The 56127-nt window shown below is 49.8% G+C and overlaps 4 protein-coding genes across 6 annotated transcripts; 2 read left to right on the forward strand and 2 right to left on the reverse strand.

The window, feature by feature from the left end:
* Positions 1-4864: 4864 nt before the first annotated feature.
* mlycd (malonyl-CoA decarboxylase) lies at positions 4865-12881 on the reverse strand. Its single transcript, XM_079743357.1, has 5 exons — positions 12319-12881; positions 11274-11386; positions 9949-10105; positions 8926-9078; positions 4865-5818 (listed from the first exon to the last, which is right to left on the reverse strand). Exons 1-5 carry the CDS (start codon positions 12835-12837, stop codon positions 5264-5266), a joined length of 1497 nt encoding a protein of 498 aa, XP_079599483.1. The 5' UTR covers positions 12838-12881; the 3' UTR covers positions 4865-5263.
* Positions 12882-13556: 675 nt separating this feature from the next.
* Positions 13557-34907, forward strand: LOC307080877 (DNA topoisomerase I, mitochondrial; the record flags this gene model as incomplete). The annotated part of the gene is made up of 20 exons (XM_079743834.1): positions 13557-13635; positions 13903-13998; positions 15214-15277; positions 16202-16239; positions 17139-17250; positions 17615-17710; positions 18979-19115; positions 19680-19795; positions 22646-22767; positions 23884-24006; positions 24483-24670; positions 24958-25102; positions 28976-29119; positions 29395-29580; positions 29955-30023; positions 32987-33101; positions 33547-33674; positions 34063-34157; positions 34499-34648; positions 34805-34907. Exons 2-20 carry the CDS (start codon positions 13910-13912, stop codon positions 34905-34907), a joined length of 2220 nt encoding a protein of 739 aa, XP_079599960.1. The 5' UTR covers positions 13557-13635; positions 13903-13909.
* A 565-nt stretch (positions 34908-35472) lies between these two features.
* Positions 35473-38242, reverse strand: hsbp1b (heat shock factor binding protein 1b). Its single transcript, XM_079743148.1, has 4 exons — positions 37867-38242; positions 37173-37239; positions 36172-36298; positions 35473-35657 (listed from the first exon to the last, which is right to left on the reverse strand). The coding sequence occupies exons 1-3, from the start codon at positions 37909-37911 to the stop codon at positions 36177-36179; spliced, it is 234 nt and encodes a 77-aa protein (XP_079599274.1). The 5' UTR covers positions 37912-38242; the 3' UTR covers positions 35473-35657; positions 36172-36176.
* A 228-nt stretch (positions 38243-38470) lies between these two features.
* LOC307081015 (solute carrier family 66 member 2) lies at positions 38471-49635 on the forward strand. 3 transcript variants are annotated; one of them, XM_079744024.1, is made up of 6 exons: positions 38473-38550; positions 38802-38871; positions 40300-40542; positions 41284-41417; positions 46668-46884; positions 48431-49635. In XM_079744024.1, the coding sequence occupies exons 3-6, from the start codon at positions 40331-40333 to the stop codon at positions 48603-48605; spliced, it is 738 nt and encodes a 245-aa protein (XP_079600150.1). In that variant the 5' UTR covers positions 38473-38550; positions 38802-38871; positions 40300-40330; the 3' UTR covers positions 48606-49635. The 3 variants fall into 3 exon arrangements, with proteins under 3 accessions (XP_079600151.1, XP_079600150.1, XP_079600152.1); XM_079744026.1 differs by lacking the exon at positions 48431-49635 and adding an exon at positions 47963-48063; XM_079744025.1 differs by lacking the exon at positions 38802-38871 and having other exon boundaries at positions 38471-38550.
* The last annotated feature ends 6492 nt before the right edge of the window (positions 49636-56127 follow it).

Consider the following 56127-nt stretch of genomic DNA (forward strand, 5'->3'; position numbering starts at 1 on the left):
AAATAGCAGCAGTGATTTCCACCCTGAAAAAGCCTGGTCTGGACCCTGACGACCCAAACAAATATCGTCCGATCTCCAACCTTCCTTTCCTAAGTAAAATCCTGGAAAGAGCAGTGGCTTCCCAGCTCCAACATCACATGTCCCCCCATGAGCTCTTTGATCCCCTCCAATCAGGCTTCAGAATTCGACACAGTACTGAGACCGCCTTCACTAAAATCACCAACGACCTTCTCACTGCCGCCGACAATGGCCTCATCTCCATTCTCATCCTCCTCGATCTCTCTGCAGCCTTTGATACAGTGTCCCATTCCATCCTCCTTACCCGTCTCTCTGAGCTCATCGGCCTCAGGGGTTCAGCTCTCTCCTGGTTTCAGTCCTACCTTTCCAACCGCAAACCATATATCACCCTGAAAGATGCCAACTCCACCCTGGCTCCAGTCAATGATGGCGTACCGCAGGGATCTGTGCTCGGACCTCTCCTCTTCATCATATACATGCTCCCCCTTGGCCAAATTATTCGTCACCAAGGTCTCAGTTTCCACTGTTATGCTGATGACACTCAACTATACATCAGCACCAAATCCTTCACTCAGCTCCAGCCTGGTCCACTCATCAACTGTCTGCAAGAACTAAAAACCTGGATGACCTCCAACCTCTTCAAACTGAACAGCAATAAAACTGAACTCATGGTGGTGGCCCCCAAGTCACTGCTCAGGAAGGTTGGTGATCTACTCATGGAAGTGGATGGCTGCTCCATCACCCCATCACCCGTAGTCCGCAACCTGGGTGTCATCCTGGACCCCACCCTATCATTCTAGTCCCACATTAAGAACGTCACAAGATCTGCATTCTACCACCTGAAGAACATCGCACGACTCCGACCCTCACTCTCAGACTCAGTTACCGAAACCCTGATCCACTGCTTCATTTCTACCCGCCTGGACTACTGCAACGCCATACCCACCGGTCTCCCCTCTAAAACCCTGGACAGACTGCAGTATGTGCAGAACTCAGCTGCCAGGGTCTTAACTGGCATTAAGCCCTGGCAGCACATCACCCCCACCCTGATGCAGCCTTTTGCATGTCCGCCCCCACTCTGTGGAATCAGCTCTCCCCCCACATCCGCTGTGCCCCTTCCGTAGAGACTTTCAAAAAGTACACGAATGCACACCTTTTCTCTGAAGTCTATGGCCTCTAACTCAACGCCTTGTGCATTTTGCACTCTCACTCACTTGCCTACACACACACCCTCACCTCCCACTCTTGTGAAGCGACCTTGAGTATCCTGAAAGGCGCTATATAAAATCAATTTTTATTATTATTATTATTATAAGCGTTTTGAACGAGGCTGGAGTTTGCCTGAGATTTTGCATTTATTGGTCAATATGTCCGATACATGAACTACAAATCCCGAGAGTCTGGGCCTGCATGGACTTCAGTAGTTCTAGATGTAGTTGAATGGTTTCATAAAACTTGAGGGTTCCTAACTCTGTATAAAGAGGCTGTTTAAGTGATGGCAATTCTGCACTTCACTAAAAGATCTTTGCAATATTAATGATGAGTGATCAGACACCACCTGCCTATGGGCCTGTGGATGCATTACAGCTTAGTTTAGTAAAGGTTAGTGTAGTAAAGTTTAGTGTAGTAGAGGCTAGTGTAGTAGAGGTTAGTGTATTATAGGTAAGCGTAGTAGAGGTTAGTGTATTATAGGTTAGTGTAGTAGAGGTTAATGTAGTATAGGTTAGTGTAGTAAAGGTTAGTGTAGTAGAGGCTAGTGTAGTAGAGGTTAGTGTATTATAGGTAAGCGTAGTAGAGGTTAGTGTATTATAGGTTAGTGTAGTAGAGGTTAATGTAGTATAGGTTAGTGTAGTAAAGGTTAGTGTAGTAGAGGCTAGTGTAGTAGAGGTTAGTGTATTATAGGTAAGCGTAGTAGAGGTTAGTGTATTATAGGTTAGTGTAGTAGAGGTTAATGTAGTATAGGTTAGTGTAGTAAAGGTTAGTGTAGTAGAGGTTAGTGTAGTTGAGGTTAGTGTATTATAGGTTAGTGTAGTAAAGGTTAGTATAGTAAAGGTTAGTGTAGTAAAGGCTGAGGCTGCTCTACTGCCAGACGGAGGCTGACTGCTGAGCTGTGTTTGGGCTTGAAGGTGACTTTAGTTATAGAAATGTTTCAACGCTCTCTGGATCAATTGAGTCTGTTAAAGTGCTGTGGGAGCATCCTCCCCAACAGCTTTGTTTGTTCCTGTTTTCAACACCAAATGTGTTCATATTCGTGGTTTAGTGCCCATTAAATGTGTTCGCAAGGGCTGCCACCTTTAACATGCAGAATATATCATTCAAGTGGATTTAAGTGGCTCGCCTGCCTTGCAACAATCAACCCCTCTTCCACAATGCTAATTAAAAACTATCTTTGTGAGGACAAACTCATTTGTTTTGTTGCATTTGATTTGAAAGCCGTCAAGATGTGATGAAATATAATCGCTTTCAGAGTCGGCAGCGACCCCAGTGAATTGGAGACATGTTTTTGAAGCGAGCAGTGTGTTAAATCATGTATTTACTGAGTCAAAGCGCTGGTGGAGGGGGCAGATGAAGCAGTAAATGAGATAAATGTCGTGGATTAGGAAGAATATGAGGCCTAGCCAGCCGCCGCAAATTTAATATTCACACTCGCAATTCCTTTTGCCAATTAAAGAAGAACACAGCGTTTAACACATTTGTTTCTCCTTGGAGAGTTTTCTGAATGTGATTACATCCCAATACATCAAAACACCAAAACGTTACAATCCAGCCTCGTCTGGACACGTCCTGATTGGTGGACAGGACCCTGGTTTGATCATCCTGGTTCGTAGTACTGCTGATGTATGACGTAGGTAAAGGCTGATGATTATGTAGTTAACAGCTGATGATGACGTAGTTAACAGATAATGTATGACGTAGTTAACAGCTGATGTAGGCAGTCCGTCATCAAGCGGTCTCGATGTTGCAGCTCAGGACTGTAGTGTTGGTGCAGCGGTCGGCTGAGGAGACGCAGACGTCCTCAGAGCTGAATCACTGAAGCATTGATTAGCATGTAGGGTGTATCACTTTGCGTTGTACTTTAGCATTGATTAGCATGTAGCATGTCTATCACTTTGAGAAGCACTTTAGCATTGATAAGCATGTCGCATGGGTATCACTTTGAGCTGCACTTAAGCATTGATTAGCATGAAGCGTGTTCGCCTCATTCAGTCCTTATTCTCCTTGAGTCTAGAACAGGGACTAAAAAAGCCCTGCTGAACCTCATGGTGTTCAGGGCTAATATGCGTCAGTCCATAATCAATTAGCTCACAGCTAGCCGCCGCTAGCTGTGAGCCACTGGTGCTAGCCGCTGTTAGCATGTCCCTCTGTCATCCAGAGGCTGTAAGCTCCCAGGGCCGCAGCCCCTAATGGACGCATTGAGCCATGATGCTAATTCTTTGTTCATTAATTCATGTATAATTTTTTCCTGTGCTGTGCTTCCTGCTTCCTGTGTTGCACCCGACTACAGAGGCGTGATGGGGGGGGGGGGGGGGGTCATCATTACAGGGGGCATGTTGCCGTGACCGCAGACGATTTTAGGGTAGAACCCACAAGTCCAATTTAAATGCAGAATTAGAATTACTTCAGATGTGGCACGGCTGTGAACCATAGTGAGACCACACACACACACAGCACTACACGGTTCGAGTGCTAATGTTTGTAAAGACGTGTGTTTGAGTGAATGCCTCCTCTTCGCCTCCATGAAGAGGTGTCCAACTCTTCATCTCCATGAAGAGGTGTCCTCCTCGTCTCCATGAAGAGGTGTCCTCTTTGTCTCCATGAAGAGGGGTCCTCTTTGTCTCCATGAAGTGGGGTCCTCCTCGTCTCCATGAAGAGGGGTCCTCCTCTTTGTCTCCATGAAGAGGGGTCCTCCTCTTTGTCTCCATGAAGAGGTGTCCTCTTTGTCTCCATGAAGAGGTCAACCCTCATACCAGCGTCATACTGCGGGTGGCCGTGGCTATGGACGGATCCTCGCTGGAGGATTCTTCTTCAGCCCTGGCGAATGATTTCTGACTCCTAATAGAAAGCTCTGCCTCTCTTGTTGCCTCTGCTCATTCCATGTGTTGTGGACTTCTGGAAATGGGCCAACGCAGACAGGCTTACAGAAGGGTTGATCTTTATTTAGGTCAGATACTATTAGATTTCACAACACACTTACTAGGCACTGAGATGGCCTTGTATTATATGGTTTAAAATACATTGCTTTAATGCTTTGTGGGCCGTTCTTCATCTCTGTATAATTCAACCGCCTCCGTGGAACGCTGGGGGAGATGACAGGGGGAGGAGGGGGAGAGAGGGGAAGGAGGAGAGAGGAGAAGGGACGAGGGGAAGGAGGAGAGAGGAGAAGGAGAGAGAGGAAAAGGGAGGAGGAGGAGGGGGAAGAGAGGGGGGAGGTGTGAAGGAAAGAAAGAACAGGGAGACAGGAGGAGGGGGAAGAGAGAGACAGAACCGGTGGAGGATGGAGAGAACTTTGCTTCCTCGGGGAGATGATATGTAATTTCACAGTCAGCTTGCTGTGATGTATTATTTCTCCACAATAGGGCGTGTGTGGGGTGGGGGTGTTGGCGCAGCACCTGTACAGTGTAGTTAGAACACAGTGCTGAGAGGGGCTGGCAGCAGCATCAGACAGCAACAAACACAAGCGGACCACTGGAGCAGAATAACAGTCAGCTGTAAAACATTCAGCCTGGAACCAGACACAGACCCAGACACACACACACATACGTTGTCGGTTGATTCTTTTTAAATCATTGGACCACTGAGCCAGAAGAAGGAATCAAAGTCACATTTATTTCAGAATCTTCTCCGGACTCCTCCCTCATTATTTAGTCGTTTTATATCCTTCTATTCACAGCCAACGTCTTGTATGAGCAAACAAGCTCTCTGATTGGCCGAGCAAGCCCTGGCCTGTTGGCTCCCAGGCAGAGCCCAGCCGTAAAACAGATTCATGGCCTCATAAAGTCAGTGTTCACCAGCGGGTCAAACACCGTCCTAATATTTGTCAAGTGTCCGGGGGACGTTTGTCGGTGGATAACGTCCTCAGCGCTGCTCTGAGCGTCTTACAATACAGACCAGTACTGTATATGCATAATATAATAATACATCAATTATAGAATAATTAGACATATTATTATGTAGAGTGTAAAGCATGTCCCAGGCTCTGTGCCTCCCATGCCGTGCAACTCCTCTCTCTGTCTCCTCCTCCTCCTCACAGCTTGCTGTTTTTCTGGAACTGTGCGACCAGCCCCATCACTGTCTCCGAGGCGGCGATGCTGCGGTCCTGCAGGTAGAAAGCGCTGTTCCTCGCCGTCTCCTCCAGGAAGTAGCGGTAGTTGACCATGATGCCGCAGGAGCCGGCCACGCCCCGCGGGCTGGTGTCCGCCCGCCAGTTGAGCCGCCACAGGGTGGCGCCGTTCTGCAGGTGGAAGTTGGCCACAGGGTTGAGGGCGTAGCCCCGCCTCTTCTCGCCGTACAGGTACCAGGCGCACAGACGCATCAGTACGGGCTCCAGCAGGAGGGCCAGGCGCTCCGACCGGAGCCAATCCCCCGCCGCCAGGAGGCGCCGCAGCTCCTCCACCGCCGGGGCCCCCGGGGCCAGGCCCGTGGCCTCCTCCACCTCCCTCCACTCCTGCTCCGACAGGAGGTCCGGCCCGCCGCCCCGCGCCTCCCTGCGGCTCACCCCCAGCAGGAGGCCCTGCAGCCAGGAGGAGAAGCCCGGGATCGGGGACAGGCTGGAGAAGGAGGTGAGGTGAGGGAACTCCCCCTGCAGGAGAGGGAGACAGGAGGGGAGAGAGGAGGAGGTGAGGGAACAGCTCTACACTTCAGTCCAGGAGGCTGTCAACCTGTCAACCAGAAGGTCTACAGTGTTCCTCCGCAACCTGGAGAACACGACCAAATTACGCAATCCTCCTCTGACCAGCAGACCTACTCCCTTCACAGGGTCAGAGAAACATCAGGAGCAGGTGTTGAGCTTGGAGGCCCACAGGTAGACTGACACCAGACCTGGACTCAACATGAAACGTCATCGCTGGATCTTTAACTTCATCGCTGGATCGGGGGGGGGGGGGGGGGGGGGGGGGGGGGGGGGGGGGTGACAGAGGCTCTGGGTCCATCAGAGAAGCTTCACCCCTCCTCAACACAGACAGGGCATGGAGATGGAGGACCACGCCTTCATCTCCTCCCTCTTCTGCCAGGGGATCTCCCTCCCACCTAACCCTACCAAAAACAGTTGGCTGTTAAACCGCCAATAATCTTCCCCTCCTTCCCTCCCTCCCAACATCTCCCCTCTCTTAGAACCAACCTCTGAAACTATACCCTCCCTCCTCCCTTAATTAACAACCCAACAACCTCCCCCCCTCAGAACCTACCTCCCCCCCCTCTCAGAACCAACCCCCCCCCCCCCCCTCTCTCAGAACCAACCTCCCCCCTCTCACCCTCTTCCTGTAGGTTCCAGTTTGGAGGACATGCAGGGATCTAGCGAGAGGAGGAGGGGGAGCAGTAGGCAGATGAAGAGGAAGGGAGGAGGAGCAGTAGACAGATGAAGAGGAAGGGAGGAGGAGGAGCTGCAGATTAAAGTAAGGGTGTCAGACTAGCCTTGGGGATGGAGATGTTGTTTGGCTGAAGTCTCCTCTCGTCTCCCGGTCTCTATTCTTCTTTCTATCATCTGTCTGCTCCTGCTGCTGCTGCTCCCCGCTATGATCCGCTCCTGCTGCTCCCTCGCTCTTCAGAGAGGTGTTGCTGTTATCTCCTCTCTGTTCCTGTTCATCCTCCTCCTCCTCATCCCCCTCCTCCTCCTCCTCCTCATCCCCCTCTCTCCTGCTGACAGCCCTCACCGCAGCGCCTGAACCTGAAGACAGAGCGTTTAGGAGACTCGGCGAGAGCCTTTATCGGTCCTTCTCTCGCGCTGCATGGTCGGTCGAGCCGCCGAATGGAAATAGAATAATTCATGAGGACGGATCAGAGGAGACGTGGCTCACATCAGAGGAGCATCCCTCCTCATCTCCAATCTGTTGCCGGGACACCAAGAGCTCTGGGAAACGGGCGCTTTAATCCTGGGGACAATCACACCAAACACTTCTCCACCCCTGGTGGAGGAGGGGAGGGGCGGAGCTCGCCACTGATCCGTACGCTCCAATCAGCAAAAGAGCAGCCCGACCCTTGGCTCCTGATCTCAGCTCAGATGTCTTCCATCCCTCCTTCCTTATTAAAAGGTTTGACTTGTTCTGGGGGAGCTGGTGCATAGTGAAAAAGAACTTAGCAACAGGATTTTCCTAGAAGTTTTGAGGAATCTCCGCCGACCGGTCTGAGCGTCAGGTTTCAGAGAAGGAACACGGATCTCTGATAGAGTTCCTCTCTCTGGCTGATAGAGCTCCTCTCTCTCTCTGATAGAGCTCCTCTCTCTCTCTCTGATAGAACTCCCCTCTCTCTCTCTGATAGAGCTCCTCTCTCTCTCTGATAGCTCATCTCTCTCTGATAGAGCTCCCCTCTCTCTCTCTCTCTCTGATAGAGCTCCCCTCTCTCTCTCTCTGATAGAGCTCCTCTCTCTCTCTGATAGAGCTCCCCTCTCTCTCTGATAGAGCTCCCCTCTCTCTCTCTCTCTCTCTGATATAGCTCCTCTCTCTCTGATAGAGCTCCCCTCTCTCTCTCTGATAGAGCTCCCCTCTCTCTCTCTCTGATAGCTCATCTCTCTGATAGCTCCTCTTTATCCAATAGAGCTCCTCTATCTCTGATAGAGCTCCTTTCTCTCTCTGACAGAGCTCCTCTCTCTTTGATAAGCAGCCTCTTCTGTCAGCGCTACTGTAGAAGAGAAAAATATATTCGGAGGATCCATTCATCACACCTCTGGCTCAGCCTTTCTGTAACCAGTTTCCCATATGTTGTGCATTATGCAGTATTATAAATCATGAGTGGAACGAGAGGCCGATAAGCAGAACAATAGAGACAAAGCAGATTGCAGCTATCTGGTTCCTCAGAGGAACCTCTGGACGTCTGGAGGGAGGAGGGGGGGGTGTCTGGAGGGAGGAGAGGGGGACGTCTTGGGGGAGGAGATGGGATTCTGCATCTGTCCTTGCAGCACTGAGCTGTTTAAATAAAGGTTATAATCATTCAAACCAGAGCAGTGGGAATTTTCTCTCATCTGTGTTTCTGGTATCATGATCATGTTCTGCTGTGAGGATAACTCATCTGGGTTTATGGTGTCGCGTCCTGATAAACTTTGAAGTTGAATTCGGAGAGAGCTAGACCGATGGCTAACGCTATTGTTCTGTCTGTTCACCAGCTCCTGCGCAGGTAGTAAATCTTTAACCACAGTCTGACAGACTCCCGCTCTGAAGGGTAAAGTCCTTCAGTAGAGACTGTGTCGTGTCGTCGATGGACTCCAGCAGGGAATAAGGGTTCAGAAATGCTAAAATAACAGCATTGACATTCAGGCTGACCTTTAACACTGCCGCTACCGTTTCAGGTTAGCTGTAGGGGTAACCTTGTTGTGGTTGTGTTACTTTGGGGTAACCGTGTTGTGTTTGTGTTACTGTAGGGTAACCATGGTGTGTTTGTATTACTGTAGGGTAACCACGGTGTGTTTGTGTTACTGTAGGGTAACCACGGTGTGTTTGTGTTACTGTAGGGTAACCATGGTGTGTTTGTGTTACTGTAGGGTAACACAACATGGTTAGGGTCGTGTCCCCGTGGGGTTGTGCCCACTAAGGGGTTGTGTCCTCCATGGGTTTGTGTCCCCTATGGCTGCAGGTGGTTCTGTTGTAAAGGTCAGGGGAAACGTCTCTTTCTGTGGATTCTCTTTATTTTCCAGATCTTGCTCTGCTCTCTCTTTCCCTGCAGCACCTTATAGCACACCTCAACCACACCTCCACCTACCTGAAGCTCCCGCACCACCCTCTTGATGAGGTAGTTCCCCAGCTCCACCCCCTGCAGCCCTGCCTGGGTGGAGGAGATGGAGTAGAAGATGGCTGCGTTTATCTGGTTTACGTCCTCCTTGGCGTCCAGATTAGCAAATTCCCGAACGATGCTCTGAAGAGACGAGATCCCACATTAGCACTGAGGAAGCTTAAGGCTACATGTTCCCATGTTAGCACTGAGGAAGATAAAGTCTACATCTTCCCGTGTTCCCACTGGGGAAGCTAAAGGATACAGGTTCCCATGTTAACATTGAGGAAGCTAAAGGCTATGTGTTCCCGTGTTAGCACTGAGGAAGATAAAGTCTACATCTTCCCGTGTTACCACTGAGGAAGCTAAAGGCTACATTTTCCCATGTTAGGACTGAGGAAGCTAAAGGCTACATGTTCCCGTGCTAACTCTTAGTAAGTCAGTTATATAAAGTTATCTCCTCTCCTGTATGTTAGCTATCCTCACCTCTATGTTGTGTTGATATCCTCTCACCTGCATGTTAGCTATCCTTACCTGTATGTTAGCTATCCTTACCTGTATGTTAGCTATCCTCACCTGTATGTTGTTGTGATGCCTCCTCATCTGTATGTTAGCTATCCTCACCTGTATGTTGTTGTGCTGTCTCCTCACCTGTATGTTAGCTATCCCCACCTGTATGTTGTGTTGATATCCTCTCACCTGCATGTTAGCTATCCTTACCTGTATGTTAGCTATCCTCACCTGTATGTTGTTGTGCTGTCTCCTCACCTGTATGTTAGCTATCCTCACCTGTATGTTGTGTTGATGTCTCCTCACCTGTATGTTGTTGTGCTGTCTCCTCACCTGTATGTTAGCTATCCTCACCTGTATGTTGTTGTGCTGTCTCCTCACCTGTATGTTAGCTATCCTCACCTGTATGTTGTGTTGATGTCTCCTCACATGCATGTTGTGGTGCTGTCTCCTCACCTGTATGTTAGCTATCCTCACATGTATGTTGTGTTGATGTCTCCTCACCTGTATGTTGTCGGAGATGTCCTCGGTGAGGGCCACATGCAGCACCACCAGAGGCTCCCCGGGCATGGCTGCATGGGTGAAGGCGTAGCAGCGGCGGTACGGGCCCACCCTGCGCTTCATGTCTGTCCAGTTCCTCACCGGGTGGACTGCCTCGTACCTAGGGACACAGAGGGGTTCACCTGAGAGGGGGTCTACCTGAGAGGGGGTCTACCTGAGAGGGGGTCACCTGAGAGGGGGTCACCTGAGAGGGGGTCACCTGAGAGGGGGTCACCTGAGAGGGGGTCACCTGAGAGGAGTCTACCTGAGAGTGGTCTACCTGAGAGTGGTCTACCTGAGAGTGGTCTACCTAGGGACACAGAGGGGTCAACTGAGAGGGGTCTACCTAGGGACACAGAGGGGTCAACTGAGAGGGGTCTACCTGAGAGGGGTCTACCTGAGAGGGGTCTACCTGAGAGGAGTCTACCTGAGAGGGGTTCACCTGAAAGGGGTCTACCTAGGGACACAGAGGGGTCAACTGACTACGGGCAGGTGATAGAGCGTGGCTCCTAAATACCAACACCTGAACAACGTCACAACGTTTAAGAAGATATGGGAAGCCACCTGAACAACGTCACAACGTTTAAGAAGATATAAGAAGACACAGGAGGAGATGAGTCAATGCTGCTTGTTCTCATCCTCAGTAATGACCAGCTCAATGGAAAAACTAAATGAAATGAGAGTCTGGAGGTGATGAGTCAAACGAGATGTTTATGGGAGTTAGGCGATGATGAACTGAACTAGGAGGTGGTGGGGGTGAATTAGGTGGTGGTGGGGGTGAGTTAGGAGGTGATGGGGGTGAGTTAGGTGGTGGTGGGGCTGAGTTAGGTGGTGGTGGGGGTGAGTTAGGCGATGATGAACTGAACTAGGAGGTGGTGGGGGTGAATTAGGTGGTGGTGGGGGTGAGTTAGGAGGTGATGGGGGTGAGTTAGGTGGTGGTGGGGGTGAGTTAGGTGGTGGTGGGGGTGAGTTAGGAGGTGGTGGGGGTGAGTTAGGTGGTGGTGGGGGTGAGTTAGGAGGTGATGGGGGTGAGTTAGGAGGTGGTGGGGGTGAGTTAGGTGGTGGTGGGGGTGAGTTAGGGGGTGATGGGGTGAGTTAGGAGGTGGTGGGGGTGAGTTAGGAGGTGGTGGGGGTGAGTTAGGTGGTGGTGGGGGTGAGTTAGGGGGTGATGGGGGTGAGTTAGGTGGTGGTGGGGGTGAGTTAGGGGGTGATGGGGGTGAGTTAGGAGGTGGTGGGGGATGAGTTCAGAGGGCATGAAAGGAGGAGATTGATTGGTAGGGGTGAGTTACTGGCTGATCTTCTGAAGGATCTCACAGGGCGACTGCCAGGTGATCCTTTGGAGCTGAAGGAGGCCCACAGAGAACCACTCAGACAGCATGCTCTTCAGAGTCCCATTCAGGTCCTGAGAGAGAGAGAGATATTGTTCAGCAGCTTTCTGCGTCACCTGAATCTGGTCCTAATTCTACCAACTGCAGTTAGACTGGGGGGTTTGACTGGGGGGGGGGGGGGGGATTGGTAGCCACTCCTTTAAATAAATGTTGAGTAGAGTCAAAAAGGCTGACAGAAAGATCTAGATCAACACGCCCTGAAGGATGGATGGACCCACGACCTCACCATTCCAGACAGAGTGAGGCGTCACTCTGTACTGAAGGTTTCTGATCATAGAGTGAGGCATCCCTCTGTAGTGAATGAGATGTCAACACATTGTGTGTGTCAGTCATCACCATCTAGGGATCAGCAAATTAGATCACTTGTAAGTAGTTTTCTCTCATTTGCATCATTCTCTATCTTTCCTGTACTTGCTGCTGTGACCTGCATTTCCTATCGTGGATCTAAGGAGCATCTCCTCCCAATATAAAATGTGAGTAGCTAACCTTAGACAGTTCTGTCAGGAATACTTCTGATAGCAGCTCTTCATTGGCTGTATTAATAATACCTCTGGCCGATGTGTGGGGGCTCTATTTATACCAACAGTGACTCCCCTCAGCAGGGAAAAAAAGTGTGGGAAAGTTCAGAGCAGAGTGGGCTGGGCTCCATCATACCCAGCCCACCCTGTCACTTTTACGCTGCTCTATCACTACCTGTCACTGCTCTAACACTACCTATCATTGCTCTATCACTATCTATCACTTTACCATATCACACTGGTTATATAAGGTGCATAGAGCAAGCAGTAGGCATGTGAATGCGTTATTGGACATGCGTTGGTGTTGTTCTATAATTGGTGTTGTTATGATATAAGACAATACTTGTATCCAAAGACGCTGATAATATATATTATCAGCGGCCCATAGTCTGAACCACAGACCTCCCGTAGTAAAGTCAGTCCGTTACCCTGATGTGGGGCCCTTCGTGGTCCTTGGAGGCCATGAGCTCCAGCAGGTCCGCTCGGAGGTCCACCAGGAACTTGACCCCGCCGTCGGCTCTGCTGACGCCGTTCAGCAGCTGTCGGTAACGGGGCGTCAGGGCGTACCGGAGCCGATCCTCCGCCTGCAGCACCGTAGCCGGGTCGCGGCTCTGCGTGTCCGCCAGCCTTCCGCAGAGCTCTGTCACCCGACGGTGGTCTACCCCGAAGCCCCCCGACAGTCGCTCCAGGAGCCGGCCCCGATGCTCCCGCTCCAGGCGGCGGTAGAACATCATGAAGTCCCCGCTGTCCGCCTCCGGAGGCGGGGGGGCCTTGTCCCGGGTCTCGTAGGAGGGCACCGGGGCGACGACCCGGGCCAGCAGCTCGTCCATCGCCCCCTGCTGAGTGCTGGGACGGACATGCGCAGAACAGGGACGGGTCTGAAGAGCCTCCAGGACCGAGCGGCTCCTCAAGCGTAACAGACGGGCTAACCGGAGGCTGAACGTCATGACTGGTCGGTCCGCTCCGGTGTCACGGGAACCTGCGACCTGCGCTCCGGTAGAGCAGCGGGCACTTCCGGGTCTCTAAAAGAGACAGTACACAAATGTCTCTGTACAGTTCCAGGTCCCTTAAAGAGACAGTACACGTGTCTATGTAGTGTTCCGGGTCTCTTAAAGAGACAGTACACGTGTGTCTCTGTACTGTTCCGACTCATGAAAATGCATGCATTATTAATGATGAAAACATTATTAATCTCAAGGAAAATTATTGTTCACAAGACCTCTGCTCAAGATCAATAAAATTTAAAAGAAGAAACAACACAACAACTGTATGTAACATGAAGTATTGAATAATATACATGTACACACTAATGTACATAATAATGTACGTACCATATACATAAACAAATATTCAAGTTAAGTAGCCTTCCAATTGAAGATTCTGCATATTTTATACCCCATGATCCCTTGACATGTTGTGTTATACAAACTCCGTTAAAGATTTTGATAGTCACTTTTCCCTCTCAGGATAGTTTCACTGAAGTGGGTTGGTCCCTGCTTGACCTTAACCAAATACAATTAAGGCGCTCGTCTTAACCAATTAAAGTTAAGTCGCAATGTTTCAACCAATTAACGTTGAGCATGACCCTGCGCGCGCCACTCTGCCGTGCGTCAATTAGCTTGGCAGGATAGCGACAACATCAGCCCGCCGATCAACCTTTACAAACCAACTACATACTGCATACATACTTTACATACTAACTCTGTTTGGACCCGGATCCTCCCGGTCGGACCCTGACGCTATCGGTGAGACCCTGGTGCTATAGCTGAGTCTCCCTCGGCGGTCTGATACCTGGAGTTATAGTTTTAGTTAGTTATAGTTAGTAGCCTACTTGCAGTTTAATGCTGAAGTGACGCACACCCCCTCGTTCAGGATGCACTCGCCCAGGTCTTAAGGTCTTAGCTCGTGGACTGCTAACCGCTAATGGTTCACTCCTCTCCACTAATGTTCACTACACTACTACACTGTGTGTGTGTGTGTGTGTGTGTGTGTGTGTGTGTGTGTGTGTGCAGGTGAGAGATGGGGAGGGAGGATGAGGAGGCCAAGGTGGGGACGAAGAGGAGGCTGACGGATGAGGAAGAGGCGAAGGGCGACGCGGCCCAGAAAAGGTGAACAACGTTTGTGTCGTTTTGATACTTTGGTACAAGAAAAGTTTTCGTTAAACCAAACGCTCTGAAATGCTAACTCCGTGGAACAAGGCAGGCTTTAGATTGTGTATTTGATTTATTTAGTTAAACGGCGGCCTAGTATCCATCTAGGCTTTTACCTCCTCTATAAATCCATAGAGCTCGACTCCAAAACCATTAACATTGAGCAGAGAAAAGGACATCTCACGAGCCTCCCTTACGAGGCTGAAAGCATAAAAAGGAGTAAAAACAACTCAGAAATGGATATTTAATCAAAAAACGGGTAGTAATGATGTAGATAAATCAGATGAGGAATGAGTTCACTTCTATTATGCCCACAAAGTGTGTGTGTGTGTGTGTGTTTGTGTGTGTGTGTGTGTGTGTGTGTGTGTGTGTGTGGGGGGGGGGGGGTCATTGGGTTTAATACACAGACCTCTCGTCTTCAACTGAATAAATTAATTAACCTCTATATGCGCGTGTTATTACCCGGCGTTTTGAGCAGAGTGACGTGAGAGGCGGAGGGACTCTGCTCTAAGTCAGGTCTCTGAGTCTCTGAGAGACTCGTTCCGCTCTGCCTTGCTCACACACACTTCTGCTTCAAGCAATTAGTCCTGAAGATATGAAGCGCAGCGTTTAGGCGTCAGAAGGAATAAAGAGGTGGAGGACTCTGGAGTTCTGAGACGGAGGAACTCCTCAGAAGAGCCGTGCTCCAACTGTTGGTGTACAGTCGATCTTCTCCACTAAAACGTTGAGTTAGATTTTCTTTTACTAAGGCTGACGTGCCTTCAGATCTAGAGTCGATCGCCCACTCCTCCTAGGGAAACGTGCAGAGGAATAGTTTCCCCAGGAGAATCAGAGCGTCTGAGACACCTGGTGGGGTTTATTAGAAGAACAGAGTCACTCCATGAAGCTCACCCTAACACCCGGTGGACTAGGAGACCCGAGTCCACTTTGAAGCTAACCCCAACACCTGGTGGGGTGGACTAGAAGACCAGAGTCACTCGATGTGAAGCTAACCCTAACCCACGGTGGTCTAGGAGACCAGAGTGCTCTTTGAGTTCTGTGAATGCAGCAGAGAGACCCTCTCTGTTGGAGTTCTGAGGTATCCTCTGTAATGTCACTACTTTCATGTTCAGAATCTGACCTTTGACCTGTTCTTGGCCCAACCTCTCCGTGTCGCGGCATGATGCTTTCTAGTGCGAAAATGAGGAAAGAGAAGAGGTCCTCAGATGTGGCAGGCGAAAGGAGATCTTCCAAGAAGGTAAAGGCCTAACATGATCTGAAGTTCTGAATAGGGCTGGGTATTGCCAGGTACCTCACAATTCAATTCGATTCTTTAGGTCTTGATTTGATTTGATTCAATTCGATGTTGATCCAATTTCTTCGATATTGATTCAATAATACGTGCAGATAACAAAAATACCTAAATATTATTTAGAATTAACCATTTCAAAATGAATTAACCATTTCATTTTGCTTTAACTAGCAAAAAGGAATACACCATTGTATAGTATTGTTCCTGAGCTAAACTTGCAGCATAAAAGTAATAATCATAACATGGACACATGTAAAAGGGCATGTATTTTTAGGCATACTCATTTCTAGATTACAATGACTGATGAGTATGCTTCTTTTTTTTTATTTTTTTTTATGGAAATAATCGATTTCAAAAAAATTCTGAATCGAAATTGAATCAAGAACAAATAAATTGCAGTGCATTGATGAATCAATAATTTTACCCAGCCCTAGTTCTGAGGGTCTGCATCGATGGACCAACACCAGGCCTGGTGGCGTCCAGTCGCTGACCGAGATGAAGGCAGACTTCATCTCATCTGTCGATCTGTATAATTAGTTATAGTTTGTTTATAGTTAGATCAGTTAATCTGGTCCACCTCATCTGATGGAGCAAGATATTGACACTGCCAGGTTCTATTCCTCAGGAAGAGCAAGGCATTAACACCGCTAGGGTTAGGGGTTCCATTCCCACGGGGTCCAGTGACAAGAATAAATGAGCTCATGGTGTTGCAAGATTTCTTGAATTAAAGTGACAGCAAGTGACCTTTATGGGAAGGGTTCTGGAACGAATGTCTCTGTGATCGTTACATTAAGCCATCATATCCCAGCACTACAACGTAGAACCTTCCTCCTCACTCTGGGTCTTATCTATCTCCCTCCTCATCATCAGGAGAGGCCAGTGAAGCAGACCTCATCTAACGGTGTGAGGTAAGACCGCCTGATGTCTCTGACAGCCTCTTATTAAGGAGGATAATAAGCTGGCCAGTTAGTGGTGAGTGATGGCTTCTCCCAATCATCCCCCTCCCTCACGGTCCACTGCTTCTGGGATTCTTCTCAATGTAGAACCGTCTCATCAGCATCTTGCCACTGCCACTGGAAATTGGCTCTAATCCGTTTACGATTTAAATTAAATCTTTTCATTTTCTTTTTCCTTTTCTTTTTTCTTCTGTCTTTTCCGAGCGGATGGGAATTAATTCTTGTGATTGGCCGTCGGAGGGAGGTGCTGGACTGGGGGGGGGATGTGGCCGGCTCGAAGTGTGGAGCTGTCAGGAAATTAATTTGGGCGGAGAGTGTGGTGGACTAATGGCATGTGGCTGGTGGCAGCGTAATAAATGTGGCTGTGTGATTGGCCACTCGGCAGGGCGCCCAGGGTCTCCTCCTCCCCCAGCCTCTGAAGGCTCCAGGCGCCTCCGGCTCTGGGGACGGAGTCCTCGCTGTTCATTACCACCCAGACATGAAGGAAAAATATATTTAGGTTCTATTCCCGGAGGTGTCGAGGGCCCGAGCTGAGTCTGGATTAGTGTGATGGAAGCTCACCCCATCCTTGTGGACCTCCTCCCAGTGTACCTGAAGACCTCCTGGTGGACCTGCCTTGTGGTTGACCTCCTGCTGGACCTCCTCTCAGCACCTGTGAACACTGAGGACAGCTCCTGGGTGTCACCATCGTGTCGGCCCATCGTCTCCATCCCCCTTCCTAGCACCCCTGGAGGAGGACCTTCTTCTGGGTCCTTCTCTCCTGGGTCTGGGAGGTTCTCCTCTGGGTCTGGGAGTGGAAGTTCTCGAATGAATGAATGGAGCTCCTGTAACTATTTCTTTGTTGTGTTTAGCATGAAGGAGGAACTAGAGGACCAGGACTTCACCTCAGAGAAGAGGGGACTGAAGAGGAAGAGGTCTAAAGAGGAGGCCTCCTCCTCTTTACCAGGTCAGACTACTAGGTCAGTCCCCACTGCTCCTCCTCACCTGTCTCTGTATGTTCAGTGTGCTGCTCTACATTATTAGGTGTAGGAAGTAGACATCAGGAGGAGCAGGTGGCAACAGTGCCATCATTTTCAAGATTCCATTGGGTGCAAGGCCCCCCATCTCCTGATCCCTGACCTCTGACCCCTGACCTGCACATGTCTGATCTCCTCCCTTTTGAAAATGAATGATAAAGCCATAAATAGAATCCTACAGTTGAAATGGATCAAAGCTCACTTAGTTGGAATGCGGTAGGACTCTGGTCTATTCAGGACGTTAGTAATCCAGCCGCTCCACAGCAGCCGCCGTGTGCGTCGTCTGTAACCTAGTCTCTGTGTTCCTCAACGTCCACAGGAAGAAGAAGAAGAAGAGTAAGAACCGTGAGCCGGGGGGGGAAGCCAGCGAGACGGCTCCAAAGGACAAGAAGAGGGGGCCGGTGAAGGTGGGTCCTCTGGGCCCGGGGGTGGGGGGGGCGCGCTGAGGTGGGACCTGGGGCCTCCCAACACCTACCTGCTTTGGGGACTGGGAGTAGCTTTGGATAAAGGGTCTGGCCATACCAGAATGGATTGACTGCATGTGGCAGACATTACTGTAGCATGTACTGTAGCTTAAAGCAGAGGGTTTAAGCACAAACCCACTCTACAGTAATGTCTGCCACATGCAGTCAATCCATCCGGTGCTTTAAGCACAGGACCAATCCAGTGTAAAATGGAATGGGATATGTTTGGTATGATAACGAGTTGGATTCTTAAAGGGGACATATCATACCACCAGGTGTGAGTGTGATTAGCCATTACAAGCCGTTTTCAAAATGTGCAGCATTGTGACATCACAGGTGGGCGTGTCCATCTAGATGTGTGACGGATAGATGGACACGCCAACCTGTGATGTCACTTTGCTGCACATTTTCAAACCTTTAAGTTGGCTGTTTTTAGCCGATTCTATCAAAACGCTATAAACTTAGAACGATAGGGGCATGTGTTATGTTAAAAACTAATTCGCTCTTTTAAACCACTTTAAAGGCCTGACGGGGGGGGGGTTCGGGATTCGCGATTGCTCATTTAACAATATAAAAATAATAGTGTAAGATTATAGCGGAGTGAGACGAGGAGGCCTGACTGGGGGGGGGGGGGGGGGTTGAGTTCATAAGGCTAACATTATCTTTTCTGAGTCAACAATAATTTTGGGCAGGTGTGTTAAACTCCAGATGTCGCCGACCGTCTTCACAGTGCCAAATATCCCGCTGCTTTGGGTTTTCCATTGGCATGTATGCGCGCTTGTCTCTGTGTGCGTGTGCGAACGAGAATGACAGGGAGAAAGAGTGCTATGCGGAGATGAATGAACGGAATGATATTTATATTTCAAAATCGTGTATAAAAAAAAATTAAAAAAAGCAAAGCAGGATCAATTTGTGGCGCTCTGTGTTGTTTCTGTGGCGCTGCGCCACACATTGGTCTATGTATGGGAAACACTGGGAACATGAGTCCCCAGTTATCATGATTTTCTGTGGTGAGGAACATGAGGTCCTCCTGATGTTCTTTGGTGAGTAACATGAGGTTATCATGATGTTCTCTGGTGAGGAATATGGAGTTATCGTGATGTTCTGTGATGAGGAACATGAGGTTCTGATGTTCTGTGGTGAGGAACATGAGGTTCTCCTGATGTTCTGTGTTGAGGAACATGAGGTTCTCCTGATGTTCTGTGGTGCAGGTGAAGAAGGAGGTGAAAAGAGAGGTGGAGGAGGAGGGAGGCACCAAAAAGATGAAGAAAACCAAGGAGCAGATTGATGAGGCGAGGAGGTTGAAGCTAAAGATTAAGGAAGAGGAGGAGCAGAACCGCTGGCGGTGGTCAGTAGAACACACCCATACTAGAACCTATGAGCCCTTCAGCTGTGATCCACATCGTCATGAGGTGGAGGACGTAGGGGTTTGAACCCAGAACCCTGCTGATCAGTCTGCCCTCTAGACTCTTGTTTCCTCTACCTTTCTCCCACTTTCTGAAAATAACAAGACAGACGGCCCTTTCCCTATGAATGTATAGACTGTTGGATTATAGACCTATTGAATGCAAACAATTACATCAATTCGATTTAGTTAACATGCCCTCAATTCTTTGCAACAAACACAATTTCGTCTTAACACTGTTATCCATTCCAATCATCCTCTTAAAAGAATGATCAAAGCAGCAGAATTATAAAGCTGGTCTTACAGATGGTCGCAGCCTGAGGTTTGGTTTAACTGAGAGTGGAGATCCATGCTGAGTGTGTCTGGTTAGAAAAGGCAACGCCCCCATGCGGACAAAAGATATACTGTGGCGGAAAAAGCATTTCCAAATGATCCAATTAAAATCCAGTCTTTTGGACACACGGGAGTAGACTCATCTTTCTCTCATCTTCTCTGTGATGTTGGCAGGTGGGAGGAAGCAAAGTATGAGTCCGGGGTGAAATGGAAGTTTCTGGAACATAAGGGACCCTGCTTTCCCCCTGAGTTCGAGTCTCTACCGGACAACGTCCGGTTCTACTACAACGGTGAGTGACCCAGCCCAGGGCCTCGAACCCAGGGCCTCGAACCCAGGGCCTCGAACCCAGGGTAGTTTTGGGATGGTCTGAACACTGGGAAACTGCATCATGATTTCATTCCCCTTCTGGTTGATGTTCACCTAGCAGATAGTAAGGAAGTAAAATTTATTTATAAGGCACATTTCAGTTTTCACTGGCCAAAGTGCCAAACATGGTGCACAAAAGGCATATGAAAGAACACATACCACATACATAGACAGTACATGAAAGCATAAAAATAACATATCACAAAAAGGGAGGAAAGGCCAGGGAGAAGGTGTGTTTTGAGCATAGATTTAAAAATGGTGACGGAAGGAGCGCCTCTAATTGAAGGCGACAGTTCGTTCCAAAGGCGGGGGGCAGCCACAGCAAAAGCCCTGTAACCCCTCTGTTTTAATCTAGTGCGTGGAACGTGCAGGAGACCCATGCTACATGATCTAAGGGACCTGGGAGCTGAGTGGTGATGGATGAGTTCTGTGATGTAGGGCGGGGCCAGGCCATTTAGGGCTTTAAAAACCATAAGTAGGGTTTTAAAATGAATTCTGTGCTGGATGGGCAACCAGTGGAGGGATGCTAGGATGTGGGTTATATGATCCCGCTTTCTGGATCCAGTCAGCAGTCTTGCTGCGGAATTCTGGACCAGTTGAAGGCAAGAGAGGAGCGATTGAGGGAGTTCTAGGTAAAGGGAGTTGCAGTAATCCAGCTGTGATGTGATGAAGGCGTGTATTACTTTTTCCAGATTGTGAAATGATAAATGGGGTTTCATCTTAGCAATGACTCTGAGCTGGTAAAAACTGCTCTTGACTACAGCAGCAATTTGCTTGTAAAGCACACCTCTGGTGTGAGGTTTGACTTAGGGGGAGAGAATACCTAGGTCGACCGCGTGAGGGGCTTTAGATTTGGAAGGTCCAAAAAAAAATTGTTAATTTGGAGGAAGTTATATTTCCATCCAAACTTCAAGGATGGAAATATAACATATAATATATGCAGTCAAGGAGGGTCTGGAGCGAGTCTGCAGATCTGACCGGAAGGTATAATTGCGAGTCATCGGCATAAAAGTGAAATGAGATGTTATGCTTCCTGATTATATTACCTAGAGGGAGCATGTATATGCAGAAGAGGACAGGGCCAAAAATGGACCCCTGGGGGACCCCACAGGAAACGGGGGCAGAGGTTGAGGAGAACTGGCCGATAGACACTGTGAACGATCTATTGCTAAGATAAGAGGAAACCATTAAAGAGCTGTACTACTTGTACCAACCCACTGCTCTAGGCGCGACAAGAGGGTGTTGTGGTCGACAGTGTCAAAGGCGGCACTGAGGTCTAATAAGATGAAAATGGCATTTTGAGGAGAGTGAGGAGCAGGTCATTCATTACTTTCAGCAAGGCTGTCTCAGTGCTGTGACGTGATTTTAAAACCTGATTGGAAGGGTTCCAAAATCTCGGCATGGTTTAAAAAGGGTAATAGTTCTGATAAAACCAGAATTTTTGAAATAAAAGGTCATTTTGAGATAGGCCGGTAGTTTCTTGGACATTTTGCTTCCAGGTTATGTTTTTTAAGCAGTGGCTGGACAACAGCGTGCTAAAACTTGCTTGAACAAAACCCCTGGTCAGGCAAGAGTTGAGGATGACCTGAATACCTGGGCCGATTCAAGTCAAAGGTGTCTTTCATTATTTGGGTGGGGACAGCATCGTTAGGAGAAGTTGAGGGCTTCATGACCCTAACAATGTCCTTCAGTTCCTCTAGTGACACTGGTAGGAAATGGTCAGAAAGAGCTGAAGGCCTAACGCCTAAGTGATGCAGGGGAGTGACTGGTGATGAGGGGGTGAAAGACTAATGTGATTGATTTTGTCAATAAAACATTTCAAAAATGTGATGCAGATGTCGACATGATCTACACTCCAGGGACCAGACCGTGTTCTCCATCTGTTCTTTTCTTGTGACCCTGTCCTTGTCAATGTGACTGCCTCTTACATTGTTGAGCTGTGAGCTGCTGCAGTCCTTTCATTTTAACCCCATCACAGTGGGCTGTTGCATCAACGACCCAGTGGAGTAAGTTAGTGGTAGTTCAGGCATGGATACGAACCATTACGCAGCATAACCCTCCATCCTTTTCTCTGATTAGAAACTCTACCTTTGAATATCTACAGTTTATGAGCCGTCCACCAGGAGGCAGACATACGGTCATCGACACCAAACGATCAAATGCTACACATGACGGTCTCACTGTCCGCTAGGGGAGCAGGAATGTGAGGTCAGGATAAAACGCTGGAGACAAAACCGTGGAGCACAACGGTTCAGTTGATGAGAGGAACGTTTGAACGATGGTCTTTCACTCATTAGTTGTAAATCTGCCTTCATAAAAACAAGTCTCCATCCTTCCTGGCTCTGCCTGCAGCTGGGATGAAATTAACGCAGTCTCACAGCCACCGTATGAGGAGGCTAAAGTACACTGGCTGTGTCTCACTGTATCGAAGTGTGCGTCTCCAGGTCATGGGGCAAAGCTGATGTGTCTCTCTCCAGGTCAGTTGGTGAAGGGTGTGTCTCTCTCTCCAGGTCAGGGGGTGAAGTGTGTGTCTCTCTCCAGGTCAGGGGGTGACGTGTGTGTTTCTTTCCAGGTCAGGGGGTGAAGTGTGTGTGTCTCTCTCTCCAGGTCAGGTGGTGTAGTGTGTGTCTCTCTCTCCAGGTCAGGGGGTGAAGTGTGTGTGTCTCTCTCTCCAGGTCAGGTGGTGTAGTGTGTGTCTCTCTCCAGGTCAGGGGGTGACGTGTGTGTTTCTTTCCAGATCAGGGGTGAAGTGTGTCTCTCTCTCTCTCTCCAGGCCAGGTGGTGAAGCTGAGTTTGGCTGCGGAGGAGGTGGCGTTGTTCTTCGCCCAGATGTTGGACCACGAGTACACCACCAAGGCGGTGTTCAAGGAGAACTTCTTCAAAGACTGGAGAAAGGTATCCATCCTCTAACATTATCTCTGTCAAATACCTCTCTACGACTCTCTTACCCAGGGGTCACTAACCTTATTGAACCTGAGAGCTACTTCATGGGTACGGAGTCATACGAAGGGCACCCAGTTTGATACATTCTCTGAAATAACAAATTTGCTCAGTTTTCCTTTAGTTATATATAGTATAATTAATGATTAATCCTCCACTGTGAATACAGGGCGTAGTCACAGCCATGAGTACTGTTCTGTGATGGTAACAACGTTCTGGGAGTTGTGGGGTTCTCTAATGGATCCCGCGTCCGTCAGGCGGGGGTTTGGTTCTGCCCCCGCACTGTCAGCCGGACTCCAGCCTCCATTTGGACTCTCAAAATAATTAAGGCTGCCGATATGACATGAGCTATAGAGCGACTCGTTCGGGAGAGGGAGAGAGACAGATCAGTTTGTGGTTCAATTGAAATCAAGTCAGCTTAAAGCCTAAACTCTGATGAGATGAGCCAGAGGCCATCAGCCTCTAACCGTCACCAGTGGGATGTCTTCTGCTTGTTCTTCCTGTGATGCTTGGTGATGATTTATACAGAGATTCTCACGCATGGTTCTAGTGTCTGTCAGTGCCCCCCCCGCCCTTTGGGCATATCATGCTGAATTAATTTTGCGCCGCTTTGCGCTCAATGCGCTTCAAAATACGATTTGTACCAAGCATTGATATGCTAATCCATATAACTAGCTCCCCTGCATCTGAACAAATCCAATTAAACACTTTATTACAACAGAAACATCCTCTTCTCATGCCACCGGCCCCCACCCCCACCACCTATCAATCACACAGCGTCCCCTGGCAGGATGTAGCAGCCTGGGCTTGGTAAGCGTGTTAGTGTGTGAGCGACGGTCGCTGGCGGAGCAGCAGGAGTCGTCTGAATAACATTCTGGTTATGGTCTGTTGACCTGGAGGAGGTACTGGTTATGGTCTGCTGAACTGGAGGAGGGAGGAGGGACTGGTGAGACAAACTGAGAGCAGAACACGTCCCACCGACACTCCTGGGGGCATGGTGATCACAGCCCTCTGTGGGCTCACCAGAGGATTCAGGACCGGAACACGTGTTGTGGTGTTGTGTTGCTGCAGGAGATGAGCAGCGAAGAGCGGCTTTTGATCCAGGATCTGAACAAGTGTGACTTCAGAGAGCTGCACGCCATGCACAAGGCCAAGGTGGAGGCGCGCAAGAACATGAGCAAGGAGGAGAAGCTGGTACGACCTTCTCCTTCAGAACGTCTCTCACCTCCTATAGAACTTCTGACAGCCTCCTCTAGAAAACTCTGACCTCCATCTCTAGAATGTTTCTGACCTCCTCTAGGACGTCTGTGTCCTCCTCTAAAACGTCTCTCACCTCCTCTAGAATGTCTCTGACCTCCACTAGGACATCACTGACCTTCTCCTCTAGAAATTCTCTGACCTTCTCCTGTAGAACGTCTGTGACCTTCTCCTCTAGAACTTTTTCCTCTATATGGAAAAGTAGACTCCTTTATCACTCCCGTTTCTTTCATGTTCCTCTTGTTGGTAAGATGAAAGCTTCATCTACTCACTTATCTCCGTAAAGAAACATGAAAGGCATAACTCTGCCCCTTTCAGTTTTGGACAAGAGGTTCTGCTGTAACACAGTAGGACTGCTGTGTCTCAGATTAACTTCTACTTGTCTCCTGTGTGTCCTCCTCCTCCTCCTCCAGGTGATCAAGGAGGCCAACCAGCAGACGGTGGAGGAGTACGGCTTCTGCCTGCTGGACCACCACCGCGAACGCATCGGGAACTTCAAGATTGAGCCGCCTGGACTGTTCCGGGGCCGCGGCGAGCACCCCAAGCAGGGCATGCTGAAGAAGAGGATCCAGCCGGAGCACGTCATCATCAACTGTAGCAGGTCGGGAGAGCGGGAGGGGAGGGGTCATCGTCAACTGTAGCAGGTCAGGGGGGGGTCATCATCAACTGTAGCACGTCAGTAGGGTCATCGTCAACTGTAGCGGTCAGGAGGGGGTCATCGTCAACTGTAGCAGTCAGGAGGGGGTCATCGTCAACTGTAGCAGGTCGGGGGGGGGGTCATCATAACCAGCTGGATAAGTTCCTCTCTAAGCCATGCAGACCTTTCACTCAGTCACAGACTAACCCTCCATCTCTCTCTCTTGTCCCTCCCTCCCTACCCCTCCCCAGTGAGTCTAAGATCCCGGCTCCGCCCCCTGGTCACCGCTGGAAGGAGATTCGTCATGACAACACAGTCACATGGTTGGCCAGCTGGACGGAGAACATCCAGGGATCCATCAAGTACATCATGCTGAACGCCAACTCAAAGCTCAAGGTCAACACCTGTAGAGTACACCTAATGCACATACTCTGACTATATAGTAAAACTATAGTACACCTGATGTACCTGTAGTACACCTTATATACCTACTCAGAATATATAGTACACCTTAATATATAGTGCACATGCCTACTAACTCGAAATATATATGTTTCAGCTAACTACCCACTCTAACCTAAACTAGATCCAAACTGGGTACTTTTCAGTGACCCCCCCCCCATCTCAATCTGGAGTTTGGTAGGACTTTAATTTAAACAGAGAGTCCAGTTAAATGTCTATAGGCCAGTATACGACACAATGTTCATTAATGTACATATTATTGTCCTAGTTAGTCGTTGTGGTGGGATGTTAGTGTTGTGGACCAGAACCTATGATGTTGTGTCCTACTAACTGAGCCTGGGTTAGGCGCAAGGGAACGTTGGCACTGGTGCTGTCAGGGGGATAGATTATTTAATCTAAACGCTCTGGTGTTGAATACTGAACAGTGTGTGTGTGTGTGTGTGTGTGTGTGTGTGTGTGTGTGTGTGTGTGTGTCTGCGCGCTTGTGTGCGTGCGTGCGCAGTGATGAGGAATGAGTTTTCAAACCAGCCTCTCTCCGCTGTAGCGTTTCACTTGAGCGGCCTGGAAAGTTAGAGGTTAGGGTTAGTGAACGATGAGAGGTTAGGGTTAGTGAACGGTGGGAGGTTAGGGTTAGTGAACGATGAGAGGTTAGGGTTAGTGAACGGTGGGAGGTTAGGGTTAGTGAACGATGAGAGGTTAGGGTTAGTGAACGGTGGGAGGTTAGGGTTAGTGAACGATGAGAGGTTAGGGTTAGTGAACGGTGGGAGGTTAGGGTTAGTGAACGATGAGAGGTTAGGGTTAGTGTACGATGAGAGGTTAAGGTTAGTGTACAATGAGAGGTTAGGGTTAGTGAACGATGAGAGGTTAGGGTTAGTGAATGGTGGGAGGTTAGGGTTAGTGAACGGTGGGAGGTTAGGGTCAGTGAACGGTGGGAGGTTAGGGTTAGTGAACGATGAGAGGTTAGGGTTAGTGAACGGTGGGAGGTTAGGGTTAGTGAACGATGAGAGGTTAGGGTTAGTGAACGGTGGGAGGTTAGGGTTAGTGAACGATGAGAGGTTAGGGTTAGTGTACGATGAGAGGTTAAGGTTAGTGTACAATGAGAGGTTAGGGTCAGTGAACGGTGGGAGGTTAGGGTTAGTGAATGGTGGGAGGTTAGGGTTAGTGAACGGTGGGAGGTTAGGGTCAGTGAACGGTGGGAGGTTAGGGTTAGTGAACGATGAGAGGTTAGGGTTAGTGAACGGTGGGAGGTTAGGGTTAGTGAACGATGAGAGGTTAGGGTTAGTGAACGGTGGGAGGTTAGGGTTAGTGAACGATGAGAGGTTAGGGTTAGTGTACGATGAGAGGTTAAGGTTAGTGTACGATGAGAGGTTAGGGTCAGTGCACGATGAGAGAGGCTCCGTCTGCCAAGTACAGACTCTTAATGTCAGGCCGATGCAGCCGGCTGGATTTATACGTCCTCCACAGCAGACCTTAACCTTAACGGGCACGTCTCCACTGATGAAGTATGAGCTACTGGGGAAGCCAAACAGCTTGTTAATCTTACCTCTGTGGTTTAAACACTGGGTCCTGATTGGTTAATGAGGCTTGTTACCTCTGTGGTATAAACACTGGGTCCTGATTGGTTGATAAGGCTTGTTAAATCTGTGGTTTAAACACTAGGTCCTGATTGTTGGAGAACGTTCAGAGGTTGTGCGTTGCTTTTCAATACCTGCTCACCTCTGCCCGTTCTGAATCAGAGCTCCACAAATGAGCATCAACGGTCCGGTACAGAGTTCCACCTGATGGCCGACAGAAATAACACACTCACTAAAGCTGCTGGGACGAGCTGAGCCTCTGAGCTACAGGGAGCTGAACCCCTGAGCTGAACCTCTCATCTGTTTATGGGTTTTTAGTTCTTTCTCTGTTGATTGGTTGTATTTGAACGGCCCTCTTCTAGGTTGTATTCAATCTTATTCTACTATACTTCTATTCTACTGTATCCTTAAGGCCAATATCCACCAGAAGCGCCACGGCAGTAAAACGATCGCCGAAAATATAAAAACCATTATAGTCAATATAGGCTATTCCACTAGATACGGTCACGGTACGGCACGGACCCTTCCCCAGACCGGCACGTCGTTTACGATTCGTGCCTCTTCTATTTGGGAAAGTTGCCGGTTCCCAGCCATGTCTCAGAACACTTCTACAGCCAATCAGTTAGCATTTGCTCATGAATATTCATGAGCTCACATTGACCCCTATGGGGTCGATCAAATCCCTGAAAGAAAAGAAAAAAAGATGTCGACCCCTCACATCGACCCCGACAATTTCTCACCTCGACAAGCAACGTCAGGTCGTTCATTTTGTCATATAAAAACCATTAAATTCAAACATCGCGCCGACCGGCATATCAACACACAAGTGACGTGATCTTAAAGAGACGGTGTCCCTATAACGCAACAAAAACATGTCAATAACACAGTATGGTGAATTATGTCAGAGAGCACCACAAGACTAGACTTTGTTGCTCAAACTTAATATTACTCTCCTCCTTGAGCCTCCCGAAATGTCTTGCGATATTGATATTCCCCTTCCCCCCTGCGGCCAATTTTAGTTATTTTATTTTTCTTAAGTTTTGTGTGTATTCTATGTGTGACTGTAGGCTACTGCTGCATGCCTTGGTCAGGACAATTTGAATGATGATTATTATTTTCAACTAACCAACAGTAGTTGCCTTGCATTTTTAAATGTCAATGCACGTTTCAGCCCTGAATAACAGTAAAAGCTATTTAATAATTGATTTACATGCATACTATAATACACTTTCCATTGAACAATTACCCCTGTTACCATAAATTGACTAATTTTATAATGTAATCAAATGCTCACACACTAGCTGCTTTCAGACACACGTGTAAGTCCTGATGTTCTCCTGATGAGCCGTTTGAGTGAACAACATATCCTGACATTTGTACCCTGAAAATCTCCTGAATAATACTACCCCTGAGGTAGTATTTTCTCCGTAGGAAATGTACCTTATATGTGAATGAGGTGTAGTAAATCTGTATTTCTCAAACCACTTCAGTGGGCAAGTTGATGATGCTTCTGCATGTCATTGAGTGGCCCCCTAAATAATAATCAGCCTGTTGCCTTTTGTTCACTGAATGGTTAAAAAATATTTTAATGTTGTCACTTCTTTTAAGAGTCATTTGTGGTGAACGAATGTTATCCGTTTTAACATAATAGTCAAAATGTTATATTATGCGCTCAGAAACTTGTTACATTATCGACTGGGGTTTCAACATTATTGCTATGGGTTTAAATACAACTAGAGGTTGAGCGCGTGCAAAAAAACTCTAGTATATATAATATGGTATCAATAGCTAATCAGTGGCAAAGAAGAAATAAAAGTCTGCGTCGATGCCTCGTCTATTCTCTAATCTCAAGTCCAGTGTCGCGAGTGGAGCGCGACGCTGCCATGACATCTAGAAATCATACCGTATTTAATGGGTTATAATATTGACGTGTAGGGGTTGATTATAACTCGTGAATAATATTGTATGAATCACTCTAATCATAATCATTTTTACAATTGATATAGGCCTATTATAATCATGCACGTCTTGAGCCATCAGCCGGAACGTGTCCGTACTGCTTCCAGTGGGGATTGCAGTACGGAACACAGCCGCTTAGCTGCCGTGCCACTCCATGCTGCTTCCGTGCCGATTCTGGTGGAAATTGGCCTTTAGTATAACATGTTCTGATCTCCTTAATGTTAAGCAGTCGGTTCCTCTTATCTCTCCCTCGCCCTCTGACCTCCAACCCCAGGGGGAGAAGGACTGGGAGAAGTACGAGGTGGCCCGGAGGCTGAAGACCTGTGTGGACAGCATCCGGAGGCAGTACACCCAGGACTTCAAGTCCAAGCAGATGGGAACCCGGCAGAGAGCTGTCGCCCTCTACTTCATCGACAAGGTGACTTAAGGTGGACCTGGGGACTAAAGGTGGACCTGGGGAATTAAGGTGGACCCCGGGAATTAAGGTGGACCTGGGGATGGACCTAGAGACTAAAGGTGGACCCGGGGACATAAGGTGGACCCGAGGACTTAGGGTGGACCTGGGGACTTAGGGTGGACCCGGTGATGAGACAAACCTCACCTGAGACTCTGTACAACTTCTCTACAGCTACACACTGTGTGTATTCAACATAAAGCAGTACACATTGTGTGTGTGTGTCTGTCTGTCTGTAGCTGGCATTGAGGGCGGGTAACGAGAAGGAGGAGGGGGAGACGGCAGACACGGTTGGTTGCTGCTCGCTGCGGGTGGAGCACATCACGGTGCACCCCCACCTGGACGCCAGCGACTTTGTGGTGGAGTTCGACTTCCTGGGGAAAGACTCCATCAGATACTACAACAAGGTTCCTGTTGAGAAGAAGGTAGACTCCTCCACCCTAATGCACACCTACACCCTAATGCACCTACACCCTAATGCACCTCCACCCTAATGCACCTCCACCCTAATACACTCCTCCACCCTAATGCACTCCTTGCTGTATGTCGCATGGAATGAAACAGACTCCCTTCTGATCTCTGGAGAACGAGAGGAAAGGTCAAAACATCACTGTAGTACTGCTTCCACAAGTATTACTACAAGTACTACATCACACAAGTACTACTAATACCACAAGTAGTACTGCTGCTGTATCATGTATCCCCTGTAACGGCTGTATCATGTATCCACTGTATCATGTGTCCCCTGTAATGGCTGTGTCATGTATCCCCTGAACCCCAACATGTGATTTTTTTCCAGGTGTTCAAGAACGTGATTCTGTTCATGGAGAACAAGAGCCCGTCGGACGAGCTGTTTGACCGTCTGAATGTGAGTACTGCCTTGTTCTGACTGTCTAACCCTACCTGCTCCTTAATGACCTGTCTCTGTACTGTCTAACGCTACCTGCTCCTTAATGACCTGTCTCTATACTTTCTAACCCCTACCTGCTCCTTAATGACCTGTCTCTGTACTGTCTAACCCCTACCTGCTCCTTAATGACCTGCCTCTATACTGTCTAACCCGTACCTGCTCCTTAATGACCTGTCTCTCTACTGTCTAACGCTACCTGCTCCTTAATGACCTGTCTCTATACTTTCTAACCCCTACCTGCTCCTTAATGACCTGTCTCTGTACTGTCTAACCCCTACCTGCTCCTTAATGACCTGCCTCTATACTGTCTAACCCTACCTGCTCCTTAATGACCTGTCTCTGTACTGTCTAACGCTACCTGCTCCTTAATGACCTGTCTCTATACTTTCTAACCCCTACCTGCTTCTTAATGACCTGTCTCTGTACTGTCTAACCCCTACCTGCTCCTTAATGACCTGCCTCTATACTGTCTAACCCGTACCTGCTCCTTAATGACCTGTCTCTGTACTGTCTAACCCAGGGGGGCCCAAATTCTTCCCATTGGAGGGCCAAAATGTAATCGTGGGGAGGCTCGTGGGCCAAAATTTTAATTTTTCAGTATATTTAGTCAAATATGTGGGAAGCGGCTGAACAGGATAGGAGCTCAACAGCGCCACCCTACCATCAATGTATCACAATGTTATTCTAGGGTCAGGAATGGAAGTGCACCAATAAATAATATTCAATGAGAGCGAGCGCAGATTCCGAGCGCTGATGGCGGAAAACAATAATATTTACAGTGGGTAAGGCACGGGCCAAATAAAATCGGTCGCGGGCCAAGTTTGGCCCGCGGGCCCCAAATTGGGCAGCCCTGGTCTAACACCTACCTGCTCCTTAATGACCTGTCTCTATACTGTCTAACCCCTCCCTGCTCCTTAATGACCTGTCTCTGTCTGGCTGACTGGCTGGTGACCCTGAGTGCTGGGATCCCCCAGGAGACGGATGTAGAACAGGAAGCTGGAGGGCAGAGGTTAAATGCCATCAGGGGCTAACCTGAAGGTCAGAGGTCAAGTAGTGGCCCACAGCATGAATGATGATGAGCGGGTTGAGGAGGAGGGGAGGGGGTAGGAGGAAGGATTGGAGAGGAGTGGGGAGAGGAAGTGGAAATGAGAAGAGTGTGAGGTGATTAAACCCAGCCAGGTAAGAAATTTTAATCCAGAGGGGGGTGGGGGAGGGGGCCTCACCTGCTCAGTGAGGCCGCTCATCAGGGGGTGAGGTGACAGGCCGACGCCCCTGGAGGGGGAGGTGGTCTGGGGTTGGCAGGCCGACGCTCCTGGAAGTGGAGGCGGTTTCAGGTCAGGTCTATAAGTAGACCTGTTGCTTCTGTGTTTTGAGACACACACATGCAGACGACGGCATCACCATCATATTTTAATATTGTGATATTATGGCCTTAGACTCAGAGACTTTATACCATGGGAGGGACAGAGGGCAAGAAGAAGGAAGGGATAGAGGGCAAGAAGGAGGGAGGGATAGAGGGCAAGAAGGAGGGAGGGAGGGAGGGATAGAGGGCAAGAAGGAGGGATAGAGGGCAAGAGGGAGGGAGGGAGGGATAGTGAGCAAGAGGAAGGAGGGAGGGATAGAGGGCAAGAAGGAAGGAAGGAGGGAGGGAGGGATAGAGGGCAAGAAGGAGGGAGGGAGGGAGGGATAGAGGGCAAGAAGGAGGGAGGGATAGAGGGCAAGAGGGAGGGAGGGAGGGATAGAGGGCAGGAGGGAGGGAGGGATAGTGTGCAATAGAGGAAGAAGGAGGGAGGAAGAGAAATGGAGGAAAAGGGTTGAATTTGAGTCTGTCCGTGTGACACTTTGCTTTTTAATCGGTTCCTGAGGCAATGGGAGACCAGGGACACAAAGATAGAAATACAGAGACCTGCACACACACCGAGGCACACAGATGCACACACTGAGGCTCATACATGGACACACAACCATAGGACAGAGCTCTACTGTAGAGGGTCTATAGAGCTCTCTCTACGGTAGAACTCTATCTCTACAGTAGAGGGTCTATAGAGCTCTCTCTACGGTAGAGCTCTATCTCTACAGTAGAGGGTCTATAGAGCTCGCTCTACGATAGAGTTCGCTCTACGGTAGAGCTCTATCTCTACAGTAGAGGGTCTATAGAGCTCTATCTCTACGGTAGAGCTCTATCTCTACAGTAGAGGGTCTATAGAGCTCTATCTCTACGGTAGAGGGTCTACAGAGCTCTATCTCTACGGTAGAGTTCTATCTCTACGGTAGAGGGTCTACAGAGCTCTATCTCTATGGTAGAGCTCTATCTCTACGGTAGAGGGTCTACAGAGCTCTGACTCTTTGGTAGAGAAACTATAGAGCTCTATCTCTACGGTAGAGAAAATATAGAGCTCTATCTCTACGGTAGAGCTCTATCTCTGCAGTAGAGGGCAAAGCTCTATGGTAGTTCCTATAGAGGGCTGATGGTAACTCTACATCAGACGATGTCTTTGCAGGACCACCAACTCTCAGGATCAGCTCTGAGCGGACTCGCTTGTACGTCTGACATCATCTTGGAGGGAAATGAGAACTTACCCGCCTGTGATTATGATTATGTGTGCATAAACAGGTTTTAAATGGCTTCCACTGTGCAGTTTATGTTGAGCTGGGGTACGGTGGAGTTGCAGTGCCCCCTGCTGGGTGCCGGCAGTACTGCAGGCTTCACTTCTACACAGGAACAGGGACAGAGTCAAAGGTTCTGCAGCGGAACAAAAAAGTAAAGACGGCTGTTCTCTGCTCCTCATAGTCCTCCTTGTGTTTTCAGTCTATCGACATGGAAACGGATGAGGAGTAACCCGTCTGTCCCTCTACCCGTCGGTCCCTCTGTTTGTCTCGCTACCTCTCTGTCCCCCTACCTGTCTTGTCCCTCCCTGCAGACTGCAGTGCTCAACAAGCACCTGTCCTCCCTGATGGACGGTCTGACAGCCAAGGTGTTCAGGACCTTCAACGCCTCCATCACCCTGCAGGAGCAGCTCAAAAAGCTGTCCAACAGTACGTATAACAACACACCATAACATCACTGTCACCATAACATCACAGTACTGTCACCATAACATCACATTATCATAGCGTCACCCTTCAGGAGCAACTCAGGCTGCTGTCCAACAGTCCGTAAAACATCACAGTACTGTCACCGTGACATCACAGTACTGTCACCATAAAATCTCCGTAACATCAGTCAGATGTTCGTATTGTTTAAATGTTCACAAACATGCTTTGAGTACATGCATGAGTATTTGACCGTTGATGGTCTCTGTTAATGAAAAGTATTGAAGTATTTTGTGGTGTAGATTACTATGTATTACTTGATTATATATTGGATGAAGGGCTTTTCCAAATACTCAAACTTGACAAAACAAGACATCAAATGCAGAGTGAACCAGCAGAAGGACGAGATCCATGTAAAGGTTAAGACGTCGTTCCTCTCCATCTCCAGAGTCTGATAACCCATCGGAGAAGCTGCTGTCCTACAACCGGGCCAACCGCGCTGTGGCCATCCTCTGTAACCATCAGAGGGCGCCGCCAAAGACCTTTGACCAGTCCATGGCCAACCTGCAGGCCAAGGTCAGCTACGTCAGGTCAGGGGGAGCTACGTCAGGTCAGGGGGAGCTACGTCGGGTCAGGGGGTCCTGAGTCAGGGCCATAACCTGTAGTCTAGCTCTCTTCATCCTAGAGCAACATTACCCCTGACCCCTACCTGCTCCTCATTACCTGTGTAACTCCTACCTGCTTCTCTACACTAAGCTAACTGAAATGTGTTCTCAATTCAGTATGCATGTACCTGCTAAGCTAACTGAACCCTGTTCTCCATTCCGTATGCTAGTACCTGCTAAGCTAACTGAACCCTGTTCTCCATTCAGTATGCTAGTACCTGCTAAGCTAACTGAACCCTGTTCTCCATTCAGTATGCTAGTACCTGCTAAGCTAACTGAACCCTCCGTTCTTCATTCAGATCGTTGCTAGGAAGGAGCAGCTAGCGCTGGCGAAGATGGAGTTCAAACAGGCCAAGAAGGAGAACAAGGCCAAAGGAGACGCCAAGATACACACGTAAGCACCGCTGAGCTAGACAGAAGCACCATTAGGGTAAGGACTAAGCACCGCTGAGCTAGACAGAAGCACCACTAGGGTAAGGACTAAGCACCGCTGAGCTAGACAGAAGCACCATTAGGGTATGGACTAAGCACTGCTGAACTAGACAGAAGCACCATTAGGGTAAGGACTAAGCACCGCTGAGCTAGACAGAAGCACCACTAGGCTAAGGACTAAGCACCACTGAGCTCTAGAGAGGATCAGCCCAACTTAAGAACTACCTGGACTCAGACCTGGCAGCCGCCTGCAGGGTGGAACCGTTAGAGGTGGAGGACGAGACCTGACCCGTCTCTCTCCAGGCTGGTGGAGAAGAAGAAGAAGGCGGTGGAGCGGTGTGAGGAGCAGGTGCTGAAGATGGAGGTGCAGGCGACGGACCGCGAAGAGAACAAGCAGATCGCCCTGGGGACCTCCAAGCTCAACTACCTGGACCCCCGCATCAGCGTGGCCTGGTACACACACTACACACACCACACACTTCCACACCTTCAAGCTCAACTACCTGGTGTCAGAACATGATGTTATGGGTTCCTTCTGCAGGTGTTAGATAATTGTTATGGGTTCCTTCTTCAGGTGTTAGGACATTATTTTATGGGTTCCTTCTCCAGGTGTAAGAACATGGATGTCCCTCTGGACAAGATCTACAACAAGAGCCAGAGAGACAAGTTTGCGTGGGCCATCGACATGACCGAGGCGGACTTTGTGTTCTAGCTGTGGAGGAGCTGCTGGTTTGGAGCTGCTAGTTTGGAGTTGCTGGTGGAACGTGATGGCTCCAGCCTGGCAGGCCCAACATGTTATTTCGTTTTATTTCTTGATTCTTTTTTTTTAAGAGGCTCTTGACAGAAGACATTTCCCCAGGTTGGTACTGAAGGTTCCTGGTTCAGTGCTGGGGACAAGTTGTTGTTCATCTGTGATGTGTTAAAGGTTTGAATAAAGGAGCACATTCAAAACGATTCTCTCACATTCTTTGCAGCCATGGTTCACTGGAAACAGACCACCAGACAGACATATTTAAATACCTTTTTATTAGAATTAAATCACTCACATTTGGAATGCATCCCCAACTTGGCACAAAAACGACTTCCCAAGGCCTGAGATGTTGACTCTTTACCTGGGATGAGCATCATGGACCCACCCTCTACGTAGTGCCCCCCCCCATACTCTGACCCTCACCCCTACGTAGTGCCCCCCTCTATACTTTGCCCCCCCCCATACTCTGACCCCTCTCCCTATGTAGTGCCCCCCTCTATACTCTGCCCCCCCCCCCCCCCCCCCCCCCGTGGGCAGAAGTCTCAGTTTCCAGATAACGGTACGTTGGTCAAGTCACTAAATAACTAAATCACAATATCAATATGTAAAAATCAATCATTTCCCACGTCTCTGTAACAACAGAACCGGTCAGCGCTGGGGTCCTCTGGCCCAGCGGGGGGGGGGGGGCCTCATGCCTGGTTGTTTGGTAACCTGCGGAGGAGAGTGGCACGCGGTTAGTTCAGAGGTCACCTCACTAGAAGCTCTGCTGAGACACTGGTCCCTTCTCTACCTGGGCTCTACTCTCCTGAATTAATCTAGCTGGTCTCCTCCTGTATTAATCTAACTGGTCTCTCCTGTCCTGTATTAGTCTAGCTGGTCTCCTCTCCTGTATTACTTGTCTCTCCTCACCTGTATTAATCTCAATGGTCTCTCCTCACCTGTAATCTAGCTGGTCTCCTCACCTGTATTAATCTAGCTGTTCTCTCATCTCCTGTATTAATCTAGCTGGTCTCTCCTCACCATCTATTGAAGAGGAAGACGTGGACTGGCGTTACTAACATCAATTCTGTCCATCCAAACCTAAAGTAAGTTGCTCATATAATGACTTCCAAACTCAGCCCTGGACTCTGCAACCAAACTACACGACTACTACTGCTCTGATGGAGCGCAGCCTCTGCCCAAGGGGAACATTGATAACTGGTCTCTCCTGTATCACTGGTCTCACCTGTATTACGACCCCTGGCCCTCCTTGGGTTTCTCTGGCGGAGCCTCGATCTCCTCCACCCCCGCCTGGGTCATGAGGTCGGCGATATTCTTCTCAAGGTCGTCGATGCGTGTGCTCATCTCGTCGAGTGGCGGCAGTTAAGGAACCAGCTGGTCAACATCAGCCCTGAGACCACCTCCCTCTGGACTGGGGGGTGGGGGCATGCAGGTGTAGGTAGACCACCAGCCTCAGGGGACTGGACCCCTGGTAAACTGGTGCTTATGGTGTGTTCCTGAATCCTCTTACTCCAGACTTCCGAGTCGAATGTCGAAGATCTCCCAGCTTCCTTGCGGCATTTCTCGAAGGCACGCCCCCTTTTTGTTTTCATCTTTTAAAAAAAAATCTGAGTAGACCGAGAGCAGTGATGACGCTCTCAACAAAATGGCTGCGCCCGTGAAGAGATTTTTTTTTTCTGTATTTTTTTTTCCGAGACTGAAAGTGACGTCAAACGTGCAACTTGGAAGGCTGATGTCCGAGGATTCAGGAACACACCATTAGACCACCATCCATCGAGGTGGACTCCACCAAGTTTGGTCACTAAAAGGGGTTTGACATCAACATGCGGGGTGATATCGGGTGGTGTAACATCAACATTGGGGTGATATTGGTTGGTGTAACATCAACATGGGGGAGATATCGGGTGGTGTAACATCAACATGGGGGGGATATCGGGTTGCGTAACATCAACATGGGGGAGATATCGGGTGGTGTAACATCAACATGGGGGAGATATCGGGTGGTGTAACATCAACATGGGGGAGATATCGGGTGGTGTAACATCAACATTGGGGAGATATCGGGTGGTGTAAAATCAACATGGGGGTGATATCGGGTGGCGTAACATCAACACGGGGGAGATGTCAGGTGGTGTAACATCAACATGGGGGTGGTATCGGGTGGTGTAACATCAACATGGGGCTCATATCGGGTGGCGTAATCGGGGCTCTTTCTGTTAAGGATATTCCTCCCGATGATCTGGTCCGACATGGTCTGGAACTTGTCCTGCATCTGCTGGAGCAGCGTCTGGACCTGAGGACGGAGCAGAGTTAACCATGGCCTGGAGGCGCTCCCGGTCCGCTAACGCAGTCGCTCACTGACGTTACTGGGGAAACCATCTAAATCTACGCAAGATCCGGTTGACTCTCCTGCTCCTGTCCCAACTCGCTGTCACCGGGTGGACCGTCTCCATGACGACCAGCAACACACTCATTCCGATTGAACGACCAAAAGTACAGATCGGTAATGATTACAAATAACATAACATATAACCAGTATAACATCCCAATGATAACCATCCCAATGACCAGTATAACTATCACGATGACCAGTATAACCATCACAACGACTAGTATAACATGACGATGACCAGTATAACCATCACAATGACCAGTGTAACATCACAATGACCAGTATAACATCACGTTGACCAGTATAACATCACAATGAACAGTGTAACCATCACAATGACCAGCGTAACCAACACAATGGCCAGTTTAACCATTACGATGACCAGTATAACATCACGATGACCAGTATAACATCACAATGACCAGTATAACCATCCCTTCAGACTCTGAATCTGGAGGACGGGTGGAGATGCTCGGCTAGCTGGATAGCCTCGGCCAGCTGGATAGCCTCGGGTAGCTGGATACTCACCACGTTTGTGAGGTCCTGCACCGACTTTGGGTCTGTCTCTGCCATTGTGGTCTTCACCTTGTCCCGAGGACTGGATCAATCTGGTTTAACGGAGGAGAGACTGGATCGATCTGGTTGAGGAGCAGAGAGATGCTAGCGTCGAGCTCTAACCCTAGCTGCTGAACTCGCACACTCGGGAGTATCGCGATGTTGTGGAACAACGCGGACTAACATCAGAAGTATCGCGAGGTTACTGTCGCTGTATCCTGGAGGTCTGTGGAATGTGGAGTTCTTTGAGCTTTTGTAGTCTAATGTGGTAATAAACTGTGTGTGTGTGTGTGTGTGTGTGTGTGTGAGAAAGAGGGAGAGAGGCGCGCGCGTGTATGTGTGTGTGAGAGAGAGAGGCGTGTGTGTGTGTGTGTGTGTGTGAGAGAGAGAGAGAGGGGAGTGTCTGTGTGTGTGTGAGAGAGAGAGAGAGAGAGAGAGAGAGAGAGAGAGAGAGAGAGAGAGAGAGAGAGAGAGAGAGAGAGAGAGAGAGAGAGAGAGAGAGAGAGAGAGAGAGAGAGAGAGAGAGAGAGAGAGAGAGAGAGAGAGAGAGAGAGAGAGAGAGAGAGAGAGAGAGAGAGAGAGAGAGAGAGAGTTGGCTGCCGTTGTTTTCTCTCCTGAAGTTGGGGAACTCCTCGGACCTCCATCTGGTGACCGGAGGTGAGGAGCAGAACATGAAAGTTACTGAGTTAGTTGTGGATGATGAACTGCTTATGATCACAATAGTTATATTATATAATTATATAAATATAAGGTGGAGAGCAGCGCCGTTTGAACAGCAGTAAGAACCAGTTCAACCGCTCGGAGGATCACTGAATGACTGTTGACTCAACCCGTTTCTTCAACTTCTGGTATCATTGTGGTTGTCTGTTTCTTTATTATCGGCTGTTATTCTGGTTGTCTGCTCGAAGCTCCTTAGTGTTCCTTCCTGCTCCTGATCCCCCCTGAAGACCCCCGTGCGAACCAGGACACCGTGTCCAGGTGAGCAGAACCCTGAACCGAATTAAACCAACTGAACTAAGGCACCGAGTAGATGTCTGAATGTACGGACTGCGGATCGAGTTTCTGAAAGTTTAAAAGTTGTGTTTCTTATACGCTTGTTTGTTCGCATGTAAACGGATTAAATGAACCGCACTGCGTGTGTTCCACTAGAGGGCGCTGTGAGCAAGAGAACGGGATGGGAGGAGGAAGACTTATGAAAATATGGACAGCTTCACATCAGTAAAGGGAAGTAGAGTTTGAATGTGATCCGAGGGGACACCCACGTCACCCGGGTTCAGGATGTAACCCTAGCAGAACCATCTGCCGGGGTCTGTCTCCGGTCCTCTAGCCCAGCAGCAGCAGCTGTCTCTGGGTAATCAGACACGCTGACAGGCCGAAGCACCATGACCTCAGAGAGAGATGGACTCACAGCCACCTGCAGAGCTTCAGTCCGGGGTCTGACATGCAGGACGACCTAGTTTGATAGTCCAGGACCCTCTGGTGTCCCGGTAGGGGTCTAGGGGTCCCAGTGGGTGTCTAGGCGTCCCAGTAGGGCTCTAGGGGTCCCAGTGGGGGTCTAGGGGTCTAGGTGTCTCAGTAGGGGTCTAAGGGTCCCACATAGTCCTGCCCCAGTGCGGTGAAACTCCACCCCGGGTCAGTGAGCACATAGCCTCATGCCGGTATACGTGACATAATAACAGAATCAGTTGGTGTCACAAGAGCACTCTGACCACTTCCTCATCGCTGATCATATAACCAGCTGAGGGGCCGATGGGCGGGCCCCCGTCGGTGGGCGGGCCCCGCGGCCCCTGGTCCTGAAAGATAAGCTCCTCTGCTTATTGTGTGTTTGTCTGAAGGTTTTAAGGAGCCTCCCTCCTAGCTCCTCTCCTCTGAGTGGTGTCACCTCTCCTCCTCCACCCTCCTAGCTCCTCTCCTCTGTGTGGTGTCACCTCTCCTCCTCCACCCTCCTAGCTCCTCTCCTCTGTGTGGTGTCACCTCTCCTCCTCCACCCTCCTAGCTCCTCTCCTCTGTGTGGTGTCACCTCTCCTCCTCCACCCTCCTAGCTCCTCGCCTCTGGGTGGTGTTCTCCTCTCCTCCTCCACACTCCTAGCTCCTCTCCTCTGTGTGGTGTCACCTCTCCTCCTCCACCCTCCTAGCTCCTCTCCTCTGTGTGGTGTCACCTCTCCTCCTCCACCCTCTTCTCCTCTCCTCTGGGTGGTGTTCACCTCTCCCCCTCCACCCTCTTCTCCTCTCCTCTGGGTGGTGTTCACCTCTCCTCCTCCACACTCCTAGCTCCTCTCCTCTGTGTGGTGTCACCTCTCCTCCTCCACCCTCTTCTCCTCTCCTCTGGGTGGTGTTCACCTCTCCTCCTCCACCCTCTTCTCCTCTCCTCTGGGTGGTGTTCACCTCTCCTCCTCCATCCTCCAGGTCTCCTGCTGTGCAAGCGTCCGATGAGATAATGGAGGTGGAGGCCGATCTCCATGGCAGCCAGCCGATGGAGTCGTCTGTGGGCGTGCTGTCGGTGGTGGCGTCGTGTGTGATGGTGTTCGGGGGGGCCCTGCCCTACCTGCCCCAGTACCAGGAGATCCAGAGGAGCAACGACACCACCGGCTTCTCCACCCGCGTCTGCCTGGTGCTGCTGCTCGCCAACATCCTGCGCATCTTCTTCTGGTGAGCGCACTGGTGGAGTCATGAACACCCTGTGGTACCAGCACCACGCACTGGTGGAGTCATGAACACCCTGTGGTACCAGCACCACGCACTGGTGGAGTCGTGAACACCCTGTGGTACCAGCACCACGCACTGGTGGAGTCGTGAACACCCTGTGGTACCAGCACCACGCACTGGTGGAGTCGTGAACACCCTGTGGTACCAGCACCAAGCACTGGTGGAGTCGTGAACACCCTGTGGTACCAGCACCACGCACTGGTGGAGTCGTGAACACCCTGTGGTACCAGCACCACGCACTGGTGGAGTCGTGAACACCCTGTGGTACCAGCACGACGCACTGGTGGAGTCGTGAACACCCTGTGGTACCAGCACCACACACTGGTGGAGTCGTGAACACCCTGTGGTACCAGCACCACGCACTGGTGGAGTCGTGAACACTCTAAGGCAGTGGTACTCCAATCCACCTAGGGGTACGCTTGGGCACTGCAGGGGGGACTGCAGTGCTCCTCACTCCAGAGACCATGTGTTTGGACCAAGGAGCTACAATGCACAGACTCTTATCTCTGTTAGCTTCTCATCACTGGGGATGTTTTTTCCTGTTCACCCACTGATTTGCCGAGACGAGACCTCTGAGGTTGAACACCAGTTTGGACGTACGGATGGACAGAACGCAGAGCTATAATCTGTCTGTCTCCCTCCCTCCCTCCCTCCCCCCCCTCCCTCCTTCCCTCCCCCCCCCAGGGTGGGGAAGCAGTTCGAGCTGCCCCTGCTCCTCCAGAGTGTGGTGATGATCGCCACCATGTTCTGCATGCTGCGTCTCTGCTGCCACGTCCACAACTCCAACCGCGTCAGCACCAAGCAGAACCGCCTCTCAGGTACAGCACGGCTCACCTCCATCACCTCCACTACGCCTCCATCACCTCCATCACCTCCACTACACCTCCATCACCTCCACTACACCTCCATCACCTCCATCACCTCCATCACCTCCACTACACCTCCATCACCTCCACTACACCTCCATCAACTCCATCACCTCCACTACGCCTCCATCACCTCCATCACCTCCACTACACCTCCATCACCTCCACTACGCCTCCATCACCTCCACTACACCTCCATCACCTCCACTACGCTTCCATCACCTCCACTACGCCTCCATCACCTCCACTACACTTCCATCACCTCCATCACCTCCACTACACCTCCATCACCTCCATCACCTCCACTACACCTCCATCACCTCCATCACCTCCATCACCTCCATCACCTCCATCACCAGCAGCAGCGGACCGCAGTGAGAGGGTGACCTGGTGAGGTCAGGGCCCTCCCAGGAGCCTCATAGACCCAGAGACGTTGATCAGAGGGCCGCAATGAGAGGGTGACCTGGTGAGGTCAGGGCCCTCCCAGGAGCCTCATAGACCCAGAGACGTTGATCAGAGGGCCGCAGTGAGAGGGTGACCTGGTGAGGTCAGGGCCCTCCCAGGAGCCTCATAGACCCAGAGACGTTGATCAGAGGGCCGCAATGAGAGGGTGACCTGGTGAGGTCAGGGCCCTCCCAGGAGCCTCATAGACCCAGAGACGTTGATCAGAGGGCCGCAGTGTCTCCTCCCCCCAGGAGGGGGCGCTGTCGGAGCGCGGGAGGCGGAGGCTGTTTACCGCAGTCTGCTCCCTGTTTGGTCGGGACAGACAGGTTGCGTTCAGCTCAGTGAGAGGATCAGGAGAAACGCTCCGTGGTCCCCTGGACTCACCCTCAGGGTGAACGGATGAACGCTCCCTGCAGCCCGTGGTGACTCTGAGCCCGTCGTGAGGGTGAATGGATGAGTCCTTCGTGAGGGTGAATGGAGGGTTAGGGTTGGGTTTGAGCTGGTAGGGTGGAGGGTTGGGTTTACACCAATGTGTCAATAGTTCATATTCTCCCCACAACATGTTGATGATCAGATGCTTTTAAAACAGAAGCGTGTGTTTTGGGGTGGAGGGCCGGCTCCGTTTAGAGGTCACTGCAGACCAGGTTGTCACCAAGACAACCGTGGAGCAGCACGCAGCTCCAGATGGCGGAGGAGGGCCTGATGGAGGGCCTCTTCTCGCGGGGGCCGTAGACCTGCTCCTCAAGACCTGGGAGCTGGGGGCTCAGGAGGTCTGAGGTCAGGGTGGGAAGAGGCTGAGTCGTACAGGTGGTGTTCTGAAGACCCGACCACGCCTCCTGTTGGGAGGAAACCAGTCAATAAATTGATTAATCATGGGAGGGGATTGTAGCAACCAATAACGTGAAGACGGCAAATAACGTAATCATTTAAATGTTATAAAGCCAATTAAGTAATAACTTGCCAATAATGTAATAAAGTTGGTGAGCCAATAACAAAATATTTTTTGCAAATAATGTAATAACTTATTACGTTATTGGCTGGTTATTACGTTATTGGCCTTGTGTTAAAAAAATCCATTGAAAATGTAATAACTGAGCCAAAAATGTAATACCTGAAGTATCACTTCATTTTATTTTCAATTTCTGGAGAGAAACTGTCACACTTAGCCTTAATATTGCAACTTGCAACACACACTTAAATACCTGACCTTGCAGATACCCCTCCACCCTCATTTCCCCCTTAAAGGAGCAAAGAGTCCATTTGGATTTATATGTAACTCTGAGAGTTCCCTTATAGTACTCATTGTATCCAACTCCGTGACCACGCAGACACTTCGCCCCGCGGTCTCCGTCGTTCTGAGTGGCTACGGAGAGCACTTTACGCAGTATCATAAACAAAGCTTTACTTTTACTCTGGGATTCTTCAATCGGCGGAGTTTAGAGTTTGTTCAGAATAGGTCACTTAGAGTTATGTAGCCCTCAATAAAACCCATTGCATTTGCAGGCTTACTTGTGCTTAGGCAGATATCCATAATGTTTAAAGGCATTGCGAGATTTAGAAAAGGTTGAATAATAAAAGTTTTTCCATGAAAATATGTGTTAAATTAATTTGAAAAAGCAAGATCCTCACTGAGAAATATATTGCATGTTACATACTCCATTAGGAGCAACTGTCTATTTGTACAACAATGTCTGTAAAATATTGTAATGACCTAAGACCCAAATGAGCTGATTGCTTTTAAACAAATAACCATAATAAATGGTTACCACTAGCCCAGTATATAGGGCTAGTGGTAATGTGTTTACATGGCTATGCCATCCACTATACCTACACAAATTACTACACAAAACTACACAAAAACTGACACATCAGCACATAAGATTACTGCAAAACCTCTGAAATTACACAAAGTTTGGTGAAATTGTCTTTATAAAATGTACAGATTTCTTTAGTTCAAGAACCGAATGGTTGTGCATATGTGGATGAGCGAGTGCATTACATCCGTTTAGGAGCAGAATCTAGAGCATATGCATCAGACAAACATTCAGGTTATTATTATTGATGAATAAAACAGCATGATATGATAATATTGAATGGGGGACTGCAGCCATATTTATGTATTATTACATTTTCAGCCGAATCTGCAAGCAATCTTATGTCGCTCTGCAGATCAGGCTGGCCCCAAAGCTGTTTTGGCCGATTCAATAATAATATTAAATAATATTAATATTAAGGCTCATACTTAAGTGTGACAGTTTCTTTCCAGAAATTGAAAATAAAATAAAGTGATACCTTCAAAGGAATTGTACAATACAAGGCCAATAATGTAATAACCAGCCAATAACGTAATAAGTTATTACATTATTGACAAAAAGTTATTTACGTTATTGGCTGAACAACTTTCTGCTCTCCTCTTTCCCTCCTCTTCCTCTCCTCTTTCCCTCCTCTTCCTCTCCTCTTTCCCTCCTCTTCCTCTCCTCTTTCCCTCTTCCTCCTCATCCTCTTTCTCTCTTCCTCCTCATGAATCAGTCTCCCTGCAGTAATTATCTACTGCTCGTTAAAAGGTCCTCACAGATGTGTGTGTGTTGTGCTTAATGAGGTGTGTGTCTGGGCAGTGACCTTCAGCATTACCTATCAAGGTGTGTGTGTGTGTGTGTGTGTGTGTGTGTGTGTGTGTGTGTGTGTGTGTGTGTGTGTGTGTGTGCCAGCAGTGCACGTGACGCTGTGCCACACTCTTATCTGTAGAGTACAGGCGAGAGAGAGAGAGAGAGAGAGAGAGAGAGAGAGAGAGAGAGAGAGAGAGAGAGAGAGAGAGAGAGAGAGAGAGAGAGAGAGAGAGAGAGAGAGAGAGAGAGAGAGAGAGAGAGAGAGAGAGAGAGAGAGAGAGAGAGAGAGAGACCAAAACAATAGAATTGATCAGTATGATTGATCATTGATGTGTGTGAGTGAGAGAGATTCTTAGACATGACAGCAGGAAGGTTAAGTGAAAAGGTGTAAAATATTTTTCTGAAGTGTCTTCACAGAGACACAGCGGAACTGTTACCTCTGCTGCTGTCTACTGATTATCCTCTCCTCTCTCCTCCCCTCCTCTCCTCTCTCCTCCACTCCTCCTCCTTTGCGTTTCCTAAACTCGGTCAGGTGTGTATGTGTGTGAATTTTCTATGCTCTGTCAGGTGTGTGTGTGTGTGTGTGTGTCCTATGCTCTGTCAGCTATGTCTCAGTGTGCTTTCACAGCTGTCAGTAATTAAGCCATTCATCAAGGTTACCTTGGGCCATACACACACACACACACACACACACACACACACACACACACACACACACACACACACACACACACACACACACACACACACACACACACACCTCAGCAGGTCCAGCTCTGAGGGTCCCGGCGTGGGGGGCTCTCTGGGGCGTGGACCCGTGAAATGAACGTTTTACGAGCCTTTCTTTCTGACTCACATGTTCTCATTTTAGATTTCTGCTGGGAAATGGAAACGTCCTCTACTGGTTCTCCTCCCGTGTCCCAGTGGAGCGGGGCACTAGCTGTAGCTGGGCGTTAGCTGTAGCTGGGCGCTAGCTGTAGCTGGAGATAAGCTCTGCTGTCCCTCTAGCTGTAGTGGTGTAGCTCTAGCTGCTCTAACTGTAGTGGTGTAGCTCTGCTGTCCCTCTAGCTGTAGTGGTGTGGCTCTGCTGTCCCTTTAGCTGTAGTGGTGTAGCTCTAGCTGCTCTAGCTGAAGCTGGAGATAAGCTCTGCTGTCCCTCTAGCTGTAGTGGTGTAGCTCTAGATGCTCTAACTGTAGTGGTGTAGCTCTGCTGTCCCTCTAGCTGTAGTGATGTAGCTCTGTTGTCCCTTTAGCTGTAGTGGTGTAGCTCTGCTGTCCCTCTAGCTGTAGTGGTGTAGCTCTGGATGCTCTAACTGTAGTGGTGTAGCTCTGCTGTCCCTCTAGCTGTAGTGGTGTAGCTCTGTTGTCCCTTTAGCTGTAGTGGTGTTGCTCTGCTGTCCCTTTAGCTGTAGTGGTGTGGCTCTGCTGTCCCTCTAGCTGTAGTGGTGTAGCTCTTTTGTCCCTTTAGCTGTAGTGGTGTAGCTCTAGCTGCTCTAGCTGTAATGGTGTAGCTCTGCTGTCCCTTTAGCTGTAGTGGTGTGGCTCTGCTGTCCCTCTAGCTGTAGTGGTGTAGCTCTGTTGTCCCTTTAGCTGTAGTGGTGTAGCTCTAGCTGCTCTAGCTGTAATTGTGTAGCTCTGCTGTCCCCCTAGCTGTAGTGGGTTAGCTCTAGCTGCTCTAGCTGTAGTGATATAGCTGTAGCTTCTCTAGCTGTAGTAATGTAGCTCTAGCTGCTCTAATATTAGCGGTGTAGCTCTAGCTGCTCTAGTATTAGCGGTGTAGCTGAACGATGACCTCATCCATCACTCTGGTTGGTTCAGGTGGTCGGTGGGTCGTCCTGCTTGTTGAAACGGTCAAATGTAGATATCGTCGTGGTAACATCTCGTTGGGCCTGAGGGCTGGAGGCTGGTGGTCCGAGAGGAGAGGGGCTCGTGTCTTGTCACGAGAGGGTGATCAGTGGAAGGGAAGCGACCACACATCCCTTCAGGGGCTGAGCTCTGCTGGTCTCGCTTCGGTGATTGATCCTGTAGAGAGACACACACACACACACACACACACACACACACAGTAGATCCTTGCAGTGGGCCCAGTATGGGGCTGGACCCAGTATTGGGACTATAAGGAATGACCCTAATGCCCTGTACCCGCCCCCAGACCTGGACCCGCGGTACTTCTGGCAGTGGACCATGTTCGAGGACTACCTGCTGTTCTGCCTGCTGTTCAGCGTGGGCTGCTGCCTGCTGACGCTGCTGCTGCTCGACTCGCCGCTGTTCATCGAGGCTCTGGGCGGCCTCGCCCTGATGCTGGAGGCCCTGCTGGGCCTGCCGCAGCTGCTGCAGAACCTCCAGCAGCGCTCCACCCGCGGCATGAGGTACCTCGGGGCACCGTGTAACACCACATCGGGGGCACCGTGTAACACCACACCGGGGTACCGTGTAACACCACACCGGGGTACCGTGTAACATCACACCACACCGGGGCACCGTGTAACACCACACCGGGGCACCGTGTAACATCACACCGGGGCACCGTGTAACACCACACCGGGGCACCGTGTAGCATCACACCACACCGGGGCACCGTGTAACACCACACCGGGGCGCCATGTAACACCACATCGGGATCCAGATGTTAGAGGAGGCTGTGTGTATGGATCCAGATGTTGGAGGAGGCTGCAGAGGTCCTACCAGAGGTCGCGTGTGTAAAGCTGTGTTTCTTCTTTATTGATGATCTCTGGGCTCGGGTTCCAGTGTCTCCCACTAATGACGACCACATCCTGCTCATTATTAATCAGCATCATTGTTTCCTGATTACTAATGATGCTCGCGGGACAGGGTCATGGTGTGTGTGAGCATTATCCTTCAGGAAGTGTCCTGCTGATGGTTCTCTCTCAGGCCCCAGAGGCCTGGGCCACGCTCTTATTGTGAAGGCGGTTTACAGAGTGCAGCGTTAGAGGGACAGGTCAGCTGACAGAGCAGGAAGCTGTTAACACAGCACCTCCTCCTCCACCTTCTCCTCAACCTCCATGTGTCCTGGACTGCTGCTCCTTTCTGGAGTCGAGGGGTGAGGGGGGGAGATGAGGGAGAGACGAGGGGTGAGGGGGGAGACGAGGGGTGAGGGGGGGGAGATGAGGGGTGAGGGGAGAGTCGAGGGGTGAGGGGGGAGATGAGGGTGGAGAGGGGGGACGATGGTTGAGGGGGGAGGCGATGGGTGAGGGGGGGAGACGAGGGGTGAGGGGGGGGAGACAAGGGGTGAGGGGGGAGACGAGGGTGGAGAGGGGAGAATCTGCTCTTCCTGCTTTAAGCTCCACTTTAGTTGACTTCATGAATAATGAATCGGTTACGAACTCCTCACCTGCCTCACCCACCTCCCTCAGTAACATGTTTTCTTCCTTCTCCCCTTTCCCCTGTCTCTCACCCCCCCCCCCCCCCCCCCCCCCCTTCATCTAGAGGTCAGCTCCTCCCTCCTCTCATGTCCTCCCGCCTCCTTCCAAACACAACTATTGTTGACCCATTTTAAACCAAAGCCCAGGGTCTCAGAGGGAGTGGGGGGGTACTTCACACTTTGAAGAGGAGGTGTCCCTCATCACTCCAAGAGGTGTGTGTGTGTGTGTGTGTGTGTGTGTGCGTGTGTGTGTGTGTATGTGTGTGTGTGTGTGTGTGTGGACAGTCCGTTCCCGTTGATCAATACTTTAATCACTCCCCACTCCCTGCGGAGCCCAAGACCTCCTCACTTACTACACGGCGAGAGAGAGAAAGAAAGAGAGAGAGAGAGAGAGAGAGAGAGAGAGACTTAGTTACTACAGATAAAGAGAGAGAGTGAGAGAGAGAGAGGGAGAGGGAGAGGGAGAGGGAGAGGGAGAGGGAGAGGGAGAGAGAGAGAGAGATCTTCTCAGTCTAATGGTCTCTCTCCCCCAGTGTGAAGATGGTGGTGATGTGGACTCTGGGCGATGTCTTCAAGACGTCCTACTTCCTGCTGAACGAGAGTCCGCTCCAGTTCTGGGTGTGCGGTTCGGTCCAGATCGTGGTGGACGCCCTCATCCTGCTGCAGGTGTTCCTCTACGCTCCGGACGCACACTCCAAGTTTGGCTGAAGCCGTTGCTATGGCGACAGCATCCGCTGAGCAGACTGAGGTTTGAGCGTTGCCACGGCAAAGATGGAGCCATTCACCCCCAAGTGTGTCAGCCCCCTCAAAGGTCAATCCCTCTCACCCTCCCTCCCCGAAGGTCAAACCCCCCCTCATAAAAGGTGAATATCCCCCATCCCTCCAAAGGTCAACACCTCTCCCCGCCCCCCCAAAACAACCCACCCGCCCCCCACCAACAGGTCAACCCCACCCAGCCCCTCCTTTAAGGTCACCACCTACAGGACAACAACGCCCCCCCCAGTATCATCAAGAGGTGCTGTCCCCCCCCTCAGGATCCTGTCTTCTGCTACATGAGTCTCTCTCTCTCTCTCTCTCTCTCTGTCTGTCTGTCTGTCGTTTGTCTGTCTGTCTGTCTGTCTGTCTGTCTGTCTCTCTCTCTGTCTCTGTGTGTGTGTTACACTACTCTGTTACTGACTGGATTCCTACTGTCAGATGTTAAGGCTCAGTTATGATTCCACGTCGACGTGACGCAACGCAAGGACCATGCAGTCGCTTCAACACACTCGTTAACCTGTTTTGGTTCTGCGTCGGGTTCACGTTAGCGGACCAATCAAAGCCCTTGCTCCTGCATGAAAGGAAAAAACAATTTGCAGGCACACGTCAGGTCCTTGCTGTGGAAGCAATGAGGGTCCGCAATCAAGTAATGGGTCCGTAAACCACCTTGCGTTGCTTCCATATGGAACCATAACTAAGCCTTTACGCTTTCTGGGCTGTAGGGGGCGGAGCTCACTGCCATTGGTCAAATGGTCAGATGAAGAGAATCATGTGATCCTGAAGACAGGAGGTCTGTGAGCCTCTGACCTGTGGCAGTGAATTAATGTTAGGGTAATCAACATAATCACTGGGTTTAATGCATTGTACTGAAGTCAGACGTATCAACTTCAACATAACTGGAGATCTGTGTTACTGCTTTAAAAACCTGCCAAAGTTCGCCTTGCAGAGATTTTGTTCATGAGAAATATTTATCTATTGCTATTTTGACGTCTATAAATGATTTATACTCCAGCAGCTGGTGTGACGTGGTTTTATTTCAGTTCAAATGTCTTTTTTTTCTGGCTGAGAAAATTGGAAGAAGAGAAAGGATCCGTCTCAGAAGTACAACGTTTGCTGCAGACAATAGAAACCATCCAGTCAATGTAGGATATTCCACCGGCTACGGTCACAGCACGGCACCAAACCGTCCCCCAAACCGGCACCTCGTTTACAAAACTTGCCTCTTCTATTTTTGAAGGTTGCCGGTTTGCAGCCGTGTCTCAGAACACTACAGCCAATCCGTTTGCATTTGCATGTGCGCGCACGCGCGTGTGCGTGTGTGTGTGTGTGTGTGTGTGTGTGCGTGTGAGTGTGTGTGTGTGTGTGTGTGTGACCTAGTGAGGTACATTATCTAGATGTGAGTTGAAGTCCACTTCCAACATTCTGCTGACGCTGTGCAGTCAGATGCTGCTAGTCGACAGGGTGCCGCACCCCTCCTCAGGTCGCACCCCTCCTCGGGCCACGCCCCATAACCCAGCCACGCCCCCTCCCCTGTGTGTGTGTGTGTGTGTGGGGGGGGGGGGATGCAGAGCAGGACAGGACCCCGCCTCCTGATGGATGGAGTGTGTTTTCACTGCAGAGGAGAGAACCTCCTCAGTGAAGGATGAGTCCAGAGGGCACACACATACACACACACACACACACACACACACACACACACACACACACACACACACACACACACACACACACACACACACACACACACACACACACACACACACATTAACATGCACACAGACACACACACACATGTTAACATGCACTCAGACACACACATACATTAACGCACTCAGACACACACGCATACACACGTTAACATGCCCTAAGACACACACCGTCTCTCCTTCATGCATGGATGCAGGAGATTTAAAGTGTCAAGCTCACTGCTGAGGTTTGGTTCCTGGTCTGTGGTGCAGAAATATGAAAGAGATGAATCCCTTAGTCTGAGGTCTAATTACACACTACACACACTGAAACACATAGAAACATGAATACACACTACACACACTGACGCACACATAGAAACACGAATACACACTATACACACTACTCTACACACACATACCAGCATGAATACACACTACACACACTGACACACACACATAGAAACATGAATACACACTACACACACTGACACACACATAGAAACATGAATACACACTATACATACTACTCCACACACACATAAGAACATGAATACACACTACACACACTGACACACACATACCAACATAAATACACACCACACAAACTACTCCACACTACACGCACTGACAGAGTTGCCGCCGCCTCCTCCTCCTCCTCCTCCTCCTCCTCCTCCTCCTCCTCCAGTGTGTGTTCTCTCTCCTCCTCCTCCTCCTCCTCTTCCTGTAGTGTGTGTCTCTCTCCTCCTCCTCCTCCTCCTCTTCCTCCAGTGTGTGTTCTCTCTCCTCCTCCTCCTCCTCCTCTTCCTCCAGTGTGTGTTCTCTCTCCTCCTCCTCCTCCTCCTCAGGGTCCGGTCTCCTCCGGGCTGCAGAGGACAAGGAGACCTCAGCCTCATAAAGGTACACAGGAAGTGATGTCACACTGTGTGTGTGTGTGTGTGTGTGTGTGTGCTCTTTGCTGATTGCTTTATAGCCGCTGTTCTTGTCTGTTATATCTAATAGGTGGTGTGTTGGGTCAGACACACACACACACACAAACACACACAAACATTTCCCTCTGAGCTAAGGTCACTGCAGTACATGTCGGAGAGACGTGCTTTCTGCATATAAACCACTTATTCTAATAAACGCCTCCAGCGCGCACACACTGCGAAACACTCACACACACCAGATGCACACACACACATACACTCGCACACAAACTGCAAAACATCACACATACACAAACCCACCACACATACATTCACACACACACGCCACACACACACACTTACACTTGCACACACCACATCCATACATTACACACACACCACACTCACACACTACACATACACCGCAACACACTACACACTACACACACCACACACACATCGCAATACACCACACACACATACAATAGAACACACCACATACACTTACTTACATTCACTCACACAAATACACACATGCAGGCACACACCACACACACGCTACACACACATACAAACACGCACACACACCGCACGCACATACACGCACACACACTGCAACACACCACACTCACACACCGCAACACACCACACACATACACTACACAGAAACACACCGCAACACACTGCACAAACACACCGCAATATCCCGCGCCTCACTAAACTCACATGCATAACACACAAACACACACACACACACTCAGTCTTGCAGGGACAGACGTGTCTTCATGAGGTCTCATTCCGTCCTCCACAATGTTGGGGACCCGCGTTCCCCGAGCAATTAGCGCTGGATTAGCTTGAGGTCAGCCCTGCGAATCACCACGGCGACCTCCCCCCCCCTCCACTGACAGACAGGGGGCATCTACACTGCATAGACACACATTAACAGGATATAGAACCAAATCTACAGAACAAACACTAAAATGTAAGAGGGAGGGGGAGGGAGAGATGGAGAGAGGCAGGGGGAGAGAGAGGGAGGTGTAAAGGGAGAGGTGAAGAGCGAGAGAGGGAATCGAAGAGGTTGAGAGGGAGAAGAGAGAGGGAGGAGGAGGGAGGCGGAGAGGGAGGAGGAGAGAGAGGGAGGGGGAGAGAGAGAGAGGGAGGGGCAGAGGGATAGAGAGGGAGGGGGAGAGCGAGGGGGGTAAGACAGAGTTAGTTTAAGGACATATGCCTCTAAAATGGGGAGGGAGAGAGGAGGGGAGGGGAGGGGGAGAGAGGTGGGGATGGGGGAGGGGGATGATATAAGTCTGTGAGATAAGAGACTCCATCAAAGAAGTGTTCAGCCTCTGGAAACGATGAGACCGGAATAACAATTGGAGAACGACCGGCCATTACCTCCACAACCCTGATTCCAGTACCACCAGTACTCTCCCAGCGGCCCTAAACATAAAAGTACTAGACCTACCAGTATAAACCTACCAGTACTAGGCCTACCAATACCCGACCTACCAGTATCCAACCTACCGGTACCAGACCTATCAGTACTAGACCTACCAGTACTAGACCTATCAGTACTCAACCTACCAGTACTAGACCTATCAGTACTCAACCTACCAGTACTAGACCTACCAGTAGTAGACCTACCAGTACTAGACTTACCAGTACTAGACCTATCAGTACTCAACCTACCAGTACTAGACCTATCAGTACTCAACCTACCAGGACTAGGCCTATCAGTACTCAACCTACCAGTACTAGACCTACCAGTAGTAGACCTACCAGTACTAGACTTACCAGTACTAGACCTATCAGTACTCAACCTACCAGTACTAGACCTATCAGTACTCAACCTACCAGTACTAGGCCTATCAGTACTCAACCTACCAGTACTAGACCTACCAGTAGTAGACCTACCAGTACTAGACCTACCAGTACTAGACCTATCAGTACTCAACCTACCAGTACTAGACCTATCAGTACTCAACCTACCAGTACTAGACCTACCAGTAGTAGACCTACCAGTACTAGACTTACCAGTACTAGACCTATCAGTACTCAACCTACCAGCACTAGACCTAACAGTGCTCGGTGCTGAAAGGACCAGACCTGACCAGAACCACATTGTTGCTGCACCACCTGCTCCATGTTCTATGACGCTATATGTTGGCATGTAGCGGTATGAAGCTATATGTTAGCATGTAGCTGTATGAAGCTATATGTAAGCAGGTGAAGCTATATGTTAGCACCTCCACCTCTGCCACGTCTCCACGTTCCAAGTGGGTCGTCTCCACGTTCCCAGTGGGTCGTCGCCACGTTCCCAGTGGGTCGTCGCCACGTTCCCAGTGGGTCGTCGCCACGTTCCCAGTGGGTCGTCGCCACGTTCGCAGTGGTTCCCAATGGTTTGTCTCCATGTTCCCAGTGGTTCCCAGTGGTTTGTCTCAACGTTCCCAGTGGTTTGTCTCAACGTTCCCAGTGGTTCCCAGTGGTTCCCAGTGGTTTTCCAACTGGCTGGAACCGCCCTGATGATTTTAAGGGCAGCAGTGATGGATTTGATCTCGTGTACAGAGTCGCACTCTGGATCTTGTAACGGTCGATCATTTACAACATTTGTTTACATCCAGATAAATCCGGTTCCTGTCGAGGGTCGACAGAATGCCGACAGATGAACGACCGTTGGCAGAAGGCCACCAATCAGAGCACTCCCAGCTCTCACTGGGAAAGGCATTAGCAGGTACTTTACCAGTGGGCATTACCCTGATGGTCAGACCTGACACTCTGCACTGACCACTTACAAGACTTTCTGAAACAGACTCCTCTCCTCGCCTGTCCTTACCCTCTCCTCTCCTTCTATTCCTCCTTATCTCCTCCTCTCCTTCTATCACTCCTTTCCGACCTATCCCCTCTCATATCCCCGCCTCCCGTCCTCTCTGCTCCCGTCTCCTCCTCCCCTCCTCCTCTCTCCTGCTCTCCTCTTATTTCCTCCAATCGTGTCCTCCTTGCGCTCTCTTCTTCTCCTCCCCATCTCCTATCCCCCCTCCTTTTCTCTACGCTCCCTCTTCTCCTCTTCTCCTCCCATCCTTCTACTTGTCTCCTTTCCTCCCCTACTCTCATCTCCTCTTCCTTCTCTCCTCCCCTCCTCCTCTCCCCTCCTCCTCCTCCTCTCCTCTCCTCCTCTCCCCTCCTCCTCCTCCTCCCTCCTCCAGTATTTCAGCCCCTATGGAGTTCTTCTTGTTCCACGTGTAAATTATTGACCATGGCTCCGCTTGGAAAGACAGGGGGGAGAACGGGGGGGAGACACAGGGGAGACATGGGGGAGACAGAAGTGTCCAGGTTCGAAACCCAACAGGACGTTGTCGGAGGTGCTCAGCGTGTTGGGGCCGTCTGAGCCAGGAGCCAGGCAGAGAGCAGAGATGTTCCTAAAGCGTGGAACACGCCGGCCCAACCGTCTGACACATTTGGGGAGACATTGACGGGTTTGAGAACCAATGTTTCTGGTCCGACTGAACATGCAAAGTCTGAGAGCGTTAAAGGTCTGAGGATTGGAGCCATCGGATACACTGATTAGTTGTTTTCTGCTAGCACACAATCAGCGAATCAGCGCAGTGTGTGGGAGGGGCGGAATAGCGCCACGGGACCAGCGCCACCCGATGTTTGGGAGACTTATTGCATCTCGCGCAAGCGCAGAACGTACACACTACCGTGTAGTTGGCAGTAGTCTTCGCGGTGTATTTCAATGCAAGCTTTCTGCCGAACGGGTCGGACTAGAGGCAACGGAGTGGTTGGATAAAGGCAGTTGGCCATTGGTTGAGTTCTGGGTGGTGTGTGGCCCCTTTAGGAGGTGAACTCTGTCTGCAGCCACAGATGAGCAACCCACACCAGATGTTGGATCGGATATCATCAGGTGTGGACTGAAGGGTGTTGTGTGGTGTAGGTGTTGTGTTGTGTAGTGTAGGGTGTTGTGTAGATCCTATAGGATCAGGTGTGTAGTGTAGGTGTTGTTTAGTATAGGAGTTTTATAGTGTAGGTGTTGTGTAGTGTAGGGTGGTGTGTAGATCCTATAGGATCAGGTGTGTAGTGTAGGTGTTGTGTAGTGTAGGTGTTGTGTAGTGTAGGAGTTGTGTTGTGTAGGAGTTGTGTAGTGTAGGTGTTGTGTAGTGTAGGTTATGTGTAGTGTAGGTGCTGTGTAGTGTAGGAGTTGTGTTGTGTAGGTGATGTGTAGTGTAGGGTGGTGCGTAGATCCTATAGGATCAGGTGTGTAGTGTAGGTGTTGTGTAGTGTAGGTGTTGTGTAGTGTAGGAGTTGTGTAGTGTAGGTGATGTGTAGTGTAGGTGTTGTGTAGTGTAGGTGTTGCATACGGGGTCTTCTGTAATGTAGGGTGGTGTGTAGCTCCTATAGGATCAGGTGTGTAGTGTAGGTGTTGTGTAGTGCAGGTGTTGTGTAGTGTAGGGTGTTGTGTAGCTCCTATAGGATCAGGTGTGTATTTGGTGTTTTGTCCTGGGTGTTGTGTAGTGTAGGGTGTTGTGTAGCTCCTATAGGATCAGGTGTGTATTTGGTGTTGTGTAGTGTAGGTGCTGTGTAGTGTAGGTGTTGTGTAGCTCCTATAGGATCAGGTGTGTATTTGGTGTTGTGTAGTGTAGGTGTTGTGTAGTGGTTCTAGTATGCAGTGTGCTCCACAGCCAGCAGCACCTCCTCACCAGTGCCTTGTGAGTCTGTCCAGGCTTTCTGCTCTGGTGTAAATAATGAATGATGACTCCCTCTCACCGAAGGGCCGTGTGTGTGTTTCATATGTAGGCACAAGGATTTGTGTGTGTCTGTAGGGGGATGTATGTGTGTGTGTGTGTGTGATTGTGTGTGCTGAAACATGCCTATAGGGGGATGTAT

This window comes from Pollachius pollachius, assembly GCF_949987615.1.
Source record: "Pollachius pollachius genome assembly, chromosome: 9".
NCBI classification, from domain to species: domain Eukaryota; kingdom Metazoa; phylum Chordata; class Actinopteri; order Gadiformes; family Gadidae; genus Pollachius; species Pollachius pollachius.

Excerpts from the sequence above, each read along its gene's own strand:
- mlycd (XM_079743357.1), bottom strand. The coding sequence starts at position 12,837 with ATGACGTTCAGCCTCCGGTTAGCCCGTCTGTTACGCTTGAGGAGCCGC. Across the intron at positions 10,106-11,273 it reads ATCCTTCAGAAGATCAGCCA|GTACGAGGCAGTCCACCCGG; the intron begins GTAACTCACCCC and ends CTGTGTCCCTAG. Across the intron at positions 9,079-9,948 it reads ACATCTCCGACAACATACAG|AGCATCGTTCGGGAATTTGC; the intron begins GTGAGGAGACAT and ends TCGTCTCTTCAG.
- hsbp1b (XM_079743148.1), bottom strand. The coding sequence starts at position 37,911 with ATGGCAGAGACAGACCCAAAGTCGGTGCAGGACCTCACAAACGTG. Across the intron at positions 37,240-37,866 it reads TGCAGGACCTCACAAACGTG|GTCCAGACGCTGCTCCAGCA; the intron begins GTGAGTATCCAG and ends CTCCGTCCTCAG. Across the intron at positions 36,299-37,172 it reads GGACCAGATCATCGGGAGGA|TCGACGAGATGAGCACACGC; the intron begins ATATCCTTAACA and ends AACTGCCGCCAC.
- LOC307081015 (XM_079744025.1), top strand. The coding sequence starts at position 40,331 with ATGGAGGTGGAGGCCGATCTCCATGGCAGCCAGCCGATGGAGTCGTCT. Across the intron at positions 41,418-46,667 it reads CAAGCAGAACCGCCTCTCAG|ACCTGGACCCGCGGTACTTC; the intron begins GTACAGCACGGC and ends ACCCGCCCCCAG. Across the intron at positions 46,885-48,430 it reads CGCTCCACCCGCGGCATGAG|TGTGAAGATGGTGGTGATGT; the intron begins GTACCTCGGGGC and ends TCTCTCCCCCAG.